Source organism: Rhinichthys klamathensis, unplaced genomic scaffold (genome assembly GCF_029890125.1).
Source record: "Rhinichthys klamathensis goyatoka isolate OS25496 unplaced genomic scaffold, OSU_Roscu_1.1 h1tg000115l_1, whole genome shotgun sequence".
Classification (NCBI taxonomy): domain Eukaryota; kingdom Metazoa; phylum Chordata; class Actinopteri; order Cypriniformes; family Leuciscidae; genus Rhinichthys; species Rhinichthys klamathensis.
The window spans coordinates 463805-535893 of record NW_026606652.1 but is presented as its reverse complement, the minus strand read 5'-3'; the positions used below and the strand labels follow the sequence as shown (position 1 = coordinate 535893).

General features: G+C 41.4%; 2 protein-coding genes across 2 annotated transcripts; both read left to right on the top strand.

Moving 5' to 3' along the window:
* Window positions 1-41251: 41251 nt before the first annotated feature.
* LOC130088217 (uncharacterized) lies at window positions 41252-54601 on the top strand. The gene is made up of 14 exons (XM_056254881.1): window positions 41252-41322; window positions 41522-41596; window positions 41733-41825; window positions 42059-42374; window positions 42715-43000; window positions 43192-43425; window positions 43524-43615; window positions 43736-43840; window positions 44078-44271; window positions 44398-44562; window positions 44700-44944; window positions 48755-48838; window positions 53412-54467; window positions 54576-54601. Exons 2-14 carry the CDS (start codon window positions 41532-41534, stop codon window positions 54599-54601), a joined length of 2961 nt encoding a protein of 986 aa, XP_056110856.1. The 5' UTR covers window positions 41252-41322; window positions 41522-41531.
* Window positions 54602-64863: 10262 nt separating this feature from the next.
* Window positions 64864-67976, top strand: zgc:171579 (uncharacterized protein LOC557116 homolog). The gene is made up of 2 exons (XM_056254892.1): window positions 64864-64938; window positions 66668-67976. The coding sequence occupies exon 2, from the start codon at window positions 66675-66677 to the stop codon at window positions 67686-67688; it is 1014 nt and encodes a 337-aa protein (XP_056110867.1). The 5' UTR covers window positions 64864-64938; window positions 66668-66674; the 3' UTR covers window positions 67689-67976.
* The last annotated feature ends 4113 nt before the right edge of the window (window positions 67977-72089 follow it).

Genomic DNA, 72089 nt, shown 5'->3' with positions numbered 1-72089 from the left:
TGATTTCAGATTAAAAAGCTAAATCAAAATCACTTAATATAACTATCTGCTCCTCAGAAATTGTAATATATGGTAATCATGCTGAAAATTGCTATTCCTTTGAGGAAATTAGTATAATCACAACATTATTCTCATAACAATTATTCCGTGACAATCATATTTTTTGTAATTACATTAACAGCAGTTGCTGCCATGTGACTCAAGAGTGCATGAAAGCAAGATCTGGGATCTAAGACTGTAGAATAGGCCATGGTCCTGAAACAAAGAGATTAATTGCAAAGTGATAACTAATTTGTTGTGAAACCATAAGCTTCCACAGACGTAATTGCTCCTCAATTGCTGCCACGTTCTATAATGCTTAATTTGTGTGCTTGTGCACGCTGTCCAACGGCACACTAATATTAACAGACAGCCATTTCCAAGCCTTGCTAATGCAATAAGGGGCTCATGTAGAATAACACTCTAAGTATAGGGAAGGTAATCAAGGCTGAACAAATTCCTCATTCCCAGCTTTTCACTTAAGGGAAAGACTGGTTAATGCAGGGAGACTTTTTAACGAGGACCTGTCCTTGGCTTTATTAAAAGTCTTATACCCAAGGATGGCTTTTCTCAATTGACAACAGTGCCAGAAAGCTCTCCAACAAAACAAAACCATGTTAGCAAGTTATAGAGCTGTGAAAAATCCCATAACAACCCTCTAAGCTTGCAGCTCAGTAACTATTCCCCTCTGTTATACTTTAGAGCACTGCTGATTTTGTTCAAGAGAATGGGGAATGTTTCATAATGTTTAAGAAGTTTGCGACAGTCCTGCAATGACAATGTTTGATAAGAAAGAAGGCCACCCAGACACCTCGCTGAGCCATTCGTTTTTCCTCTTTATGGGTCATTTCATTTCATTTGGTAATGTTAGGCAGTTTTGATTTGTTTAATGTTCAATGATTAAGTTGTTTTACATTTGCGTAAGCAATCTTCTATTGCTTGTTATTGCTTCTTCTTCACCTGTGTTTTGATCCGGAGATGCTGTGCTAGAAGATGCGTAATAGCGCCCCCTACCACATAACAGTGAAAACATGGATAGCTGGAAAATTCAGTTAGTGGAGGGAAAAGAGTAAAGTAGATTTGAAGTAAATTCCTATGTACACTACCAGTGGATATGCCTTCACAAAAATTCAGATACTGAATTAGTTACAAATCTGTTTTCTTTATAAATCAATATTTTCAAACAATGTAAGCTTTTAAGACAATATGTAAAACTATGTGAAAAAAAAGTATTTAGGCTATTCAATCAAAATAGTAAATACAATTACAAGCTCAGTATACTTAGAATATTTTATTATACTTTTAAGTATATCTCGATCAAAAGATTGATTACAAGTATAGGCCAAATATACTACGATTTTGCTGTCAGTATAAGTCACATATACTTACAGTAAGGTGTAATTTTAAGTATATTTCTGAAAAGGTAGACTGGAAGTAAACGTTCTTATTTTTTGTTTAAATTAAGTATACGAATAGCACACTTGAATACACTTCTTTTTCGTAAGGGACAACAACAACAACAACACTGTCTGTGACACTTTTCATTGTGTGTTTAATCAGCTTGTTCTCGTTTTTCAGACAGACTATCAGTCTGAGCATTAGTGGTTTTAAAAAAAGGCTAATTCAGCGAGGAACAAAACTGTTTACTGTTGTAAAATGTTGATTCATTGCATGCATTGGATGCATGCATTTACTCAACCAATTCGTTAAAAATGTTAATTCATTAAAAACAAAACCAGTGTCTTTTTGATTGAGTCGTTTAATCATTTGCTCAAACAGTTAGCAATCTATGAACAATGTTTTTCAACCGTTGATTCATTCAGAATGGAATGAAGCTTAGAATGACTGATTCATTCAGTAATGCCAGTGAGATGTGATGCTCTGTGATGAATGACAGCTGATTTTTCATTGGCTTTTTTATGGCGTAGAGTATTTTTGGCGACGCAAAAATAGACAAGACCGATAGCTGCAGGCCGGAGTAATGAGGGTGCAGAAAGGTGATATGCTTCAACAGAAAATAACCCCTAACCCTGCTCCACACCCTAATAGGCAGCTTTCACAACCAATTGTAAAGACATTTTGGCACAACCCTATCTTTCATCATGCCCATTACTCTAACCTGCATACTCACACTTTGAAATAGATGGCCATCATTTTATCTAAAATGTACGTTATTTAATATGAACTTGTTTGTTGAACTGTTGTATAAAAGCAATATCACACTTTGCATTCGTGCTGTTGGTACGGGCTAGCTCATATAGCATAAAAAGCCATAAGATACATTTCAGAAAGAACGTCTGTTCAGTTGAAGTTTAATAGCCTTTCTGGCCTATATGAGTATCAGAATGAGCAGAACAAAAGCACTTTAGCTTGTGACATTGTGTGGTTTAATGACCAAAAAAAGCACATGACAAGCTGTGCAGTGCACGGAACGTAGTTGTTAATTTAAGTAGGTAATGCAAAGATATTAAGTGGACAGATTCGGAATATTACATTTGTAATATTTATAGTCTAAAAATCTGAATATTTTCACGGTTAACTTGCCTTCATAAAGTCAGAATACGTGCAGCATTATAATGATGTTATTTCTGAAGGACCTGAAATGAAACAATTTTAGACCACTGGCCATCACAATCTCCAAGTGAAGACACTCAGGTTCAAGTTTAACATTGATGAGTGCAGCGTAGCATAATCTAACTAGGGCAGCCAATGACATTAAATTCTTATTTTGCAGAGAACCTATATTTGAACACAATTGAACAGAGCTCTGGCTGAAGGGGCTATTCAGACTTCAGCAAGAGTGGGTCACAGCAACAATGAGATGTGAACTAATATAAGCTCTCCGAAAAAAAAGATGGATCACCTTCGTGAGAAAATTTTTACAATAATTGGAGGAGATATCTGCTATGTCCCCATTCAAGCAGTGGACAGACTTTGGGTGGCATTTCATTATCCTGACAGGAATTGTCACTAGAACGAATTCATCAGTGGACAAAAAAGCTAGATAAATGGCTCGACGAGAAATAGACAAGCCTATCTCCTGAGCTGATGTGAAAGACTTTTTTATACATGTATCATTATGTTAGAAGAGTGGAAGCGGCATGCTCTATATGAACATCTTTTTCAATTTAGTGTGTTTCAAATATTAATGGCAACATGATTTGACCTATTCGCAAGGCACAGGCCATGCAATGAGAAAGATAGCTCATTTAGTGAGAGGAGACCTCTGGCCCTGCTTCGGCTCCCCATATGGCAGGAGATGAACAATGAATGTGAAAAAAGCCAGCTCATGCATTTTAAATTCCCCCTCATTGCTCTATCTGAGCCATGGAGGAGAGCCCAAATGCCTTTTTCCAAATGGAGATGCATGTTTGCGAAACTATTGACTTGCCTCTTGCAGTGTGGTTATTTATGTCATAATATTTTGAGGCAAATAGAAGGTGACAACTAATCCAGCTAATCTGATTAGGAATGTAGGCCACTTAAGTAATATTATGCATGCAGTTTTCCAGGTAAAATGTTTCAAAATCCTTGAAACAAGATACATTTACTTGAGAAGCAACTCTGCATAAGATATTAGAGGGTTAATTAACCCCTGTTGGTTCTGTTCTGTTTACCCTAAGGGGGGTTATTGCTGCTCTCCCTGCTCTTATCCATGCATGGATGCACAGAGAGTTCTTGCCCAGAACAGAACCATACCGCCAATCCTAACTGTATGCTAATTGTCAATCGTATTTGACGATAGTGGTCCTTACAGAAATTAAGATATTTTAAATCAAATTGAGAGATTTATGTCTCTCCATTGACAGTCAATGCAACTACCACTTTTTCGCTTCAAAAAGTTTATAAAGAGATTGTAAAATTAATCCATATTATCCAAACTTTATCCATATTATCCAAACAGAGAAATTCCCTAAAATATCATTTCCTCTATACAGAGGCAAAACGTCTATTCAGGGCTCAGGATTTTTAATGAACTCAAAAGACAAATTCATCAACTTGAAGTGCATTATAAATGTCATCAAAAACACCCACTGTTTGTCTAAAGCTAACAAAAACTGTGCACATTAACAAACAACTGCACCTCCAGCATGATTACAGACTGTACATCTATATATCCTGACAGGAAATGTGCATTTTTTCTCCAATAGTGCATGCTATTCCATATTATTCCATAAATATAAATAGAAAAGGAGAAACAGCAAAGATGTAACAGACAGCACTTGTTCTTTCAGGTCGACTTCATCTCTCATTGTTTTAGACTGGTTTATTATACTCCTTTTTCAGTTAAGTTTGGAAATTTTTACAATTTCATTACCTTGGCTTTTTCTCTGGCATCCAGGCCATCTGTGGCTGCATATCAAGTCACAAACAGGAGCGAGACAACAAGGGGGCAAAGAAGATTTTCTTGTGTGGAAGAAGTAGGTTGTATTAAACTTGCATAGAAGTGGAGCTGAGCAAAAGTGAAGGACAGTCTTATAAAATATGCAACAGCCAAACATACAAACAAACAAAAATAAGAGACTCGAGGAAAAAAAACCCATCTGGTTGCTACAGTTTGAAACAGCATTCCATCAGTCCCAGTATTATTTGTTATGCTGTTTGCTCTTTGAAGCAAGCAAGAAACCTCAAAAAGGAACAAGTCCCACTAAAAATGATTTTGCGCTCTTTGAAATATTCCGCTGTAATACCATGACGAGGGATACTGTTTAAAATTGGCTAAGATGCTACAATTTTGGGAAATAAAGAAAATAGTCAGGAAACCTAATTAATTTTGGATCGCTTGATCTACTGATCACAGATCCTATTTTATGTTTGACATTTGTGGTGTCTGTTTTGTTATGTTTTTGTTATTTCTAAATGACAAAGATTAGTTTTATGTCTAATAAAACTTTTGCAAGTACGATCCCAGCGGAACATACAAATATACGTTGTCATGTATAGGTATGAAACAGCTTCACAAACAGTTTTCTCAACCACACAGTCTCATTATTTTTTTTCTTACATTTCATTCTTACAATTATTCAAATTACCACAGGACTACTGGGATAAAAGTTTATAATTTACATAAACACCGATGTCTACGATAGCGATCAAAATAGAACAAATCACCTTTTGAAAGTAACTCGACGTTTCAAATATAAGGTGTGTTCGACTTGAAGCTTTGCTGCGCAGACCGATTGGTGTAAGACATCAAAAAGTACAGCGAGCGCGATTTGAAAGCATACGGAGACATCTGCTATAATCGCTCTTGTTTCTTAGGATAGGGCAATATTTGGCCGAGATACAACTATTTGAAAATCTGGAATCTGTGGGTGCAAAAAATCGAAACATTGAGAAAATCGCCTTTAAAGTTGTCCATTTATGTTAGCGATTGTGCCGCATTCACTCACAAAAATAAAATTTGAATTATTTATGGTAGGAAATTTACAAAATATCCCCATGGAACATGATCTTTACTTAATATCCTAATGATTTTTGCCATAAAAGAAAAATCAATATTTTTGACCCATACAATGCTTGTTGGCTATTGCCACAAATATACCCATGCTACTTGTGACTGGTTTTGTGATCCAGGGTCGCAAATGTAGTATGAGTAACAAATAAACATAAAATATCAACTTTGACAAAAGTAGTTTTTGTATAAATATATATTCAAATGCAAAACCTAATACAAGTAAGTAATCATGTCTGAAAACAATATTCCCAGCTACTAGGGAATACATAGCTTATATATATATGGGCTAAACAGTCATCTAGTGATTACACCATGGTATTACAGATGATAAATGGAGCATAATTTAGAGGTTAATATTTTCCAACCATAAAATCCCAATAAAATACAAAATATTAAAGAAACAATATTATTGAGCTAAAATATTTTTTTCTGATTTCCCATGGGCCCCCCTTGACTGGTTCCTTTTCCCATGGCACCCCATTAAACAGTTCCTGAAATTGCCCCTGGTTACACCAGTAGGTGGTGACAATTGACTGTTAAAGGGATAGTTCACTCAAAAATTCTGCCATGTTTTACTCACCCTCAAGTTTTTCCAAACCTGTATGAATCTCTTTATTCTGCTGAACACAAAAGAAGATATTCTGAAGAATGTCGGTAACCAGACAGTTTATGGGCCCCACTGACTTCCATAGTTAACTTCCATAGTATGTAAAATAAATACTGAGTAAATCTGAGAGGGTGAGTAAATCATGACAGAAGTTTCATTTTTGGGGGAACTTAACCCTTTAAGAATTTGCCATTGAATCATTCATTCAAGAGATTCATTAAAAAAACGCTGATTTATATTCAGTAATTCAGTAAATATTCAGTAATTCAGTAAATACTCAGTAAATTACATGTTATTTTGTTTAGTTGTCTATTCCAGACAACCCTGCAAATTGTGATTCTCAATTTATCCAGAATCGAACAGCTCAGATCTATTTAATGTATTTATGAGGAGACGGACTACATTTTCCATAATGCTCTATTCTTATGGAATCAAGGAAATGCTAAAATAGATAAAACATCAGTTTCTCCCTTAATGTGCATCTTTTGCTTTTCATGTTGCATTAATGTTTAAGAAGTAAAAAAGGGTGAGAGCAAAATATAAAACTGTCTAGCAATCGCTTAACGACTACAGCTCCATTGACTCCCTGTGTCAATGCATTGATGAAGTCAACAGTTGGATGTGCCAAAACTTTCTTCAGTTAAACAAAGACAAAACTGAAGTCATTGCGTTTGGAAACAAAGATGAAGTTCTCAAGGTGAACGCATACCTTCACTCTAGGGGTCAAACAACTAAAAATCAAGTCAGGAATCTTGGTGTGTCTCTAGACTCAGACCTTAATTTCAGTAGTCATGTCAAAGCAATAACTAAATCAGCATACTATCATCTGAAAAATATTGCAAGAATTAGATGCTTTGTTTCCAGTCAAGACTTTGAGAAACTTTTGCATGCTTTTACCACCAGCAGGGTGGATTATTGTAATGGACTCCTCACTGGCCTTCCTAAAAAGACCATAAGACAGTTGCAGCTCATACAGAACGCAGAACCAGAAAATATGAACATATCACTCCAGTCCTCAGGTCTTTACACTGGCTCCCAGTTACATTTAGGATTGATTTTAAAGTATTATTACTGGTTTATAAATCACTCAATGGCATAGGACCTCAATATATTACAGATATGCTCACTGATTATAAACCTAACAGATCACTCAGATCATTAGGATCACATCAGCTAGAAATACCAAGGGTTCACTCTAAGCATGGAGAGTCTGCTTTTAGCTATTATGCCAGCCGCAGCTGGAACCAGCTTCCAGAGGAGATCAGATGTGCTCCTACAGTAGTCACATTCAAATCCAGACTCAAAACACATCTGTTTAGCTGTGCATTTACTGAATGAGCACTGAGCCACTGTTCGTCCGACTATACTGTATTTTATTTAATTTTGTATTCTAAACTGTTAATTATTCTTAATTCTTTTGATTATTTAAATTTCTTCTATGCAAAGCACTTTGAATTACCATTACCATCAGTTTGACTTGAAGGCAGCATCTGTAATTTTTACTGAGGGGTTGAGTGTATATTGTTTGGATGTGGCATTGCATAACATGTATATAATTATACATAAGATATAATTAATACTGCACATGTATAATTAAGGGACTGAATTAATTAAGATGGTCATACTGGTCTCTAATTATTGATGTAATTCATCTCTTAAAAAGTCAGGAACATAAAAATACCTCAGGGAATTGAATATATATACACTCACCGGCCACTTTATTAGGTACCCCATGCTAGTAACGGGTTGGACCCCCTTTTGCCTTCAGAACTGCCTCAATTCTTCGTGGCATAGATTCAACAAGGTGCTGGAAGCATTCCTCAGGGAGTTTGGTCCATATTGACATGATGGCATCACACAGTTGCCGCAGATTTGTCGGCTGCACATCCATGATGCGAATCTCCCGTTCCACCACATCCCAAAGATGCTCTATTGGGTTGAGATCTGGTGACTGTGGAGGCCATTTTAGTACAGTGAACTCATTGTCATGTTCAAGAAACCAATTTGAAATGATTAGAGCTTTGTGACATGGTGGAAGTAGCCATCAGAGGATGGGTACATGGTGGCCATAAAGGGATGGACATGGTCAGAAACAATGCTCAGGTAGGCCGTGGCATTTAAACGATGCCCAATTGGCACTAAGGGGCCTAAAGTGTGCCAGGAAAACATCCCCCACACCATTACACCACCACCACCAGCCTGCACAGTGGTAACAAGGCATGATGGTTCCATGTTCTCATTCTGTTTACGCCAAATTCTGACTCTAACATCTGAATGTCTCAACAGAAATCGAGACTCATCAGACCAGGCAACATTTTTCCAGTCTTCAACTGTTCAATTTTGGTGAGCTCTTGCAAATTGTAGCCTCTTTTTCCTATTTGTAGTGGAGATGAGTGGTACCCGGTGGAGTCTTCTGCTGTTGTAGCCCATCCGCCTCAAGGTTGTGCGTGTTGTGGCTTCACAAATGCTTTGCTGCATACCTCGGTTGTAACGAGTGGTTATTTCAGTCACTGTTGCCCTTCTATCAGCTCGAACCAGTCTGGCCATTCTCCTCTGACCTCTGGCATCAACAAGGCATTTCCGCCCACAGAACTGCCGCTCACTGGATGTTTTTTCTTTTTCGGACCATTCTCTGTAAACCCTAGAGATGGTTGTGCGTGAAAATCCCAGTAGATTAGCAGTTTCTGAAATACTCAGACCAGCCCTTCTGGCACCAACAATCATGCCACGTTCAAAGTCACTCAAATCAACTTTCTTCCCCATACTGATGCTCGGTTTGAACTGCAGGAGATTGTCTTGACCATGTCTACATGCCTAAATGCACTGAGTTGCCGCCATGTGATTGGCTGCTTAGAAATTAAGTGTTAACGAGCAGTTGGACAGGTGTACCTAATAAAGTGGCCGGTGAGTGTATATATATATATATATATATATATATATATATATATATATATATATATACACATATAAATGTCCTTTTTGACTCTAAACAATATGGGACACTGTTCTACAAACATTCTTCAAAATGTATTTTATTTTCCCCATGAAAAAGGCATACAGGATATGAATGACATGAGGGTGGGTAAGTAAATAAATGATGACTTAATTTTAATTTTTGGATGAACCTTATGGGTTAAACTGAATGTGATGCCATGCAGCAGTTCGAGATCCACCAACTGTAATTTTACTTCGAAAATTGGCAAAAAGGTCAAAATTCATAATGATGGCGTACCAGGCAGAACAATGATAAAGCTTTAAACTATTCGAGAAGGTCAAAATAATGAAAACTAGACATTCCTATTCAGTCTCAAAGGAATAGTCCACCCATAACTGCAAAATTATGTCATCATTTATTTACCCTCATGTCTTTCAAACCTCCCCCCCCACCCCCATACAATTAAAGTCAATGAGGTCCGATGTTGTCCATGAAAAATATCATATTTTGTGTTTTGCAGAAGAAAGAAAGTCATACAGATTTGGAACGACGTGAGGGTTGAGTGATTCATTTACAGTACATCTGACCCCTTACACCTTTTTTTTCTCTTTCGATCTTGTGAGGACGTTGTATATCCCAACGCTCCTTCCTGCCCCCTTCTCCATGTCTGAGAAGCATTCTCTTTAGATCAATTACCAGCTGGATCTATCTAGGTTGTTTCAGCATCATAGCAAACATGGGATTAATTACTGAGGACACACCAGCACCGCGGTACAAGAGCGCCTCACCAAAAGAGGGCTTCCAACCTCTCTGTGTGGGCCGGAGCTTGTTTGTCAAAAGAGGAAAGCGAAATCCAGCCAAACCCCTTGTGTCATTAATTACACCGTTTCCTTCATCCAGAGCAGCATCTCATGAGTAACGTGCCATACCCCTATTGCTCCCAATTTCGCCCTCTGGTGGGTGTCAAGCTCGTATAACTTTATATACTAGGACAGGCTTACTTTTCAAGCGTCCCACGCAAGTTTTACAACAATTTCCGCACTTCTGCTCACAACAAAGGCGTGTTGTCTTATTCAAGACACAATATTGAGGGTGACTTCCCTTGCATGATTATAGAGTGCACATTACTTGGAGGTTAGGTTTAATTGTTATCCTCGTGGTGCCCGGGGTTGTCTAATTACATGGATTTGTTAGTGGCATTTGCGTGGCCAAAAGGTCATTCGTTTCTCATTTTTCAAAAGTAATTTTCCTTGCAGTTATTCATCAGTATTGTGAGGAGGCCAGCGATTTGCAAATGATGAAGGAGCTCTGGGGAACTAGCGAGGGGTCAAAATCTTCAGGGCTGCCGTCAGCTGCAATTTGTGCATCTGGTGTTAACTGTAATGGTGGAACTTAAATGACCTGTGTCTGAATGTGTTTCAGAGTTATGACATAAGCTCAAATCATTGTTTGTTAAATGTTATTTGCTCTGCTTTTTCACCTGAACACCTTGAATATTCCATTTTCTTCACAACGACATACTTTCTTATCCGAGACCCCGGAGGTATCTCGGATTTTCAGGTAAAGTAATACATTTCTGCTTCCAGCAGGCAGCAGGCTGTTGGGATGTGACCTCACTCGTTCTTGGCACACCTTCATACTGCCTTTATGAAAGTCCTAATCTGGTTGGGCGCCAGCATGCGGTCTCTCTATCTCTCTCTTGTTCTGTTTAAAAGACCGAATTAACATGTGTTTTCACACATTGACAGCAAAGCTTACTTGATAAAAGCATAATCAGTAAACTGTAACTGCATCGTAATGAGTGACATGACAGTGACAAATAACTGGTTGGTTTTTGAGCTAATTCCTGTTGCACCATAAGGAGTTGTTTTGAAAGCATGCACATTAACTGCATGTGCCATTATCAGTTCTCTGTTGTTTCATGTGAGGGTGATGGAAAATACACAACAACAGTCAGATGGTCATTATTTTATGTATATATATTAGGGGTGGCACGGTACATGAAAAAACATCCGAACCGTTCGGTTCGCTTGTCTCGGTTCGGAGCGTGTGTGCGTCTCACGGTTCGACGCATGCGCAATGTAGCCTCGTGCCCGTATGTGACCTCAGACGTGTGTTTCCTTTTCGCGCGAAATAAGACGTGTGACATACCAACGCATTCTCATCCTTTGGCGTCATATAGGTGACGCCATATGACATTTCGTCGAAATCTTACGCACATGGCATCCTTTAGCGTCAATATAACACGCACTGTTATGGGTAGGTTTAGGTCTGGGGTAGGGTACGGTTATGACGCCTTGGGATCTGCGTCTCATATTCACGCTAAACGATGCCATGGGCGTTGGATTTAGACGAGCGTCACCTGTATGACGCCTTGGGTTCTGCGTCTCATATTGATGCTAAAGGATGCCATGTGCGTAAGATTTCAACGAAATGTCCAAAGCGTCACATGTATGACGCCAAAGGATGAGAACGGGCTGGACATACATATTAGGCTTGTTCGACTTCAACCGGTGCTGCACAGAGCGATCGGTGAATGACATCAAAGTACCGCGAGAGTGACGGCTCCATATGCTTTTCAATCACTCTCGCGGTACTTTGATGTCATAAACCGATCACTCTGTGCAGCGCCGGTTCAATTCGAACAACCCAGTAAAAGTGGAGTATGGAGTGCTGCAGGTCACGTCACGCGGAGAAGTGGCAAGTGGGAGAGATAAGGAAGGCTAACCGGAGTTGGAGGATGCGCCAGCGTCTTATAAGTCCGGTGTGTGGGAACATTTTGGATTTCATGTTATGATATTTTAATATATAGCTACAGTGGCACTTTAAGTTTAGATAAGAACTCCAGTCATATGTTTCCAAATACTGCACTTTAATTTCAAGTGAAAAAAATGTATCCTCACTCTCAGGGAATAGAAGCATTGTTGATACTGTTTTTGTGTTGAGGTTGAACTTATGTTTCACTTTATGATTATGGCCTTTGCTATTGCTATAGCCTAATTATAGGCAATTATGTTTAATGTATTTTGACTTATTTAAAAGACAGAGTTTTAAGAGTGTCACGATGTGGGTTTGTGTCTTGTCATGTTCTATGGTTCCCTGTCTTGTCTATTAGTTATCCCAGGTGGTTCTGATTTCCCACGCCCCCTTGTTTGTCCCATGACAAAGACACTGACAGGTTATGATGTTATGGTTTATGTCAAGGTGTCATAACAAAGACATCTTAAACAATGTCATATTTCCATTCAAAATGTCATTATTGAGCGAAAGACACTTAATGACAGTTGTCATAAACATGCATAAACCCTACTTCATATTCATGACATATGTCATGTCATGGTTATGAAGGTGTCATGTCAGTCTTATGTACACCCCTTCAAGTAAAGTGTTACCAATTTTTGTAAGAGCTACACTTAAGTTGGCAGTTTGATAAATGCAAGTTAATTTCAATCTTTGTGTGCTAAAAATGCACATAAGTTCCTGTAGTGATACACATACTTTTTTTGCCAAATAAAATGTCTTCTCTCTTGCGGTATCAAAATCTCACCTAGCTTTCCTCGGAGATGGTCCCAATAATGTGCTTAGAGTCAAGTTAAATTCAGTTTGTGTATGATTGCATGATATACATTTTTTTTTATACTGTATCCTAAATTGTGGATAATTAAGCTATATATCATATGCTGAAGTACATTTCTGGAGTGTTAAAGATTAAAAGAAAAAATAACAACAAGAACCGTACAGAACCGAAAACCATGACCCTAAAACCGTGATACAAACCGAACCGTGGGTTTTGTGAACCGTGCCACCCCTAATATATATATATATATATATATCTCTTTTCACATAATAAAATAATTATTAAAACTCAGATCATTTCATGTCCATATATATATATATATATACACCGGGAGGAGACCCCGGGAAATACCTAGGACACGCTTTAGGGATTATGTCTCCCGGCTAACCTGGGAACGCCTCGGTATTCCCCCGGAAGAGCTGGAGGAAGTGTCTAGGGAGAGGGAAGTATGTGCGTCTCTGCTTAGACTGCTGGCTGCTCCCATGAAACGGCCCCGGATAAGCGGAAGAAGATGGATGGATGGATGAATGGATGTATATGAAATGATCTGAGTTTTAATAATTATTTTATTATGTGAAAAGAAAGACACTGATACAAAACAGTACAAAAAAAAGAACAGTACAGGGGTCTCAAACTTCCTAGCTTGGTAATACCAAACTCTGCTACTTCGCTTTGCTTCGTAGACAGAGTCTAGAATGGCATAATTGAAAAGGGGTGGGGGGGGGGGGGGGGGGGGGTGTGCTTGTCCGAAGTATAAAATCATTGGTTACCCGTAAGCCAATCACATAACGTTTGGTTATGACGTGTGTTATTCGCCGCATCAAACTTCCACTGTAAACACATGTATGATGCGAAAACGAAACCATCGAGCGAAATACCGGAGTGAACATGGCTGACCGAGTTCTCTTACGAGAGTATCTCTCGTACTGCGTAATAGCTTACGCTAGGGGAAAAACTCTTTTCCGCGAGATATTGAAGCCAAAAATGATCCTTAATTTTTTATTAATGTAAAACGCTTTGCAGCAGCAAGCAGACATAGGCGAAACAGCTCGCGCGCCTATTGGTTGCTCTGCAGCAAATGCAGCAGCCTATCGAGAGAGACTCTGCGTGACGTAATGACCAATGGGGGCAATTCGCGCCCATATCGTCACGTCCCGCCAGAAGGGGCGTGGTCTCACCCTATAAATATGCTCGTTAGGCTGATACAAGCTGATTTTTACCTCTTCAGCGAACCACACGCATCGCTGGATCCGGAGTGAGAAGCCGCGCCGTCGAAGCAAGCCTTTCAGCGGGACAAGCTCTGGAGTCGCTGGCCTCGCCGCCTTCAACTGCCGTACCTGCTGCGCTTTCCGGCGTTCTATATCCTTTTTCATACTCTGTGTGTATTTACTCTGTTGAGAGTGTTTGCTCGCTTACTTGACGCGACTCACACTTCTCTCACAAAAAGAGCTGCGTCTTTTTAAAGATGCCTTCCTGTGGCTCGTGCCGCACCCCGCTCAGCGATGGAGACCGGCACGTCATCTGTGTTTCCTGCCTGGGTGAGGATCACGCGGCTCTCGCGCTCGCTGACGGCGGATGCCCTCATTGCGAGCTTTTGCCCATGGTGACTCTGAGGACTCGCCTGGCATCATTCTCCGAGCCTTCACCGCAGCCCGCCGTGGTGCCGCGCCGCAAGAAGCGCCGCGCCCAGCGCGCTCCCGAGCTTTCTCCAGCCCGCCAAAGCTCGCCGGTTCGCCCGCCAGCTTCGCCGGTTTCGCTCGAGTCGCTCACTGACGGACAACGGCCGCCGCCTGCCGCCGCGTCCATCCACGAGTTTGACGAACCCACCGAGGCGTGTTCTCTTCTGGCATCCGATAGTAAGGGTTTTGGGCGAGCTCCGTGGATCTCCCCTCCGCTAGCGTTTCCCGCCAGCGCACTGGTAAGAGAACCGGCATTGAGACTGAGCTGATGCGTCTGCTCTCTCAGGCCGTGGAAAGCATCGGCCTCGATTGGGAGGCGCCCGCGCAGCCGCCGCGCAACAGAATGGACGGACGCTTTCTCGGAAATGACGAGGCTCCGACGAAATCGCGGCCCGCGCCCTTCCTCCCGGAACTTCACGAGGAAGTGACTAAATCGTGGAACGCCCCCTTCTCCGCCAGGCTGCGTACCTCTGCCTCTGCTGCTTTCTCCTCGGTGGATGGCGCGAAGGACAGAGGATACCTTTCTGTTCCTCCTGTGGAACCTGCTGTAGCGTCTCATCTCTGCCCGCCCTCCGCTGGACGTCGAAACTACGATGAAAAACGAAGTGTCTCATCTACTTCGTGCCGAGATAGCGAAACTACTGAGCAAAGGGGCTATAGAACCTTTATCTCAGGCTCAGAGCGAAGGGGGCCTATACAGCAGATATTTTCTGGTACCGAAAAAGGATGGGGGTCTCAGACCCATTTTAGATCTACGACAGCTGAACAGAGTGCTTGTCAAACGCCAGTTCAGAATGCTTACGACCAGGAAAATCCTCGCGCAAGTGCGCCACGGGGACTGGTTTATGTCGATAGATCTGAAAGACGCCTATTTCCAAATACAAATAGCGTCCCATCACAGGCGATTTTTGAGATTCGCCTTCGAGGGCCAGGCATATCAATACACAGTCCTGCCGTTCGGCCTGTCCCTAGCACCTCGTACATTTACGAAGTGCATGGACGCGGCGCTCGCACCCCTGAGACTTCAGGGCATGCGAGTCCTGAACTACTTGGACGATTGGCTGATTCTAGCTCGATCACGATCGGAGCTCATAGAACACAGGGCCGCATTACTCGAGCACCTCGAGGAGCTGGGCCTCACAGTCAATTGGACGAAGAGCTCACTGTCTCCCAGTCAGAAAATTTCCTTTCTGGGAACCGTGTTGGACTCGCTGTCCATGACAGCACGCCTGTCACCAGAGCGCGTGCTAAATATTCAGCGCGGCGTGAAATCCTTCCGCCATGGCACGATAGTTCCGCTCAAAAGGTTTCAGAAAATGCTGGGGCTGATGGCCTCAGCAGCCTCTGTACTCCAGTTGGGCTTGCTCCGCATGCACCCACTGCAGATGTGGCTGAAAGCGCGGGTTCCACCCAGGGCATGGACAGCGGGTCTGTTTCGCCTCAGGGTCGACCTTCAGTGTGTTTCAGCTCTGGAACCTTGGAAAATAACCGACTGGTATCAGTCAGGTGTGAGTCTGGGGACCGCTTCGAGTGTGAAGGTGGTGTCTACGGACGCCTCCACCTCGGGGTGGGGAGCGCTGCTCGAGGGCAGACCGCTAGCTGGCCTGTGGTCAGAACGGGAAAGGCTCCTTCACATAAACTGCTTGGAGATGATAGCAGTCGACAAAGCGCTACGGCGTTTTTGTCCCCAGGTAACAGGCCACCACGTCTTGGTCCGGTCGGACAACATGTCAGTGGTGGCATACATAAATCGCCAGGGCGGCGTCAGGTCACGAAACCTTCACAGGCTGACGGAACGCCTTCTGGTCTGGGCTCAGCACAACCTGCTCTCACTGAGAGCGGCGCACGTGCCTGGTCACCTGAATGTGGGACCAGACAGACTGTCCAGAAACAATGTTCCAGCAGGGGAATGGTCGCTGCACCCGCAGACGGTCCAGCTGCTGTGGAAAACGTTCGGCAGAGCACAGGTGGACCTATTCGCGTCCCACGAAAACGCTCATTGCCCGGAGTTTTTCTCGAAAAGCAAGGACGCGCTGGCTCATGTTTGGCCCCGCTGCCCCCTATATGCTTTTCCTCCTGTCTCGCTCCTGCCTCAGGTGTTGGACCCCATCCACGCTCAAAGTATATGTGGCGGCCATAGCAACGTTTGCAAAACCGGTGTCTGGCCAGTCGCTGGGGAAAAACGACTTAGTCGTGCGTTTCCTTAGGGGAGCTCGGAGGCTGAACCCTCCCAGGCCCCCTTCAGTCCCGACGTGGGACCTTTCCACGGTCCTGGAGGCCATGAAAGGCGCCCCGTTCGAGCCAATCCAGCTGGTGGACATGAAACACCTGTCGTTCAAAACAGTGTTTCTCATGGCTCTCGCTTCAGTGAAGCGCATAGGGGACTTACAGGCGCTTTCAGTAAGCGCGTCGTGTCTGGAGTTTGGGCCTAATGACTCGAAGGTCATTCTCAAACCAAAGCACGGGTATGTCCCGAAATCCCTCAATACACCGTTCAGGGCCCAGGTAATTTCCCTGTCCGCCCTTCCGGTTCTCAGTGAGGAGGAGGATGCGAGTCTCCTTTGCCCCGTCAGGGCATTGAGAGCTTATGTGTCACGCTCGTCTGTTTTCAGACAGACGGAGCAGCTTTTTGTTTTGTTTGGCGGGCGTTCCAAGGGACTCGCCGCCTCAAAACAAAGCCTATCCAGATGGATAGTGGATGCCATTGCGCTCGCTTACTCTGCGAAGGGCCTACAGTGCCCCTTGGGTGTCAGGGCGCACTCCACGAGAGGCGTGGCCTCTTCGTGGGCGTGGTCGAGCGGGGTTTCCCTGCAAGATATCTGTACGGCCGCGGGCTGGGCCTCGCCGTCTACATTTATAAAATACTATAACCTGGAGGTACCCGCCTTACAAGCTAAGCTTTTGGCGGTCTAAAATTCAGTGCTATCTGCCCCGCTGTGCGGCCCAGATGCTGAGTTTACTGCAGCCCCATGAGTGTTGACACACGTATGGCCACCGAGATCAGGCTGAAAGCTTTCACCCTGGCTGCGCGTTTTATTGTCATATAATAGCCCCGCTGGGTGCTTTTTTATAGGGAATGACGCTTCCAGCCTCTCTTCCTCCACTCTATGTGAGTTTATGGTGATTATGCATTACATGAGCCCTGGGCTTCGGCCCCCGGGACTTTGGTGTTGGATCCCTGTACGCACGGCGTGTTGCATTGTGTTCCCCTAGCGTAAGCTATTACGCAGTACGAGAGATACTCTCGTAAGAGAACGTACTCGGTTACTAACGTAACCTCGGTTCTCTCTAGAGAGGGAACGAGTACTGCGTATCTTGCCGTGCTTGGAATACGCTCTGGTTCGCTTCAGTGATAAAAACCAGCTTGTATCAGCCTAACGAGCATATTTATAGGGTGAGACCACGCCCCTTCTGGCGGGACGTGACGATATGGGCGCGAATTGCCCCCATTGGTCATTACGTCACGCAGAGTCTCTCTCGATAGGCTGCTGCATTTGCTGCAGAGCAACCAATAGGCGCGCGAGCTGTTTCGCCTATGTCTGCTTGCTGCTGCAAAGCGTTTTACATTAATAAAAAATTAAGGATAATTTTTGGCTTCAATATCTCGCGGAAAAGAGTTTTTCCCCTAGCGTAAGCTATTACGCAGTACTCGTTCCCTCTCTAGAGAGAACCGAGGTTACGTTAGTAACCGAGTACGTTTTGCTGCCTCCTTAACCTGATCCTCCATGAGTGCAACCAAGGGGGACACAATCACAACTATCGCCTTGCCGGCCTTTGGCCTGCCCAGTTTCTCGCTGACGATCGGTAATAGTTGATAAATTAAACTTTTCCCAAAACCTGTCGGGAGTAGGGCCACAACATCACCACCATTCAAAATGTTTAACAAACACTCTTCTTGTTTGGGCTTCAGTTTGCAAATGCCGGGAATATTCTCCACAACAGAGCGAATTGCATCCCATGTCTCCATATCCGTGGTCGTTTTCGATTTCCCTAACCTAAAATACAATCTTAAACTCGATGCTTAGCGTCTACGTCACGGCTCTCAGCCCGCCCTCTGTTCGTTGATTGGCCGGCTGTTTTCAGGCCGGAGGAAAACTGAGAGACATGTCGATGTCTCAGACTGAGTACAGAAGCGAACTGAAATAGAGCGGAAGTACGAAGTCTGACGCAGTCAGGCTACAAACTTCCACCATATTGGCCAAATTTGGTTAGGATTTTTGTTTTTACTTAGATTGCTTAGATTTACTACAAATCAATTGATAATTTTTGCATTTTAATGCCCTTTTTAATTGTATAGCTTATTTCAAGTTTACAGTTGGGTTGCACAAAATATCGATTATTATCTGCCGAATATTGTTAATTGTGAGTAATTATTTATTGTATTTGTTCTTTTAGATTACTTTTGTTGTCATCAAAAACTCCCTTTATGTTTAAAAACACTAATAGTTTAATAACACTGTAATTCTTTAGCAAATCTCTAATTGAATATTAATTTTCATACTGCATGTATATTATGTTTTGATGCCTAAATTCACATTTCAAGCGCCAATTATTCACAAATGATTGATTATAGTATTTAGTGTATTATTATTATTTTTTTTTAGACAAAATAATTTAGAATTTTAATATTGTCAATTTATTAATTACTGTCCTTAACGTGAACATAATAATGAACAATTATTTGAATAATTTTATATAATTTAATATATTTTAATATTTATATAATAGAATAGAATTTAATATAACATTTTGAAATCATCCCTCCCAATGCCTCTCTTAGAGCTCCACTATTTAGTGCACTCAATATGTATTACCCATAATACTGTAAAATATAAATATGTTCATATCTGTAAACTTATCCTAACTCTGTTTTTATACTTCTTCATGTTTTGATTCTGTAATTTTTTTTATTATGTGTCTATGTCTATGTGTTTATATGTGTGCAGGGGAAGCTTCATTTACCAAGAAAAAAATCTGATTCTTATTCTGATTTAGTTGAGTTTGAGACTGCTGGTTGACAGGGGCACTTTAGTGTAGTGTTCATAGCAGAAAAATATTTGAATGCAGAATGACATGACTGTCCAATCAGAAAGAGTAAATATATGCAGTACATAATTCATTCCAGAGTTGATATATGTACAGAAAAGAGGTGTTGGAAGGAGCTAACCATGGCATTACTGGCATACTGGTTGTGCCAATGTTCTATTTGAAGATGGAGGTGACGGAGGTGTCTTATAAGAAATTGAACACACAATGGCCAATTTGGGAAATTATTGCAACAGCTGCTGCTGGGTGGGGGGAAAATGAGGAGAAATATGAGGGAATCTTCCTCAGCCAGAATCGTAAATATCTTCTTCATTAGTATGCATCTCTATGCCCTACCAGTGGCAGCAATTTGTGTTTCCAGTCAAAACACCTTGGGAAAAAAATATGAAGGTATTGGTTGTTGATTGGCTGCTGTGGGGTCCGTGTAGAATTGTGCATGAAGACCTCATAAAGCCTCCATACCATGAAACATCAGCTGTTCTTCTGCATATTACCAACATACTGAAGATAAACACTACCACAAATGAGATATGACAAAACATGTCAGAAAGTGTTACCAAAAAGGTCATGCCATTAAGAGTTTATGGAGATAAAACTGATAGTTTGCATTTTTGGCCTTTGCATGACCTTTTAGTGACAGTATATGTGTTTAGAGTCAAAGTGTCTCATTATCTCTGTTCTCCATGGGATTCTGTTAATTAAATTTGGCAGAGAATAGGTACCATACTCGCCACCAAATAATACAGCATTACAAAAATAAAATATTTTTTAAAATAATAGAATAATAGTAAAGTGTGAATGGCAGGCAGGCGCATCTTGGACCTTTAAATGTAAAATCATATTCAACAACAGGAAGTACTCAGTAATTGTGCTGCTGTAAGCCAAGCTATCAACACACAATGATTTAATTTATGCAAAATTGTTTGGCACAACATACTGCATTTTTTTCTTAATTAGCATTTTTGTCTTTTTTTTCAGTATTTAAGTCTTCTAAACAAGATTCATTGAGATGCAAATTTACTTGAGAAGCAAAAAACAGATAGGCTATTAAGAGTTGTTTTCACAAATTAAGTTTATTTTTCTTACCCAATATTTCTTAAACAATGAAGAAAGGGGTATTGAAATAAGATTCAAGATCTTACACAATTTAAATTTTTAATTACATTTATTTAATTAAAGGTACAATATGTAAGATATTTGTAATAAAATATTCAAAAACCACTTTCACAGTGTGATATATTTCATGCAGTTGTGTACTTACATTATCCCAAAAGTTTCCAAGGATTTGTAAATTCCAGTTTTAACCCCCTGGGGTCGGCTATCGCTCCGGCGCGATTGTCTCGCTTTTTTTCTTATCAGTGCAAAAGAGACTCAAAATACTCGGTTGATTTTAATCTTACATATAAGTGTGATACATCATTAGATCCTGTTAAGTTTCTTTTTTTTTTGTGGATACTCACAATAAAAACAAAGTGTTGTGCTTTTCACCAAATAAAGATAAACAAACATGATGCGAGTTCTGCGTTCTCTCTGTCAGTGAAGTCCATTCTGAAACGCGTCCTAAGATTAACTGTAACTCCGCGATTACTTGTCACACAGGCACGAGAGATTTTTCTTTATGAAGCTTGAATTCTCTTTTTTTTTAAATGAAGTAATTTCTATAAAAAATAGTGCTGGGCAAGTTAATGCGTTATTATCGCGTTAATGCATTTATTAATTAATGCCGAATTTTTTTTTTATCGCGCGTTAACGCAGTTTTTTTTATTATTATTATTTTGAAAGTCCGTTGCTCACTGGCTCTGAATACACATAGGCCTACAGTCAAACCATGGATCACAGGAGGGGTGGGATGTTGGACAGCCAGCAAATAACCCACCCAAACCAGCAGTGGAGAGGCTTTGGCAGGTTCTCTCAGGTGAACAGAAAGGGAGACAGCGCTCCGCGAGTGAATGACAGGCGCTCTATGGATAGTAACCATGGCAACGGCTTCTGTGCGCTACGCAGCTGTAGCCTTTTTAACTTAAATTAAAATTAAACATAACTTTACCTGATAGGCCTGCGTGTAGTTTAGCGGGGATGCTCTGCAATGTGAATTCCCTTCTGTTGATGTCCTGATAACTATTTAGATTCTGGAAACTCACAAACAGCGAGCCGAGGATCAGTCTCTCTTCCAATGATTTGTGCTGCGCGTCGTGTACAAAAAGTTAGACAATTCAACTTCGGGAACGCGCGGGCGCGTGCGTGAGGCGAGCATGACTCACAGGAACGCACCCGCTTGTCGCTGCACCTGTGCTCGACCACTTCACCTCACTCTAGGCTGATTTATACTTCTGCGTCGGACCTACGCCGGAGCCTCTACGCTATAGACTACGCGTTGGTTTTCATTTATATATCTGCGTCGTTGTCCGCGTTGACGCGCAATTACACATGCAGAGGGAGAGTATGAAACCCGGGGAGCGGTTCTAGCAATCACAGCGCTTGCGGTACGCGTAGAATTGGCGTTACATTTTTGGAGAGATGCACGTCAGGGTACGCGCGCTACACAGCTAACGCCGGTTTCACACTGCACGCGTTTGCAGAGCGTAAAGCCTTGTTTATACTCGACGCGTCCGCAAGAGCGCGAGTCTCCGCTGACTGCGCGCGCACCTCTCCAAACGGACGAGGCGTTTATACTTGACGCGCTCGCCGTTGTGCTATTCTGTGAAACGACAGGGGGCGACTCGGAGTAATTCTCTTCTAAACCACCAGGAATCAGCAGTGAAGAAGTAGTTTGCCGTTTATTAGTAGTTTATTAATTGCTGATTCATATAAAAATAGTATTAAATGCAGTAGGTTTATTGTACTTTCACTGCATGTAAACTAAACAACTGAAGCCTTATTGAAGAGTGTTTAAACCTTAATTTCATCAGCAGGGCTTACTTCTGCTATTGTAGGCTTATTTTCTAAATGTAAGCAGTTACTTTAGACAAGTGCAAACTGGGTGCTTAATGCAAATGTGTTCCTATTCACAAAATGAAAGGCTTTTATGGTCGCCCATCAATGCAAATGTCTCTGTATATAGAAGGACCATAAACATGCTGATACAGACGTACCAGTTCGGCCAGATTCGGCTCGAAGTCGTTCATCTTCGGATGCGGCGCCGCGCGCGATGTTACAAAAAGTGCCGTGCACACCGCCAGGCGAAATGGGGTCTTGCGCACCCAACGCGCACGACCGCCCACACCGCAATGACGTCATTTTTGCCGCGCGCACCTTCGCGCTCTTGCGGACGCGTCGAGTATAAACAAGGCTTAAGCAGCGCAGGAGCAGTGCGTAGGGTGAGCGGAAGCAGGACACGCGCGTTTTGCTTTCATACTGGCAGCGTTTGACGCGCGCGGCGTGTTTACAGACAAAGTACTCTACAATGGGTAAGTTGGCATTGCTTTATTTCGTTTTCAAATACATTTAAGAGAAAAGACTTGTCAAGAAGCTTATTTCATTAATTAATAGGCTATATTATATAACTTTTGGTTCATCTTTGTTTTTGTTGACTTTGTTTTCTTTTTAAATTGATGAAGGTCATTTGATTGACTGTTTAAAACATAATAGATAACATCAATGCGCTTTTGGGTCAAACTGCTGTGTATTTTGGCCATGATAAATGCATTGTCACTTTAATTCAGCGTAAGCCGCGCGGCAAAAATAGACAGGACGCCGAAACGATCGCGACACTGCTGCTCCTGCTCTGCTCCTGCTACGCGCTGCCGCGCCGCCTCTGCGTGCGGTGTGAATGCTCTAATCTGTTAACATGGGCGCCGAAAAAAAATACGCGCTGCTTACGCTCTGCTAACGCGTGCAGTGTGAAACCGGCGTAACCCCTCATTTACACTGCATACGTGTGCGGCGCATTACGGCTGCGACACGGTTTTATTCCGTCCTTCACACAGTGCCAACTCACACCAGGAGCATTTCAGAAGCGAAGCGACTGGATGCGCGAGACCACGTGATTTGCCTGTCCGGCGTGGTTTTTCTTGATTTTTGTGTGTCTACCTACAGTCTATGGATTTTACCAAGGATATATTGGTGTGCAATACAATTGGGATTCTGCACAGGGTGTTTATTATGAAATTGACAGTGTTTTTTTACTTTTATTTTGTATTTACGGTGCGGCTTGGACGCGGCGTCCGTCAAAAATAGACTAGGCGCCTATATTTAGCGAAGCGGCACGGAGAGCCGCTTCTGGGAAGCTTCTGAAACGCGCCGCTTCGCGGCCGGTGTAAACACACGCATTGACTAGAATGGCCGCGATCAGCCCGGTAGCCGTGTCGCAGCCGTAACGCGCCGCAGACGTGTGCAGTGTAAATGAGGGGTTAGGCGTGAGTTCGACGCAGAAGTATAAATTGGGCTTTACCTCTGTTTAATGTAATCTTACGTGGGAAACCATGGCATGCCATGATCAAACCTAAGCTGCTATCAGAGAAGTAACGTTGGTCGACTTATATCTGTAGTAGTGATCATGACCCTTTGACTACATAGACTGTTTCTGCTGCTCCCTGATACAAGATACCTGTTCAGAAAAGAAAAAAAAACAAGAAAACTGGACTCGTTTTAACAAGCTAGATAAAAGGTAATGCAGTGGCAAATAGCTTTGTTTACATATTTGATTTGATTACGTTAATGTTTAAGTTGAGATTTAAAATATTTTTATAAGAAATATTTTATTGATACTGTGTAAAGGGAATACTGCTGATATAAAAGCACCTTATTTGTTTAAAGTTTTTGCAAACCACATGTTATTGCACTTTTGTAGCAGTACATTTAAATCAAAAGTGCGCAATACACTACTTTAGAATTCATTATTCAATTTTGCGTGTAACAATGCGATTAATCGCGATTAATCGCAAGAAAATCATGCGATTAATTGCGATTAAATTTTTTTATCGTTGCCCAGCACTAATAAAAAACAAATATTCTCAGTTTATGCAATCTGTATGAAAAGAGAGTGCTGTCAGTATTTTTTTCCCCAGCTCATTACATTACGCGTTAATCTGACACGCCCACGGAGGACGCGCGCTATTCAAACGCAAATGTCGAGGCAAGCCATGACAATGCCCACATCAGCCGTTCCACCGGCGGTAAAATGTGTGGTGTATTTTCTGCCTTTTACCGCTAAGAGGCGCTACAATCATAGACTCTGAAAAGTGTTCGTTTATTCCGGTTTATTCTCTCTAATGCGTAATCTGCTACCGCACCGCGGCTGATTCAGAGCGATTGAAAGCTGGTAGCAGATGAATTCAACAAGTGAAACGTAGTTAAAATAATTCATAATCACAATACTGAAATTAGGCTACTGAAATGTAATTGAATAAATAATGAAAACATTTCAACATAAAACATTGCAATAAAAACATTTAGGCTACATCAATGAGGCTTTACAACTTTAACAGCGTAGCCTACAGACGGTATAGCTCAGTGATCAACGCAACAACACGAGCTTCGAGTAGCTTCAATCGAGCCGAGATCGAATCTCAATGTAGCATACATGTTGTTAACCGATGTTGTCCTACAGCGTTTATATTTTACCACCTTGATGCTTAAATAAGTAACTGTTTATAACTGTTTACTTATTTAAAGTCAAGAGTTTTGTTTAATTATCATTACAACATACATTTGCTACATTCCTGTTGAACCCCAGCCGCTGCACAAACGACAAAAACTGATGATGGAAGATTGTCAGCCGATTGCATCAGAAAATGAAAATGAAGAAGCTCGTCTTTAGTCTGTTAAATTATTGTGTAATGTAAAAGAACACTAAAATGACTTAAGTTTGAAACCAAGTTCGAACATTTCAAGGTTTAAATAAAGTGTCGGGACAGTTTTTTTACATTTAAAACAGGGTTGCATCGGGTTTAGAGTTTATTTCTTTTGCGATGCAAAATAAGAAACACTAGGCTAATCTTATTCTTGCGACATTTTAAATTTGTATTGCCAAAGAAATTACAGCTAAATTAAACAATTAAAACAGTACAAAACGAAAATTGTCCAAAGAAACATAATTAAATTAAAAACATGCGTTTCTCTTTGCCTCTCTCGCGCTGGATCTCTTTTTAACAAGTTTATTTAGTCTCCCTCGCTGCGCGCGCGGTCTCTCTCGAAATTAAACATTTCAGGGTAACAACACATCATACAGCTGATAATACTGTATATGTCGCTGCGTGTCAGCCATACAAATCACGAAAAAATTATTTAGCCTTTAATTGTTGCTTCAAAGACACAGCATGCCTTGTTGAATTCACCTTACAATAACTTCAATTGCAATTTTGTGTGAAAAAAACTTTAAATAGGCTACAATAAATAAACTACAATATTTATAATTTAATAAGATATGGGGCCTACATTTAGACACAGATTTATCCTTACAATAATTTTGCCTGCTCATCAGGCTGGCTATCCGACACTCTCCATATGAAAGAGGAACATTAACACCTTTGTCCAGCAACTGTCCCTCCAACCCCCCACAGGCTATCGGAGTCTGAGGCTGACTTAACACAAAGAGAAGTCGCAATTCACACTTAAATCGCTATTCTAGACAGTGTTGATAATGAAGGAATTAAATGATTTAAGTTACATGTAGCCTAGTGATATTTCTGTCATAAAAGTTTATTACTAAATATTTCATTATTTCAATAATTGATGAAATAAAACTGGTTTGGGCCAGCTTTTTCCAAGCAAAACTAAATATAATCTGAAAAAACGCATGTTAATTTGTTGTCATGAACAAAATGTTCAACTCAATATTAAAGTCTACAGGGATCTTTGGATCCTTACAACCAGGCATGCAATTTGTGAATTAAGTTTTTATTTTTTGTATTATTCAAATAAATATCGAAACACGGTGCTTCGTGGTAATGCTGCTAAATTAAATAACATTTATAGAATAATTATGAACTTAAATGAAACAATATCGCAACATTTCGACAAATACATTATTTGATCTGTTTTTACATTTTAATTCAGGGCGATTTAGCCTACATTTAATTAGAGCGAGATTTTCTCTCGTACCTCTCGTTTTCATATGGATTAGCCTACATAATCAGATAACATTTATTAGCCTAAATATTTAGACATTTAAAGGCTTTAGACATAGCCGATTTCTTATCGTGACTGAGCTGAAGTGGCTTTCGGTTCATTTTTGTGACGCGCAGTTCCCGGAGACAGAGACGACAGGTATACTGTTTTTGTCGTTAGCCTAATATGAATACAAGTTTACAGTTTTGAACGATGTAAGCTACTCTACTCTTATCTGTATGACCAAAAAATTACGGAGTCGCCTATTAAGTTATTTTAGCTGTAATAATGAGAAAAATAAATTAATCTAAATGAACGCGCCGCCGTGTTTGTCGAACACTAACTCACCATGCCAGAATAAAACCCGACTTTAGAAAAATGCATAGGGCCACTCGGCGTGGTGTGCCAAAACACTTAATTATAAACTTCAATATTTCATTCAAAATAATCTCAACACGCTTTGTGAAATTTTGAAAAGCCGTGCATGCATTAGGGCCACTGGAACTAATGAACAACTGAAACGCTGGTTTTGATTTTATTGTTTGTCGTTTAAACGTGCCTGTTGCATATCTCTATTTTATATATTTGATATTGGTGAAGTAGCCTATAGCATTGATTAACTGTGGAGGGAGGGGTGTGGGGATTAAAATAATTCAGCAGAAGCAGGGATGTTTAGACGAGAAGGAAATCCCAGTCCCCCCTGGCAAATCACACTTTACTTAAAACGATGTTTTTAAAAACTCTAGGTTGTAGGAAACAGACCTCTCTGCCATGCGCGCGCACGGTTTGGAGCACAATATCTGTCTCGCATGCACGCTCGCTCTAGATAGATTACGGGATATTTTAACTAATTTGCGGTATAACTAGTCGATCACGAGTGGCTCAACAGGTAGATCAAGAGGTAGATCTATAGATAAACTCAACAGGTAGATCTATAGATAAACTATATCTTTTAGGAATTTGACCGACCGGGTTGACACTTCAGCGTGAGAAAACGGGGGTGTGGCGTGAGAGCGTGAGATTTGGGTCAATTGCGTGAGTCTCACGCTCAATGCGTGAGAGTTGGCAGCCCTGAAAAAAAATATATATAGTATATATATATATATATATAGGCTATATATAATTTATTTTTTACAGAACTGCTTTTGAAATTACGATTGGTAGCCTATTATTATACAGATGCAAAGTCGTTCTGTTGGATACTATTTTGTTCCTTAGTGTAAAATGGAAATGCATGATAATTGTATTTTATAAATATAAGCAAAAAAACTGTATGGTGTAACAGAGTTTTAGAGCTAGACAAATCTAAATAAATATAAAACTTACAACAGACCATGTTTGTGCGGGATTTGAACCCGTGTTATCTTGATGATGAACCGTAAGTTCTACCGCTCGGCTATGAATTTTCTCACTGAAAAACACCCAAACGTCTGTTTCTGACATGAGCGAGAAAACGTTTTGTCTTTAGCCTGTGAGTGTAGGCCTATACTTTAGCCTTTTACAGTTTTAAAAGATTATATCTTATCTGTATGACCAACAATTACGGAGTAGGCTATAAAAGTTTGTTGTAGGCTTATTTGGAAATTACCATAACTTGTAGTATTTCATCCTTAGGCTACAGACATTAGCCCCACTTACGTTTTGCTAAATGTCCCTTTGCGCCACCTGGCGGTCATTTCGCGAACGACTTTGAAATGCGACTGGTTTATTTTTACCGCGGTGGATGGCTAAAAATGGTATGTGGATGGCTAAAAGGTGTGACTAAAAATGTGCTTTTGGCTTTCATTTATATTTTGATTGTTTGTATATATATATACACTCACAGGCCACTTTATTAGGTACCCCATGCTAGTAACGGGTTGGACCCCCTTTTGCCTTCAGAACTGCCTCAATTCTTCGTGGCATAGATTCAACAAGGTGCTGGAAGCATTCCTCAGGGAGTTTGGTCCATATTGACATGATGGCATCACACAGTTGCCGCAGATTTGTCGGCTGCACATCCATGATGCGAATCTCCCGTTCCACCACATCCCAAAGATGCTCTATTGGGTTGAGATCTGGTGACTGTGGAGGCCATTTTAGTACAGTGAACTCATTGTAATGTTCAAGAAACCAATTTGAAATGATTAGAGCTTTGTGACATGGTGGAAGTAGCCATCAGAGGATGGGTACATGGTGGCCATAAAGGGATGGACATGGTCAGAAACAATGCTCAGGTAGGCCGTGGCATTTAAACGATGCCCAATTGGCACTAAGGGGCCTAAAGTGTGCCAGGAAAACATCCCCCACACCATTACACCACCACCACCAGCCTGCACAGTGGTAACAAGGCATGATGGTTCCATGTTCTCATTCTGTTTACGCCAAATTCTGACTCTAACATCTGAATGTCTCAACAGAAATCGAGACTCATCAGACCAGGCAACATTTTTCCAGTCTTCAACTGTTCAATTTTGGTGAGCTCTTGCAAATTGTAGCCTCTTTTTCCTATTTGTAGTGGAGATGAGTGGTACCCGGTGGAGTCTTCTGGTGTTGTAGCCCATCCACCTCAAGGTTGTGCGTGTTGTGGCTTCACAAATGCTTTGCTGCATACCTCGGTTGTAACGAGTGGTTATTTCAGTCACTGTTGCCCTTCTATCAGCTCGAACCAGTCTGGCCATTCTCCTCTGACCTCTGGCATCAACAAGGCATTTCCGCCCACAGAACTGCCGCTCACTGGATGTTTTTTCTTTTTCGGACCATTCTCTGTAAACCCTAGAGATGGTTGTGCGTGAAAATCCCAGTAGATTAGCAGTTTCTGAAATACTCAGACCAGCCCTTCTGGCACCAACAATCATGCCACGTTCAAAGTCACTCAAATCAACTTTCTTCCCCATACTGATGCTTGGTTTGAACTGCAGGAGATTGTCTTGACCATGTCTACATGCCTAAATGCACTGAGTTGTCGCCATGTGATTGGCTGCTTAGAAATTAAGTGTTAACGAGCAGTTGGACAGGTGTACCTAATAAAGTGGCCGGTGAGTGTATATATATATATATATATATACACTACCGTTCAAAAGTTTGGGGTCGGTACGATTTTAAATACTTTTAAAAGAACTCTCTTCTGCTAACCATGGCTGCGCTTATTTGATTAAAAATACAACAAAAATCAATTATAGTATTAAATATTATTCCAGTGTAAATCAGCTTTTTCTGTGTGAATATATATAGTAAAGTGTAATTTATTCCTGTGATCAAAGCTGAATTTTCAGCATCACCAGTGTCAGTGTCTTCAGTGTCAAATGATCCTTCACAAATCAGTATAATATGAGGATTTGATGCTCAAGAAACATTTATTATTATTATCAATGTTGAAACAGTTGTTGGTCTGTCAGTTGTACAGTTTTTTTTTTTTTTTTTTTTTTTTAGGATTCTTTGATGAATAGGAAGTTCAAAAGACTTTTGTAACATTATAAATGTCTTTACTGTCACTTTCGATCAAATTAATTATTCCTTGATAAATAAAAGTATTGATTTCTTTCCTCCAAAAAATAAAAATAAAATTCTCACTGACCCCAAACTTTTGAACGGTAGTGTATATATGTGTGTGTGTGTGTGTGTGTGTATAAATATTTATTTATTTATATATATATTGTCCTTGCATTCTTTCTTGTGTGACACCCCTGAATGAAAGGCTCATTAGTATGCAGTCTGCTCAGGTGAGAACTGCCTAATTATTCATGAGGGGGTTGGGCCGTTCCGCCCATCCGCATATTGCCTTTGCAAACAAAAAAATGTTTTTCACAATTTAAAACAATCTATTGTTTTATGTGAATGATTAGGCAGAATGATTTTCAGATCAATTTGAAGCAAAAACTCTAGGCGACAACATCCACTAGTCAAAAGTCTTGTGGACAGATATTTAGTATGTTATTTGTGGCCTTATATTAGAAACTTTATTTTTTAGTTTTTTCAATAACCACGCATAAACAATATTCTCTCAAAAATACAAACATGTACATACATGTTGCTCACATATTATGGTAGCCCTGTGTGTGCTATATAGAGTGTACTTTCACCTGTGCCATTAATATGAAGAAATATAGAAATGTCAGAGCATGCCAAAACATCTCAAGGACCCCGAAAACACCTCAGACCCCAGAGGGTTAAATAATGTCTCGTCCCTTGTCATTGTCGCCTATCAATGACGTAATATCCGCGCTATCCTCGGTTTCTGCTTGTAGAAACCAAATATATATATATATATATTAGGGCTGTCAGTTAAACGCGTTATTAACGGCGTTAACGCAAACCCATTTTAACGGCGTTAATTTTTTTATCGCGCGATTAACGGTCTTTTTGGCCTAGCAAACTTTGTCGTTTTTTTCACATGCTTTTGCAACAGGACGCGGCAGCTATGAAACCCATTCATTTCAATGGCTTGCGCCACGCGATGACGTTTTGAAAGCGCAAGCGGATCTAGCTAGACCGGAAACAAAACAACAGGCACGCCGCACACACTCGTTTGGGTCTGCGAGCCGGCCAAATAGTTGGTTAACGTTACGTTTTGAGTGGATGACGAGCGCGAGACGCCGAAATGGATGCCAATAAGATTCTGAATGGAAAGTTTACTTTTAAAAAGTTGCCAAATGGTTCCATTGACGAGACCAAAGTGATCTGTGTGTTTTGTCGTTGTGAACCGAGCTATCGTCATCGCAGCACGTCCAGTCTGAAATACCACTTGATGATGGCCAAGCACACACACACACACACAGCTGATGCGAATTCTCCGCCCCCTCGTCAATATCAGGACCTCGTCAGTATTTCTTTCAGCCTTTTATTGATGGACAGTGTTACATTGTGTGAGAAATTATTTGCTCCAAGTGAGAATGTTAGTGTGAAATTGAACACAGTATATGCCAATGTTGTTTTCAATAAAAAACATTTGCACAAAGCAAGCCGATCCACTTTTCCATGTTGATAAGAGCATTAAAATGAGAAAAAAGAATGGGACAAAAAGAAATCAAGAGACATTTAGAATAGATAAAAATGTGCGATTAATTGCGATTAATCGCGAGTTAACTATGACATTAATGCGATTAATCGCGATTAAATATTTTAATCGTTTGACAGCACTAATATATATATACACTCACCGGCCACTTTATTAGGTACACCTGTCCAACTGCTCGTTAACACTTAATTTCTAAGCAGCCAATCACATGGCGGCAACTCAGTGCATTTAGGCATGTAGACATGGTCAAGACAATCTCCTGCAGTTCAAACCGAGCATCAGTATGGGGAAGAAAGTTGATTTGAGTGACTTTGAACGTGGCATGATTGTTGGTGCCAGAAGGGGTGGTCTGAGTATTTCAGAAACTGCTAATCTACTGGGATTTTCACGCACAACCATCTCTAGGGTTTACAGAGAATGGTCCGAAAAAGAAAAAAACATCCAGTGAGCGGCAGTTCTGTGGGCGGAAATGCCTTGTTGATGCCAGAGGTCAGAGGAGAATGGCCAGACTGGTTCGAGCTGATAGAAGGGCAACAGTGACTGAAATAACCACTCGTTACAACCGAGGTATGCAGCAAAGCATTTGTGAAGCCACAACACGCACAACCTTGAGGCGGATGGGCTACAACACCAGAAGACTCCACCGGGTACCACTCATCTCCACTACAAATAGGAAAAAGAGGCTACAATTTGCAAGAGCTCACCAAAATTGAACAGTTGAAGACTGGAAAAATGTTGCCTGGTCTGATGAGTCTCGATTTCTGTTGAGACATTCAGATGTTAGAGTCAGAATTTGGCGTAAACAGAATGAGAACATGGAACCATCATGCCTTGTTACCACTGTGCAGGCTGGTGGTGGTGGTGTAATGGTGTGGGGGATGTTTTCCTGGCACACTTTAGGCCCCTTAGTGCCAATTGGGCATAGTTTAAATGCCACGGCCTACCTGAGCATTGTTTCTGACCATGTCCATCCCTCTATGGCCACCATGTACCCATCCTCTGATGGCTACTTCCACCATGTCACAAAGCTCTAATCATTTCAAATTGGTTTCTTGAACATGACAATGAGTTCACTGTACTAAAATGGCCTCCACAGTCACCAGATCTCAACCCAAAAGAGCATCTTTGGGATGTGGTGGAACGGGAGATTCGCATCATGGATGTGCAGCCGACAAATCTGCGGCAACTGTGTGATGCCATCATGTCAATATGGACCAAACTCCCTGAGGAATGCTTCCAGCACCTTGTTGAATCTATGCCACGAAGAATTGAGGCAGTTCTGAAGGCAAAAGGGGGTCCAACCCGTTACTAGCATGGGGTACCTAATAAAGTGGCCGGTGAGTGTACACATAGATTCCTCATTAGCGGCCGTTTCAATGGGTTGCTATACGTAAGCCGCTAGTGAGGATCTATGTATATCTATGATACAGTATCTCGCACGCCGCTTGTTGTGTCGTTCAGTCATCATGGATAACGATAAATTATTCCATCGTTCCACTCTTCTTCATAGCGTCATCAAGCTTCGCCTTTGTTGTTGTTTTGAAAATGCGACCTCTGGCAGTGAAAAAAATACATATTGTAGCTTTAAAGGTATGTAAGTTTTGCCGCTATAGAGGTCGCTTATTCAAAAAACAATAACAAAGGCGTAGCTTGATGACCCGTGAATGAACGTGGAATCATGGGAGAGGTCGTCTTCACCCCCACAGTCGATGGAAAGCAATCCGACATGGACTCAGGCAGAAGTCATGTTCATGGGTGAGCTAATGTTGGCTTATTAAAATTTTATTAACGTTACTGTAGTATGAAGCAGGGCAGGGCCGAGAGCCTGGAACATTTTACGTTGCTGATTTTATTATGCTTCAATGTCGCAGTCATTATTATTAATTATTACTGTGTGTTCGCTCGGTGGCTGGTATGAGATTGCACACTGCGGTAAGCTAGATCGATATAAGAATATAAAAAATAATCAAAACTGGAAGACTTGTGTTGCTAAATGGCATGCAATTAATTTTAAAACATTGTATGGTGGAGAACCACCGCAAATAAATAAATAAATACATTTATTATTTATTATATTATATTTATATAATTTATTTAGCTTACTGGTATCAAAAATAAATAACATAACAGATAAATGATTGCAGTGCAGGACTTTTTGGTATGTTACAAGTGTTTATTTAGTTTTTACAATCTGCATTAATGTATAAATAATTTAAATATTTAGATTATGCTACAAAATTTAAATTGGCCAGTTAACCTGACAAATGTGGCCAAGAGTTGCGTGATTTATTTTTGAGTGTGAATTGTGTTAAGAGGATGATGCAGCTCATTTGGTCTGTACATGTTTGTTAGTTTTTGCCTCATTAAGCTTCATGTGCAAACTCCATATTTCCAATAATCAATATTAGAGAGGATCACTGAGCACTCAACATCATTTCTGTAACATCACAATCTATATAAATATCACACAGCTTTTTAGTCCTTTTGAAAATCTGTCATTTTTATTATTATTATTATTATTACGTTAATATGTTATAACATTATTGTATTACATATATTTTATTACATTATCATGTTGTTCCATGTTATTCATTTTTTCATAGTGCACAATTAATAATGTTCCATACAACGGATAGAATGTCCATGTCTCCAAAGCTTCAAAAAGGTTAGAGTCCAGTTTGTCAAAGCTACTGTATGTATTCAGAAGACTTGGAATATAACACGTAAGTTCTCTTACGAGAGGTTCTCTCGTATTGCGTAAGCTAGCTTACGCTGCGGGAAAGATTCATCTTTGCTGAGATATTGAAGCCAAAAAATTATTTCATAATTTTGTATCCATACACAACGCAGTTCCTCTGCGGCAGACCTAGAGCGGGCTAGCTAGCAGCTCATTGGTTCGCTCAGAGAGAACTGCTTAAGCCTATGGGAGAGCGGGGCTGAACCCGCTTCCAATGAGAGGCGCCCGCGCGCTCATTGCGTCATGACCCGCCAGAATGGGCGTGGCCATGGTGTATATAAGGAGCTCTCCCAGGCTTATATGTTGATTCATTTCATCTTCAGCAAGCTGCACGCTTCTGCTGTTCCTGAAAAAAGCCATCGCCGTCGAAGAAGGCATCCTCTAGCGAGCTCAAGGACCCTGAAGAAGCCGGCCGTCTTCGCCACCTTCAGCCGCCCTGCAAGCTAGGCCATCCGACGATTGTATCCTTTTCTCTATATCTAAAAGAGCCGAGCGTCTTTTTAAAGATGTCTCGTTTTTCCTGCGGCTCTTGCCGCGCTCGTCTCGAGGACGGAGACCGCCATGTCATCTGCGCTCTCTGCTTGGGACTCGAGCATGCAGAACTCGCCCTCGCTGATGGAGGATGCGACTTCTGTGAAAGCCTGCCGTTATCGTCCCTGCGGGCACGACTTCTGGCAGTGAAAACCGCTCCCGCGCCGCCTATTCTCTCGCCGCGTAAAAAGAAACGCCGCTCTCAAAGGCCGCCGGAGCCCCCAGCGGAAACATGCGGGCCGCCGCCGCCGCCTCCCGCTTCCCGCTCTCCCTCCCCGCCCCTGCCGGACATTCAGTTGCCGCCGAGTGGCCGCTCTGTTGTTTCCGATGACGCCGCGGAGGAGAAGGACTCCTGTTCACTGCTCGCTTCTGACAGTGAAGACTGGTCATCTCTCGGATCCGCGAGAGAGTCGACGGGGACCCGCGCCGGGATAGAAGAGGAGCTGATGCGCCTCCTCTCACAGGCCGTCGAACGCCTCGGTCTCGAGTGGTCTCCTCCACCCGAGCAGGCCCCGAACCGAATGGACGGTAGCTTTTTTCATCGGCGCTCGACCCCCGCGTGCACCCGGGCCGCTCCATTCCTGCCTGAACTTCACGCAGAGCTGACAAAATCCTGGAATGCACCGCTCTCGGCTAGAAATCGCTCCGATATATCCGCCTCGCTGCGCTCGGTGGACGGAGCCGCCGAGAAAGGCTATGCAGCCATGCCGCCCGTCGAGGACTTGGTCGCCACGCACCTCTGCCCGCCCTCCGCTAGATGGCGTTCTTCACCCACGCTTCCTTCGAAAGCTTGCAGAGCGACCTCGAGCTTTCATGCTCGCGCTTACGCCGCCGCCGGTCAGGCCGCCGCTGCGCTTCACTCTATGTCTGTCCTCCAAGTGTTACAGAGCGATATTCTCCGTGAATGGGCCGAAGGCGGTAGAAAACCCCCCCCCGCCGTCACGGATTTGAGAAGTGCTACGGATCTCGCCCTTCGCGCCACTAAAGCCGCCGCACAAGCTCTGGGGAAATGCATGGCCAGCCTTTGTGTTGCTGAGAGACACTTATGGCTCACGCTCGCCGACATGGGAGATTCTGAGCGCGCCGCGTTTCTCAACGCGCCCCTCTCCCCGACGGGCCTGTTTGGATCTGCCGTCACGGGAATCGTCGATCGCTTTTCTGAAGTACAGAAAGCTACTCAGGCGATGAACTTGTTTCTACCCCGCCGCGCTAGCTCTTCAGCGGGCCGCTCTCACGAGCCCTCCGCCAGAGCCCCATCACAGCGCCCCCCTCCGCAGACTCAAACAGCTCAGCGCAGTCAGAGCGGCCGCCCTCGCCCTCGCTCTCGCTCTGACAGCCGCCGCAGACCGCCGCCCCCCCGTGGCCCGCGACCTAAGATCACGCTGAAGCCTGATCATCAGAAGTCTGCCTAACAATGTCAAGAAAACGACGGTGCTCTCCCGCTGCGGCCGGACCGCCGTCAAAGCTTCGCCCTCTGCCAGTCCCCGTTATTTCGCCGACTGCTGTAGTGTTGACCGCCACAAACAAGCCGGTGTCCCAGCCCGCTTGCGAGCGACAAAAAGCCGTTTTTACGGCTACCCAGAGAAATCTCAAAAAGAGAAATTTTGCCAGTTGTGTAGAAAATGTGCCCACAATCATGTGTTCACCCATACACACAAGCATAACATATCCCGTGTCTCTATCAGAGCCCCATCACATGAAACGGGCACAGCCCGCTCTAATATCAGAGAACATAAACACGCCCACGAGCTCGTGCACGTGTCCCCTCTCTGCTCGCTCTGTGTCACGGCCCATAGACTCCTCTCTGAGTGCAAATCCCGTTGCCACACACATTCAAAGCGCGCCCACACACTGTGTCCAGCCCGCTATGTGCAGCAATCAGGGCAATACAGCCATTCGGCCACTAGCCGCATGCTCCAAAGCGTGGGAAGCCATTCCAGGCATTTCCCCGTGGGTGTTAAGCATTATAAAGAACGGCTACCTGCTACAGTTTCGCCGCCGCCCGCCTCGTGCGCGCGCGCAGCTCGAATCTTCTGTCAGCCCGCTGGCCGCCGGCACGCTCCGCTCAGAAATTGCGACGCTGTTGCAAAAGGGCGCGATAGAGAGAGTCCCGCCATCTATGACCGAGTCGGGGTTTTACGGCCGTTATTTTCTGGTTCCCAAGAAAGACGGCGGCCTCAGACCGATCTTAGATCTCAGGTCTTTGAACAAAGCGCTCATGAAGAGACCGTTCAAGATGCTCACTACCAGGAAACTCCTCGCGCAGGTGCGCCAGGGGGACTGGTTCATATCTCTAGACCTGAAAGACGCCTATTTTCAGATCCAGATAAATCCCCGTCACAGGCCATTCTTACGTTTCGCCTTCGAGGGTCTTGTTTATCAATACGCCGTTCTCCCGTTCGGCTTATCTCTGGCGCCCCGTACATTCACGAAGTGCATGGATACGGCGCTCGCCCCCCTGCGAAGCCAGGGGCTGCGCATTCTGAATTATCTGGACGACTGGCTGATTTTGGCCCAATCACAGACGGAGCTTCTGTCGCACCGCGCAGTTCTCCTCGACCATTTGGAAACGCTGGGCCTCTCTGTCAACTGGACAAAGAGCTCCCTTCATCCCAGTCAATCGATTTCCTTCCTAGGAATAGATTTGGACTCGGTCACGATGACGGCTCGCCTGTCTACACAGCGCGCGCGCAGTGTTCAGCGTCTAGCCGCCTCGTTCCAGATGGGCACCCGCAGGCCTCTGAAAACTTTTCAGAGGATGCTGGGTTACATGGCCTCAGCCTCCGCTGTACTTCAGTTGGGCCTTCTGCACATGCGCCCGCTTCAGTTCTGGTTGAACAGCCGTGTACCCCACCGCGCGTGGAACACGGGCCGCCAGCTGATCAGGGTTACGCAAACGTGTCTCACGGCGCTGCAGCCATGGACAGTAGCAGAATGGTTTCGTCTAGGCGTCACGATGGGGACCTTTTCCTGCCGAAAAGTCATCTCGACAGATGCATCCAACACGGGTTGGGGTGCAGTCTGCGAGGGCTCACCGGCCTTCGGCCACTGGTCGATTCAGGAAAGCCCATTACACATAAACTGTCTGGAAATGCTGGCGGTCGAGAACGCGCTCTCGCACTTTCTCCCGCGCTTCCAGGGACACCACGTCCTGATCCGTTCGGACAATATGGCCGTGGTCTCCTATCTCAACCGTCAGGGCGGTGTCAGATCCAGAAATCTCTGTCTACTGACGCACCGCATTCTAGTTTGGTCTCAGAGCAGCCTGCTCTCGCTCAGAGCGACGCACGTGCCGGGCCATCTGAACGACGGTCCAGACATACTGTCCAGGAACCTCATCTCCACAGGAGAATGGTCCCTGAACTCACAGACGGTCCAGTTACTGTGGCGACTATTCGGCAGAGCAGAAGTAGACCTCTTCGCGTCAGAAGAGAACGCTCACTGCCCAATATATTTCTCGAAGAGCGAGGACGCGCTAGCCCAGGAATGGCCTCGCCGCCCGCTCTATGCATTCCCTCCGATCGCTCTGTTACCACAGGTAATTCAGAGGATCAGGGACACACGCCACTCGGTGCTCCTCATAGCCCCGCGTTGGGAGAGTCAGAATTGGGTTCCGGAGCTCACGCAGCTGTCACAGACAGCCCCGTGGCCCATCCCAGTCAGAGCAGATCTCCTCTCTCAAGCTCGCGGCACGATCTGGCACCCCCATCCACAGCGCTGGGCGCTACATGCATGGGTGATCAACGACTATTCGTTGATTTGCCAGAGGGAGTAAGAAACACTATCATACAGGCTAGAGCACCTTCCACGAGAAGGCTCTATGCGTCTAAATGGTCTGTGTTCTCAAAATGGTGCACCGACAAACAGCTGGACCCACGGTCGTGCGAGGTGCCGTCTTTGCTTGTTTTCCTTCAAGAGATGCTGGACAAGGGCAGGTCCCCCTCCACTCTCAAGGTTTATGTGGCAGCCGTCGCGGCGTTCGCGGAACCCCGACGCGCTCAGTCATTGGGCAAAGACGAGTTAGTCATCCGCTTCCTCAGGGGAGCTAAGAGGATGAACCCTCCGCGGCCCCCGTCGGTTCCGGTTTGGGATCTTTCTATAGTCCTTGAAGCTATGAAAGCACCCCCGTTCGAACCGCTCGAGTCTGTGGATCTGAAATACCTCTCGCTCAAAACCGTTTTCCTGACGGCTCTGTCCTCAGTTAAACGCGTTGGGGATCTTCACGCGCTCTCATCCAGCGCCGCGTGTCTTGAGTTTGGACCGAATGATTCGATTGTCATTCTCAAACCTAGGCATGGCTATGTCCCGAAGGCGATTGGTACCCCGTTCAGGGCTCAGATTATCTCCCTATCGGCTCTGCCTTCATCCGATAGTGAGCGCGATGCCAATCTCCTTTGTCCGGTGCGGGCTCTGAGATTGTACACTACGCGCGCTGCCGCGTTCAGACGCGCTGAGCAGCTTTTCGTGTCGTTTGGGGGGCGCACCAAGGGTCTGGCCGCCTCAAAACAGACACTGTCTAGATGGATAGTGGACGCTATCGCCTCTGCTTACGCATCTAAATGCCTGCCCTGCCCTCTGGGCATCAGGGCGCACTCCACTAGAGGCATGGCCTCATCGTGGGCATGGTCCTGGGGAATTTCCGTTCATGACATTTGTGTGGCCGCGGGATGGGCCTCCCCGTCCACTTTTGTCAGGTTTTATAACTTGGAAGTTCCCGCCTTGCAGGCAAAATTACTAGCTGTCTGACGAACAGCTCTCTAAGAAGCTGCATTTCTGGAGGTCCCTCACAACCGGTTCGCCCCTTGTGCTCTCCTGTAATGCTTATACACTTCATGTGCCCGCTCTGCTGGCCCCATACATGCTTATGTGTACACTTCATGAGCCCGCTCTGCGGCCTCTTTGTACATTCACTCCACGTTAAAAAATTCCCCCGGTATATCCCTGGGTTTTTTTCATGAGTGGATTCGTAGCGCGCACGGCGTTGGCCAGGTGTTCCCGCAGCGTAAGCTAGCTTACGCAATACGAGAGAACCTCTCGTAAGAGAACGAATCGGTTACCTAACGTAACCTCGGTTCTCTCTAGAAGAGGGAACGAGTATTGCGTTCCCGGCCGTGCTTGCGCTACTAGCGTTTCGCTTCACGCTGAAATAAATCAACATATAAGCCTGGGAGAGCTCCTTATATACACCATGGCCACGCCCATTCTGGCGGGTCATGACGCAATGAGCGCGCGGGCGCCTCTCATTGGAAGCGGGTTCAGCCCCGCTCTCCCATAGGCTTAAGCAGTTCTCTCTGAGCGAACCAATGAGCTGCTAGCTAGCCCGCTCTAGGTCTGCCGCAGAGGAACTGCGTTGTGTATGGATACAAAATTATGAAATAATTTTTTGGCTTCAATATCTCAGCAAAGATGAATCTTTCCCGCAGCGTAAGCTAGCTTACGCAATACTCGTTCCCTCTTCTAGAGAGAACCGAGGTTACGTTAGGTAACCGATTCGTTTCTAATGATAAAATCATCCGCTAAATTGAATGGAGGGAACTGAGACATTATGTCGAAGACTGACAAATGGAGTCCTTATGGAAAGAGCCACAGCCACTGAACTGTGTTACGAGTGTGGAGACGCAGATGCTGGAAAGCTGTGTGTGCCCTTTTGGCAACTGCTCCTGTTAAAGGTGCAATACCTAAGATTTTTGCATTAAAATATCCCAAAATCACAAGGCCAGTGTTATATATTTAGTTAAGGTGATAACTTACAATATTCCAAATGTTTTAAACAATGTCTAAATCGCGAGAAAATTGAGATTTTAACCAAGGAAACGGGGCGTGTGAGCAGGGGTGAGCTGGGAGTCGCCAGTCAATCGCGTCATATCCGCGTTACCCTCGGTTTCCAATCGTACTGCGTGGAGTCCTGGACAAATGCGGAAGTTGTAGTTGTGCGTTAGCGTCTATCAAGCAACAAACGTCAGCTTGTTTCGCGCATTTGTTATAGAATGGAACACAATTATTCTTTAGCGATTGCAGCTGGTTCTGTCAACAAGTGTCATAAACGCAAACGTCAACGAACGGGTCAACCAAATGACCCAAGAAGAATTTGGGACAAGAAGAGGAATAAAACCAGGATCAACATCGGTGTGGCATTTCCTAAATGGAGAGAACTTCGTGAAAAACTCGAACTAGAAAGAGACGCCGATCTTGCATGTGTTTTAATTGACAGGTGAGTAACACCGTGTTCTGTATTCAATTTTCATGTCAGTAAAGGATTCAAAACAATTAGTATTATTGTTAGAATGTCTTGTTGTCTACTGTTGGCTGTAATTTTGTCAAACTGTAGCTGTGGTTAAATACTTTCACGACATGAAAAGATGTGTCAAATGTACATTAAATTTATTTTTTTATTTTTATAAAGTTACCAAAAAGGAGGACCAGCCACGTCAACTCCTTGCAAGAGACCTGGAATGCCTCTTCAAACCCTCTCCACCATAGCTTCGTCCAGTGACTCACCATCAGATAGGTAGGCTTTGGCAAATTTGTTTTATCTAATTCATCATAGTTTATTAATAGAATTACATTGAATAAATTGATTAAATATGCTTTACAGAGACCAGGGTTTTCTGGAGCCTGGAGTTGAACGCCTTTCTTTGGCAGGAAGCGATGAACAGCTATTACATGAAAGGTGACTTTTACATGTGTTACTAATAGTAACTTACTATACCAAGATATTTTGAAAAAAATTATTTTATCATATAGTTGGGCTCCACAAGCCACAAATTGCAGTTTGACACAACCAATAAAGTGTTATGCATATCGCCATTTCAAAGCAATATATATATATATATATATATATATATTTTTTTTTTTTGGGTGTGGTGCAGTTTTTCAAAGATGAGCTTCCATGATGAGTCCACCATTACTGTGAGCGAAGATGCCAATGATCTTCATAACACAGTGTAAGTGTTGACATGCATTGTTACAAAATGCAGTTTGCTCTTTACACATGTTTGTGTAATTCTCTGTATATTGTATTTAGTTATTGTTTTTAGTATTACTTCAACCAGTACTAAACTGATATTATGTATTTTGCAGAATTGAATTTGAACACCAAGATGATACATCCTGGGAAATAGACAGTGAGGAAAGCAATTCTGATGAGGACTATGTTCCCTCTATCTGTCTTAGGTTTGTCTGCAAGAAGCATGTTTTTTGCTGTAAAAATATATAAAACAAAATAATATCAGTTGATGGACCTACTAAAACTGTTAAATTATCAAGGGTTATGGCATCCAGGCCACCTCAAGGACATTAAACGTTGTTTTTCTTTTTGTTAACAAAAAGAAAGTATAGAAAAGATAATATTTTTTTTGCACATGTTATTAATACAATGTTGTAAATATTTATATATATATTTACAGAACGGGTGAAGGAACTAATGAGTTCAGAAAAATCAAGGAGCTTAAAGTGATTGATCTCGAAGAGACCGTTCATCTTACACAAGAAGATGAAGGGATAACCCTACATGAAGATCATGTCCTTAAATCTAATGCTAGCAACAAAGTCATGTGTGAGGAAGACATAATTGGAAAACGGGCATCTATTGTGTATGAAGCACAGTTGAAAGAGTTGGTCAAGCTTCTACAGCTACCAGAGGTTAATTGTAAAGCCTGCCAGGCTTCACCACCTTTTGAACTCCACCTGACTTCAAGGGGAACAGCAAGTATCATCCAATGGGTAATAAAAACATAATTAACAGTTTTTCGGTATATTTAATAGTTGCATGTCACGCAAAACATGTTGTTGTCGTTATAAATAAGATGTATATCATAATCTCAAAATCTCTATTTAGCTTAGTGAACCTACACACACAAGTGTAATATTTTGAATTGGCAGGTGTTCAAGATATATTTTCAATGTTGTAATATTATATTATGTATAACTGAATACACAGTTTCCAATTCCAAAGAAGACTTTAAAAGTATGTTTTAATTGTAATCCATATACATTTTATTCAATACAAGATAAGTCGCTGTTTATATGCATTGCAATCTCTCTTGTGTATTTTATCTTATAGATATGTTCAAATGGCCACAACGTAAGGACTTGGAATTCACAGCCCATATTCAAATTTGGAATGCAGGCAGGGGACTTCATGATGGCCACCAACGTTCTGCTGTCGGGAAATAACTACTACAAAGTGGCACACCTGTTTAATTACATGAACATGGGCTTTGTAGGAAAGAACACTTTTTTAAAAATCCAGGATACTTACTGCTTAGGAGCAATAAAGGACATGTGGGAGGACAACAGATGTGCTGCAATTCAACGTATGAAGAGTAAGGATGGTGTAGTTGTATTAGGTAAGTACTATGCAATACTTACATGTCAATCTAAGTGCTGAAAGGTGTTATGCATAACATTTTTTTTTATATATTATTAAATTTCTATAATTTGTTGACCTCTTGTGTATTTCACAAGTTACGTTACAATTTTAATGTGTTTTTAAGGAATATAAAAAAAAAATCGTATTGACTTTTTCTGCACTACACAGCTGATGGACGAATGGACAGCCCCGGATACTGTGCCCAGTATTGCTCGTACACAGCAATGGAGAATGATTCTAAGGAAATCATCTCAGTGGTCACTATCGATAAAAGGCAGACCAATCGTAATTCTGTAATAATGGAGAAAGAGGCTTTTGTAACCACAATGGACAAGCTTCTTAGTGAAGTGCGGATCTCAGAAATATGTACAGATGCACACACACAAATCGCATCTATTATGAGTAAGTTGGGAGTACTTGCCATGTTATATAAAAGGAAGTTATATAATTGTTTTTCAAAAAAGATGTAATAAAAATGTTTTTTTGTTTTTCATTACAAGATCCAATAACTGGGCGATATAAGGACACTGGAGTTCTGCACTCATGGGACATATGGCATGGAGCAAAGAATCTAGCCAAGATGATTACTGCAGTATGTTTATATCTTTTTTATTTTGTATAAAATACTTTAACCTATATATTTTGCAGACTTGTTATAATAATGTTTATATTACAAAATGTATTCAACCACATCTGTAATATGCATACTTAGGAGGCACAGCAATCTGGACAAAGGATCCTGCTGCACTGGGTCAAGGACATTGTAAATCACTTCTGGTTCTGTTGTAAAAAGGCAGACACGGTACAGCAGTTCATTGTAAGTAATATATCTCCCAGTAGTCATCTCTACATGTGATTAAATACGACGACATTTCCATGTAGCAAACTTGCATGCAAACAAGTACAATGCTTCTATGTGCAGTGAGATTCTGTTTTAGGATAAGATTATATTTGTGTACAGCATTCTCGTTATAAAACACATTACAGTACCGACAATATCTAGCCTTTACTTGTACTTTGAGTGTATGGTCTGATTAAAAGATTTGTATTTTAGAAACTATGGAGCAGTGTGCTTCACCACGTTACAAATGAGCACGAATGGTACCTTGGTCACTGCCTGCACGGTAGCCTGCCTGAAATCCAAGACAAGCAATGGCTGGAGAGTGGTTCCAAAGCTCACAAGGCACTGGAAGCAATAGTTCTAAAAAAGAGGTGGCTCACAAATGTCCACCGATATCTAACTTTCAGGTAACTTATGAAAACACCTTCATGTCTGTTTCAAAATGGAATTAATCACCACCAGTAGTCATCACTATATGATCAATGTTTTGAATACTACTCAAAATTTGAACATATGATAATTTGTTTCTCCAGATCAACTTGTGAGCTGGAATCATTCCACAACCACTTGTTGATGTACGTCAGCAAGCGGTTCAGCTTCTCACCACTGGTCTACGAGGCAAGAACTCTACTTGCAGCCCTTGATTATAACCACCATAAGGATCGTCCACCAATGCTCAACAAAAATGGCCAAAAGATGTAAGATTTAAACATTTTATTTTCCATCTCTCAGAACTTTCAGTGGAACTTGATATATCATCCTTCCAATGTGTCTTATTACCCATATATTTCTTGGTGTTTTATTTTTTCTAAAACAAAATTATTTTTCATTACAGCTTTCGCAAACAGTTCCAGAAGAAAACTGGTAGATGGACTGTATATGCTTTGAAGGTGCCAAAAGACTACAGTTACATTCCTGATTTGCAAGCGGAAATTGTGCGCACAAGACTACAGGCTGATGTGGGTATGCCAAGGCGTAGGGTTCTGAGGCCTGAGGACCCCAGGAGACTAGGCCTCCTTCCAAGTGTCCCACCTCCATCGGTTGACAGCATTCTGGAGGCACATGTCAGTAGAGGCATAGGTATGTACAGGAAAACATCTTATATAAGACACATGTCCTTGGAAATTTAATGCAAATCTCTATATATATTTAAAATATAACTAAGTTATTTATCCTAATTTAGAACAGTGTGTATGATAACTCTCTTATTTATTTACTAGTGATATTGATCTGTACAACGTTATGCTTCATTTATATATTGCTCTTATTAATCGGATTTCACTTCTTTGTTTTTGTTTTTTTTTTTAATAAAAGGAGCAAGCTCTACTCTACCAGGGTCAAGAGACGAGCACTGAGCTAAAACTTCAGAAATCTGAACAAACCCATGTTCAGAAGTTTACCTTCAAATGAGGTTGCCAAACTGTTTTTGTAGTTACATTTTAACCTGAAACTTGATGCATATACCTAAAAAAGTTTGTAACTATGACACCTTAGAGAAGTTATCAAACATGTAAATAAATTGTAAATCATTTCACACTTTTTGATTTATTTTATTTTGTTAAAAATAAATCTTACAAAAATACAAAAACAGTCTTTTTATTTACATTAGCACTCTATAAACCGGTTCTTATGAAGAAGGCAGCATATAATAACATATACTTTATATTTGTTATGCAAACATTTTAAACTGCAGAGTGGCAAAACAATTTTTTACCAAACAGGTAAGACAACATAAAAGTAGAAATTATAATGTAACATTGAATAAATAATTTTAAATAACAACTATAAAGAATAAACAATTCCTTATAAACAAAAATAAAAGTTTATAGGAGACCTTGACTAAGCAGCATGCTTCTACAACACAGCAGCGATGAATCCAGTGTACTGCGCATTTGGGTCAGGGAATTTCTCACGTACTCTGCGCACACAGCAGCTAGGGATGACAACGCGGTTTCCCGCACCAAGTGAACCACATTGCCACAATACACAATTTCTGTAAGCAGCATAGCGGTATTCCCGGTTATCATCCCCAGGTTCCTGTGTGTCATGAATGGCATAAATGTCGTTTCTTAAACGACGTGACAAGCGCAATACCTGCTCATCCAATATGTATAACGACATATGGGGCAAAATGCTTACACATGTGCCCTCTGTCATGCCACAACATTTCTTTTCAATATCAGACGGCATTTCAATGCATCTTGTACAAGAACACCATCGAGGTACATCCTGTAATTGTTGTTCCTCTTGATGATCAGCTGGTTGGAGGGCATCAAAGATGAGGCCTGGTTCTCTATTCATGACTCTAAGCAGGAGACCTTGAGCTTCAGCCAAGTTCATATTTCCTATAAGATTCTGAAATTACACATTACAAAAGTTAATGCCAAACGTTGAAACTATTTTGGAGATTTGAACTGTGTCCATACTCACTTGTGTCATCAACATCCTGTCCTCTTGCAGCCTAGACACCCTCAATCTGTCCTCTTCACACAGTCCAGATGATGCAGTGTTTCCTCTCCCTCTTGCTGCCTGTCTTCCCCCTGTAGACCTACGTCTACTTGCTGCTCTTCCTCTTGTTACACTGCTGAGTTCAACAGCTCCAGTTTTTTCTTCTACTCTGTAAGCTCTTCCCATCCCTTTTGCTCTTCCCATCCCCTTTGCTCTTCCCATCCCTTTTCTTTTTCCTCTGTCCACACCTTTTGTTCTTCCATGTGATGCTTCATGGCAGCTGCTCTGGGGAGGACTCCAGGTCTCATCAGTATTTGACATGGATACTTCCAATGAGGATCTATCTGTGTCTTCCTGCAACATAAATACAAAAATATAAATAATTATACAAACAGATATGACATGACAGCTATCAATACATATGCATAAAAAAACTTTAAAATGTATCTAATGTTTTAACTTTTAGATGGTTATGTGGAATGCATAATCCAAAATCACATAGAAGTTGTAATTCCTCATGCTTAATTTTATATATTACAAATGTAGCATTTGGTAATAGTGTATGTAAGGAAAGTATTATTGCGTTAGGTTTATGTTTAGTTTATTAACATTGTTTATCACGTCTGGTGTTTATGGCCATGTAAATAAATATACGATGTTCTACATAAAGATTAATCAGTCCTTTGGCAAATGATGTATGTTCTAATGTACGTTAAAATGCGCAGCGTTATCACAATTCAACAAATATAGCCTACAGTAACATCTGTGATAACTAATTTACTATTAAACCTTACTTTTCTTGCGGTTATTTCAGTTTAATGAAAAACAAGCATGTCATTAAACGCAACATTTATAGAAATCGAACTTTACCTCATCCATGAAAATAAATTTTCGATTCCCGTCTGACTGATTTATCCACGGTGGAGTTGAAAACAACAGTTCCCATCAATCCGCGCTCCTTCACGTCGTCATCAAGCAAAGCCGTTGTTGTTGTTTTGAATGTAGCTCCCTCTAGCGGCATAAAATCTTAGGTATTGTACCTTTAAGTCGTAATATACTCAGCGCACCACGTAAGCCCAAATGATAGTCCTCCATGCCAATGGGATGGAAGGTTACATGGCGTACCATGGAGAAGGTCGTAGCTGCTGTTCTTAATATTTTAGTTCATGAGAAGAGTGCTTCGGCTCTCTTCCTATTTTTCCTTACAGCCATGACTAGTTGTTAACACTGAGGAAGTGAACCTAGTCCAGGTGGAGAGGGACACTACGGTGGCTACATCCTACCCATGGGGAGGAAATTGTTGAAATACACATATGGACTGGCCATAGGGGCAGTGCTACATATGGAAGATCTCTGCGGTAGGTCCTGGCTAGACAGGGATGGAACTACTACAGATGCTAAGACAGGGCAGAACAGAATCTGCCCAGGGAAAGACACAGGTTTACCAAACCTAAGGGAAATTGTACTGTGGAAGAATACACATATGGGATTACCAAGGGGGTATCATATGGGGAATCAAGCCCAGTACAAGGGCTGACCAACCAGACATGCATCTCAAGTACTGGGCCTGGCTTTGGACGCCTCAGAAATTTTAGAAGCAGTCAGACTGCTGAAGTATGCTCAGAGGAAACTCAATCCAGGGTTTGCCAATTAGGGAACTCACCTGCAGAGCAAGGAAGCCACAGAGCCACCCTTCTTACACATTAACTGTTTGTACCCAACACACGGGAAGAAACCGGCTCCACCCGGAGACTGTAGAATCTCGCAAAGGTATAAAGTGTCGCCCAGCCCGCAGCTCTGCAGATGTCTGCCAAAAAGGTGCTGTGTGCCAACGCCCAGGAGGAGGTAACACTCTGAGGGGACAACGGCACACCTTGGGATTGGAATGACAATGCGATGGCATCCACCATCCAGTAGCCCAACCTCAGTTTGGAGACAGCCTTTTCCTTCTGCTGATCTCCAATGCAGACAGAGAGCTGCTCAGAGCTTCTGAAACTCTGCGTGCTGTCCATGTAAATATGCAGGGCGTGAATGGGACACAGCGACACAAGGGCTGGGTCTGCCTTCTCTGGGGGCAGTGCTTGCAAGTACACCACCTGCTCCCGAAAGGGAATCTTGGGAAAGGTGGAATCTTTGGGCACGTATACCGGACAGTGGTCTCAAAATCAGGGCCTGCACAGTGACTTTTGTCAGCCGGAGGGCGAGGTCAGCCGCCATGCGCAGTTCCTGCATTCCTGCTGGGGACCAGGCAATCATGGCGTCAACTCTGAATCTGACTCGCTAGGTTCCCCGTGAGAAGGGCCCGGCCCAGCTCAACAGCACACGACACGCTAGAGGAGTGGGATGTCCGTTGGGACCTGCCCTGCGGAAACGCTCCCACTGGAATCCTCAGGTCTCTCAGAGTGTTAATCATTTTTGTGACTCTGCTTTGTGTAACATCAGAGGGGACTCTAGCCTTCAAAAGGAAGGAGAGTCGCGACCACAGACAGCACGAACACCGTCTCAGCATGCTCTCGGCTCAGGCATGTGAGACAGAAATTGTGTCCGTCAGATGAAAACAGTAGAAACGACCGCATCCAGAAACACAAGGACGGAAAGTCATCTTTAAAAAGACGCTTGCCGTCCGTTTTGGGGAACTGCTCTTTTAAACTGAAGCTCCAGGGGGGAATCACTGCACTTATCTGAGCACTGTGTTCACTGGCAAAATACCGCTTAGATCTTCCAGTCAAGAGAGATCCTTTCTGAAACTCTTTTAAGCTCTTTTAGGAGGTGATTGCTGTATGAAACCACTCAGCTCTGAAGCAAAAAAACTGAATGAGTGGATGAATGCTGCCTCAGTTCTCACCATCTCCGGAAAGCAAAGCCAATGTTGATTCTCGCTATATTACAAGCTCTGTCACATTCTTTTTTTTTTTTTTTTGCCAGCAGACTCTCCTCTGTTCGGCATTTTTTTAAACGGGTGATTCCACGGAGATTTGATATTTAGTATGCTCCATATATTTAGTCAACCCTTCTCTCTCAACTAATCTTTACCACTCCCACACCATTCACGTATCAAAGTAGCCGGAGCAACTTTCCTCTATTTATGTATATAATGAGACACGCACAGGCGAGTGATGTATACGCGATTTCCTGTGAAAACCATCCCAACAGGTCTAAAATATAAACACTTACAATAGGCTTACCATAGTGAATAAGGGTAAGTCAAAAACATGTTTTGGAAGAAGGATTGATGATGTATTAACTCATTTAAATAAAATAAACCTTCAATGGAAATGTTCATACTTATTATTATTATTATTTTACATGTTTAGGATCCTGGCCACTACACTCTGAAGAATGGCGTATTCACAGTGATGCCATAGAAGAACAATTTTGGGTCCTTAGTGTGAAGAGCATTTTAAAAAATCTGAAGACACTTTTATCACTATAAATAACCTTTTGTCAAATGGGAAGATTCCATGGATATTAAAGATTCTTCACCAAACCATTGATGCCAATAAATAGCTTTTATTTTTAAGAGTGTATGGTAAAGATCTGCATAAATATTTTTCAAATTCCTCCTTTTGTGTTCACTGGAAAACAACAGCAGACAGAATTGGAAGGACATGAGGATAAGCAAATAACATTTCTTCACAAATCTTCACGTTTGTGTGAAATATCCATTCAACAGCATAAATATTGTAATGTTGCACTATATATTTTTTCTATTTCAGTACACCTTAATCAGAGCTGGAGAGACGAAACAGTGGCTTTGAGGCTGTGAATGCCACTGCTCTGGCCTGCTTTGATAGTAACTCACTAACCAGTGAGAAGAAACATGGCAGAGTCTCCAAAGCACCAAGAGGGAAAAAAGAGCCCCTGACCTCCGCCACCCCTCCATACACATTGTCACATTTTGATTAATCGCCGCTTGCCATCATTTATAGATGAGTCGGTTTACATTAAGATTCAAGTTCCCCCCGGTGCGCAGAGGGTCTCACCTTGGTTCAGGTAGCTGGCTGCGCAGCGGCCTGGGGGAAAGGCTTTCGGCCAGCTGGAGGAAATCTACTGTCCTAGATCCTGGGATAGTGCCACCACACCTGCTGCGATTCACCTCCTGTCCTTGGGTTTGTGAACCCACAGGCCATATCAACTTTAGCCACAATAATAAAAAAAAATGGTAATGTACTGTAATTCATGGTAAATTGTTCAGTGTTTTATGATGAGCATCACCAAATGTAAAAGTTCACAGTTCACTAACAGTGCATAATTCACAAAGGCGCAGCAGACCCTCGCAAAGGTCTTATGAGTTAATTATAGTCTGTGCGGCAAATGGATGATGAGTTACCACAGCTTACAACATATTCCGTGGATGTTGCTGGCTGCTTAACTGTTTTTTGGAGTCACAATGGCTGTCACAATTTTTTGACAGAAAATGAACCATTTTGATAAATGAGGAGTCAATTAAATGTAATTAGTTATAATTAGACAATGCTCACAATTATGTTGCATGCAATTTTCCAGTAATGGACGACTAGGCCAGTTTGTAAAAAAAAAAAAGAAAACCTTTTTGCTCAAGAAGTTTTCCCCTTTAATTATTGGCATTCCAAGTGCAACTTTCAGCACTGCTCAGAAAAAAAACCAGCTCTGCTGTTTGTAGTGATACACTCAAGCTGGATTGATCTTACTTCAATGTTTCACTCCATGTGGCAAAGCCTCCAATAATGATTACACTTTGATTTGATGTCCAGATAAAATTAGCTGAGGGCTGCACTGCAGAACATCTGTTTTGACAACGCCTCTTGTCAATAAGATATGCGAGAAAAAGAATAAAGGTTGGAAATCATAAAATAAGAATAAAGATTTTCTCTATTGATGACTCAAAAACAGTTTGTCAAAGGTGTTGACCACGCCAAAGGCCTGCACATGAAAAGATTTGCGACATGTTTACTATGTAATCAGTTACAGAATCTGTTCTCTTCTTGAATGTAAATTAGAACCAGTGTTTGCAGTACAAACCTTGAACATAATAGAACATTAATATACAAGTGTGGTGTGGAAACTAAAAAGAAAAGAAAACTTAAATGAAATAAAAAAACAAATAAAAAAATGTCTAAACCAAAAGGTGGTCTATAGCATCTGGAGAAAGCTATCTGTTAGCATTTCCATTTATCTTAATTGCTCATATGACTGAAATGGCAACGTAGCTAACTAGGAAAAATACATGTGAAAAAGAAAGGACACCCTATTGAATTATATGGTTTTACGTATCAGGACATAAAAAAAAAACATGTGGTCCTGGGCAGGTCTTAAAATTAGGTAATTCCACCTCAGATGAACAAAAACACTTGACATATTACACTGTGTCATTATTTATTTAGCAAAAACTAGGCCAAAATAGAGAAGCCATGGGTGACAAACTTAGTATCCTTACTGCTTCCATTAAGAGGGTAAGTAGCAGTCATGCCCTGTTAAACAAATGCCTTTGATTAATTAATCATCAACAAGCGTGACCAGAAGTTTTGGCAGTTTGCTGGTCTGGAGCATTCAGGTGTGTGTTAACAATGCCAGGGAGAAAAGATATCAGCAATGATCTTAGAGAAGCAATTGTTGCTGCCATTAATCTAGGAAGGGTTATACGGCCATTTCCAAACAATTTGAAGTCCATCATTCTACAGTGAGGAAGATTATTCACAAGTGGAAAACATTCAAGGCAGTTGCCAATCTTCCCAGGAGTGGATGTCCCAGCAAATTCACCCCAAGGTCAGACCGTGCAATGCTCAGAGAAACTGAAAAAAAAAAAAAAAAAAAAAACAAGAGCTACATCTCAGACTTTGCAGGCCTCAGTTAACATGTTAAATGTTAAAGTTCTTGACAGTACAATTAGAAAAAGACGGGACGAGTATGGCATGTTTGGAAGGGTTGCCAGGAGAAAGCTTCTTCTCTCTAGAAAAAGAACATGGCAGCACGGCTTAGGTTTTCAAAGTTGCATATGAACAAACCACACAACTTCTGGAACAATGTCCTTTGGACAGATGAGACCAAAGTGGAGATGTTTGGCCATAATGCACAGCGCCACATTTGGCAAAAACCAAACACAGCATATTAGCACAAACACCTCAACTGTCTGGCACGGTGGTGTAGGGGTGATGATTTGGGCTTGTTTTGCAGCCACAGGACCTGGGCACCTTGCAGTCTTTGAGTCGACCATGAACTCCTCTGCATACCAAAGTATTCTAGATTCAAATGTGAGGCCATTTGTCCGACAGATAAAGCTGAAATTGGGTCATGCAACAGGACAATGATCTCAAGAACACCAGCAAATCTACAGCAGAATGGCTGAAAACGAAAAGAATCAAGGTGTTGCACTGACCCAATCAAAGTACAGGCCTCAACCCGACTGAAATGTTGCGGCGGGATCTTCAGAGAGCTGTGCATAAACAGATGCCCACAAACCTCAATGAACTGAAGCAACGTTGTAAAGAAGAGCGGGCCAAAATTCCTCCAGAACGATGTGAAAGAGTGAAATAAGTTATTGCTGCTAAAAGTGTCTCAACAAGCAGTGTACTTAGTTTGTCACACATAGCTTCTCCATTTTGGTGTTTAAATAAATAATGACACCGTGTTATATGTGTCATGTGTTTGTTTTCATTTTTCACATGTGTTCCTCAGTCTTGTTTCCCGCCACCAATCTGTAACCATGGACACTGATCACCTTCCTCACAGCTGCCTGTCATTTGTGTTAATCATCATTGTGTATTTAAGTTCCTGCCAGTCTTCAGTTCAGTGTTCGGTATTGTTTGTGTTTGACACGCTGTTACACCCGTTTGCCTGTCTTGAGAATTAAACTCGCTTTGGATTTATTCCTTCTTCTGTCCTTCCTGAACCACCCCGTGACAGAATACCGAACCCCAAAAATGGATAATTTGGACTTTATCCTGCTCGCAGAGAAGAGCCAGAACTTTTTGACTTTCACAAGAGACTTTTGTGTTCTTGCAGTCACCAGCCCCCTCGACGACGAAACCCTGAAAAATCTGTTCTGGATCGGGGCCAACTTCCATCAGCGCATCGATCTCCCAGACGATCTCTCCGGAGAACTCGTGCGTGCCCCCCGCAGACGGAGAGCTACCACCCGCCGCGACGCACCAGCCAGAGCCCGAGATTAAGAGGACAGAGCTGACCCTCGCCCCGGAGGAGGAGCTCCAACAGGAGTCTGACCAGGGGTGTGAGCCCACGACATCTGAGGACGAGGGCACGCAATCCACGGATTATGAGGACTGGCTGAAGGACTCTTCTGAGGAGACACCGGTTCCCACCCTATCCCACCCGTCATCTGCACCATCATCCTCAGACCCTTCCAGTGACTGTGTCTACCCTGTCGTCAACCTGTCAGATTCCACTGCTCCACTACACTCAGCCAGTTCTCCAGCCCCGACGCTGCTAGATGTTCGCTGCCCTACATCGTCTCTGGGGAGGCCCCCTGACTTTGAGATGCAGGTCAGCCCACCATCCGCAGCACCCAGGCATGAGGATCTCGTGGCTCCGCCTCCAGCCTCAGTCCTCTGCACTCCTTCTCGGCCTGTCGACCTGCCGGCTCTGTCTTGGCTCCTCCCACCTACGCCTCCACCAGAGACCCTCGAACCATCGGCTGCAGCGGGTTCCCTCGTCCTGCCGGCTCGCCCTTGGTCAGTCGTCACTCTGCCTTCGCCACGGACTTACGGTCCGTCCGCTACGCTCCGTCCCTCCACCCCTTCTGCTACAGCGGGCTCCTCCTTCCCCTCGGCGTCACCTCTGTCCTCCGTCACTCCACCTCCGCCTCTGCTCTCGGGTACTCTGGCTCCACCTCCTGTACTCGTCGCCGCGATGTCGCCTGGGTCTCCAAGACCAGCGTCATCGTTGGAGTCCACCGGCTCTCCGGCTGCGCCGATGGATCCTGCCACCATGTCTCCGTCGGTCATCCCCCAGCTACCATCAGCCTCTTCTCCACCTGGTCTCTTCCATCCGTCTACTCTGCCGTGGGCTGTCGGTACTGGACGGCTCTGGGTCTGCGCCACCAGGCCATCTACATCTGTGCCGTCAGGGAATCGTCGTCGGCACCTCACCATCCTGCCTCTCTTCTGCACTTCGTCTTCGTCTCGTCCACCACCTGAACCTCCTCCGATTCCCCCCCTCCGTCATTTCGTTACGGCGCCAGGACGCGCCTTGCCGGAGGGGGGCGTTGTCACCATTAGGCTTCTTTTTGACTTTCAGTTTGTTTTCATTTTTCACATGTGTTCCTCAGTCTTGTTTCCCGCCACCAATCTGTAACCATGGACACTGATCACCTTCCTCACAGCTGCCTGTCATTTGTGTTAATCATCATTGTGTATTTAAGTTCCTGCCAGTCTTCAGTTCAGTGTTCGGTATTGTTTGTGTTTGACACGCTGTTACACCCGTTTGCCTGTCTTGAGAATTAAACTCGCTTTGGATTTATTCCTTCTTCTGTCCTTCCTGAACCACCCCGTGACAGTGTTGTTGTTCAGCTGATGTATTTACCTAATTTTAAGACCTGCTAATGACCAGATGATTTTTTATTATATCCTGATACGCAAAACCATAAAATTAAAACGGTGTACTGTCTTTTTTCACATATACAGTCACCTTGCAATCATATATAGATGATATACAGTACATATTAAGATTAATCATAATATGCAGCGGAGGCAAGATGGCGCCGTTGTGTTTGGCAAGCCGTCTGTCGCTCTTCCTATTGTGGATTATTTTTAGTATTTTCTGCGTCTCTGAGATCAAAACGTGGCCTACAACCTTTACGTATGATCGGCAAATGCTGCTAGATATGAAAATTGCAGTCATCGATATTGACAAGGATTTATGGAGCGGTCCTCACCCGTTTTCCTCGTCGTTCTGGATGAATATTCCGGAGCACCTGTGTCGGCACACCTCTACTTTTCTTTGCAAAAAACGCCGTAAAAGACGCGGCAAACGAGGAGGTGCTGCTATCAGACTTAAAGGGTTAGTTCACCCAAAAATTGTGTCAATGACTCACCCTCATGTCGTTCCAAGCCCGTAAGACCTCCGTTCATCTTCGGAACACAGTTTAAGATATTTTAGATTTAGTCCGAGAGCTTTCTGTCCCTCCATTGAAAATGTATGTACGGTATACTGTCCTTGTCCAGAAAGGAAATAAAGACATCATCAAAGTAGTCCATGTGACATCAGTGGGTTAGTTAGAATGTTTTGAAGCATCGAAAATACATTTTGGTCCCAAAATAACAAAAACTACGACTTTATTCAGCATTGTATTCTCTTCTGGTTCTGTTGTCAATCCGCGTTCACGAGTCCGCAGTGACACTGCTGACGTAAGACGCTGCTGACGTGTTATCTGCTGTGTCCGTGTATTCGGGTTCAAATAAATATGGCTGGGCAAAAAAATGCAAGTCTTCCTCTGTGTCGAAATCCTTAGACATGTTTGCAAAGATTGTTTTGTTTACAGCGTGCGTCTCCCTCAGACTGTAAACGAGACAAGTGGAGACAAAGAGACAATGGGTTTTCTGATCACAAATCTGTGACTTTTACAACTGGCCTATCTCGTCGATCAAATGCGAAATCTGCTCAGGCACGTTGGATTCTTTATTTCTCATCCACAGCCAGCGAGGACTTTTGCACTGCCTATAATGCAGCTAATGAACTACTAGCTTCGAAATGGATCTCTGAAAGCCCGGACGCTGACGCATATTTAAGTTTTTTTTAGTAATACCTGCTTGGACATTGTTAATAACATTGCTCCTTTAAAACTTAAACGCTCTATCAAAAAATCCTCACCTTGGTTCAACGACTCTATCCGCTCCGCTCACTTCGACGAAATTGTAGACGAGTAGAACGCAAATGGCTCAAAGACCGACTGCAGGTGTCGTTTGATATTTTAAGAGAATCTCTACATGGTTTCCAGAAAGCTGTGAAGTCTGCCAAATCAAAGTATCTTGCAGAAATTGTCTCCAAAAATCACCATAGACCAAGAGTTTTATTTTCCACTATCGACTCTGTTTTAAACCCTGTGGCTGATGCTTTCCCTGATGTGTCTGATTTTTTATGTGAAAACTTTTCATCTTTTTTTGTCACAAAGACAATAAGGTTAAGACCACAAACAACGCCAGGTTCTCTTGTTCTCCCTGAAGTGCCTAGGTGCTCACCTACCTGGAGCATGTTCGATCCAATTTCTCTAGTTACTTGCAGAGATATTGTTGAACATCTAAAACCTACCTCTTGTCCAAATGATATTATTCCGTCACACTTTTTAAAGCAAATTATTGATATCATAGGGCCTGATTTTTTATTTTTTGAAAAAAATCTAATCTTGATACATCAGTTTTAAGTAATTTCAGACCAATTTCTAATCTTCCATTTATTTTGAAAATCTTAGAAAAGGTTGTTCTCAATCAACTACATTCCTTTCTGAGTACAAATTCATTATAAGATACTTTCCAGTCAGGATTTAGAAAACTACACAGCACCGAATCCGCTTTACTGAAAGTCACTAATGACATTATGCTGGCTACAGGTAATTAGATAATTAGATAATTGTTGCCCTGGTTCTTTTAGATCTCAGCTCTGCTTTTGATATGGTTGACCATTCAATTATTATCTCTCGACTGAAGAATTTAGGCATTCACGGCACCGTTTTAAATTGGTTTCAATCTTTTTTAACTAATAGAATATTCTCTGTGTGCATTGGAAATTGCACTTCCTCAGCAGCACATCTTTCCTGTGGGGTACCACAGGGATCTATTCTAGCTCCGATATTATTCTCTTTATATCTGTTACCATTGGGTTCTATCTTTTCTAAACACGGAGTATCATTTCATTTATACGCCGATGATACCCAATTGTATTTTCCATTTAAACAGAATAATTCAAGCTCTTTAGGAGTCCTGCTTGCATGTTTCCAGGATGTGAAGCTATGGCTGGCACAAAATTCTTTAGCACTAAATGAGAACAAAACTGAAGTAATATTCTTTGGACCAAGTGATCGTCATGACTCCGGTACTCTAGATCTTGATGAGTTAAATCCTCATGTTACTTCATCTGCAAAAAATCTAGGTTTCCTGTTTGACAACAAATTAATTCCATCGTTAAATCCTGCTTTTTTCATTTAAGGCGTCTTGCAAAAGTCAAATCTTTTCTCTCTCCGAAGAATTTTGAAATAGTCATTCATGCGTTTATCACTTCACGACTTGATTATTGTAATTCACTTTATCTTGGAGCTCAGCTAACCAATTATCCATCGGCCGCCTTCAACTAGTACAAAATGCTGCTGCCAGACTGTTAACTGGTAGTCGAAAGTTTGATCACATTACTCCGATTTTAACTTCTCTAAATTGGATACCAGTCAAACAGAGAATTGAGTTTAAAATTTGAGTCTTTGTTTTTAAATCATTACACGGCCTAGCACCTGGGTACTTATCTGACTTAATACACTACCACAATCCACCCAGGTCACTTAGGTCTAGTAACCTTGCTCTCTGTGCGTAGATCGAGACTGAAACATCGAGGTGACCGAGCTTTTGAAGTAGCAGGCCCCAAATTATGGAATAGTCTACTACTATCAATCAGAACAGTTTCGTCATTTGCTACTTTCAAATTAAAGCTTAAAAAACACTTTCTAAACGTAGATCCTTAATGCACTTTATTAACCTTCAATTGTATTATATTTAATGTATTATTTATTCCATTGCTTGTAATTGTATCGATTAATTTTATTGTATTATCCTTTTACTGATTAATCTGTCCTGTTCAGCACTTTGGTCAACCATGAGTTGTTTTAAATGTGCTCTACAAATAAATAATGAATGAATGAATGAAAATTAAATTATTTCATCAGTGATTTTAAAGACTTCGTTAGGATTTTTTATTATTATTTGTTTTGTGGGAGGCAGTTGTCACAAGGGCTGTATTTCAGCAATTACGAAAGTTTGGGTCAAATTTTCACAAAAACTTTTTTCTCTATAATAATTTTTGTGAATTCTGTCCTCTAGTCGCTTGTATGAATATATGAATCATTGCATTAAATAAAATGTCAAACCAAGTGGCATCTACAAACAAATTATTATTATAGAAAAGGTTTTGTTAAGAGAAAGTAATGAGATAATTAACCACTTTAAAAGTGTTTTCTTTCTCATTTGCTTGGAATTACCATGCTCTGAATAGAATCTTTGATAAAAAGAAAAAAAAAACGCACGACCGCTTACTTAAATCTAACTGTAGGCAGTAAAATAAAGCACATGGTTGCCAAGACAATAGTCTCCAGTGTTCAGTTACATTTGTGTATTCTATTTTCAGTACAAAACGAGCAAATCTCTTTGTAGAGGACATGTAAGAATTTCAGGATTGTTTTTCTCTGCATCACAGGGTATTCTGTCCTAGCACAGTGCTTTCTTTCATACTCATTATATTAGATTATGGTCTATCATTTTGGAAAGTACAATCAATTCAGTCTGATCAGCTGTAGTTCTATCTTCCAGTTGGTATTCACATGGATAATGAAAAAGGTTCTGCTGCTGTCATTTGTCAGTCTGTCAGTATAAACCCACGGCCTATAACTCATTCAAATGGGTCAAGGTTTCTCCTGTGAGTGTACATGTTTAATGTGTGGAGCTATACACTTCTACATAGTAGACAGCATCTTTTCTTTTTATACAGATGGAAGGACTATTTCTACCTAAAGGTCGACAATGCTGCTGTAGACACAGCAGACAAATGAGTCACATGGGTTAATCCTACAATACAGTGCACATATTTTAAAATGTTTTTGCTGCTTTTGTCTGAGTAATGACATAATTATCCAAGGAGTGACATAATTAGGGCTCTAAAACAGGAACAAATTCTGATACAATTACAGAATTCAGTATGATAATTTCAAAATTTCAGAGTTATGTCTAACTCTAGTTCTCTGTTTTCATATATAGGTCCAATCCTGTAAGCATCCTGGTAAGTTGATTTTCTAGACAGTGTGTAAACAAATCAAGTCATCAAATTTAAATGTCTGAGCTTGACCAGAGCGCATTTCTGAAAGTATTGTATATCCTTTTATACAAACATTGCTTGAAATTACAACACATGCACATTATACATATTATTTTTAAGTTACAAAGTTCAAAAGGTACTGAATAGGAAGTTTTGAGTAACACTTTACAGTAAGGTTTAATTTGTTAACAGAACAATACCTCTACAGCATTTATTAATCTTGTTATTTTCAATATTTACTAATACAGTTTTTAAAACCAAAATGTGTTGACATTAGTTAATGCACTATAGCTGTGAACTAACATGAACACATAGTGAACAATTGAATTTTTATTAACATTACTAAGGATTAATACATTCTGTAAAAATACATGGTTAGTTTGTAATGCATTAACTAATGTCAACAAATACGACTTTTTTAAAGTTTTACCACATTTTGTCCATACCTGCTTCATTTTTTCTCTTTCTTTCTATCTTTTGCAACAGAATATTGCAGATGACTATATATTACTATCTGATGATACCATGAAAAATGTCATAAAGCAGAAGTTCTGATGGTTTGGAATTTCTCTATTTAATCTATTCCCCAAACTAAGACAGTTTGGCTAACAACAACATAATATTTTTAGAAAGTGAAACATCATTTCTACATCAGTTAGAAGAAAAAGTAGGTTCCTTTTTTTCACGCTATACTCTTTGTGAAGTAATCAAAATTTCCTTCCCTGAATTCAATGTTACGATTTTTTATGCTGTGGTTTAAAGTGTAATATTACTTGCAAGTTGCCATTTAATTTTGGATCCTCATGGAAACAAAGCAAACACAGAACTCTGAGTTCCTTAAAAATATTTGGTGAAGTTGTAAATATCAAATATGTAGTCTTCCACGACCCATTAATGCATGCCGAAGGTTTTGTAAATATTCATAAGGACATTTACAAAGAAAATGAGGTTTGAGAGTAATTCCAGTAAGATAAATGAGTCTGAACAGACAGATATAAAGAGTCAATGAAAAAAAAAAGCCATAACAACTTTCCCCTCTCCTTAGAATATAGCATTTGTATTGTACTGATATATAAATTAAAGGGATAGTTGACCTCAAAATAAAAATTCTGTCATTATTTGCCCAATTTGATGTAGTTTCCAAACCCTTTTCCTTCTGTAAAACGCAGAATGAGGTCAATCAAATGAAGGTGTATAGGGACCAGGGACAACCATGAAACATCTCTTTTTGTTTTCCATGCAAGGAAAGTCATTTTTCTTAAGTAATGTAAGAATACAATGACGATGCAGGTTGACGTTAAAGCTTAAAAGTTCTAGTTTTTAGATTGTTGTATATCGATGACTCTATTATGAAGATTGAATACTGAACATGCGGTAATGTCAATGAAATGTTCAATGATTCAATACATTTCCATGTTCAGTCTAGGCTTTTAAAGTAAAATTATCTTACCACCCCCACTTTGAACAAAACAGAAACCAAATAAAATGGGTCACCACCATAAGTCCCAGCAAAGCATACCTATGAAATCACTATGTCAAAGTCACCGTGAACAAGCCTTTCTTCTGCCAGCCTTTTCATTTATGTCTTGCAAGCGGCCTTGTAACAAATGTGGAGGCAGAATTCTCTGCAAGTGCATTTTGTCATGCTGTTTTCTTTAGGCCAAATACTATTGGTTCACAGAGTGCTCATGCATCAACTACAATTTCACCCCTTATGTATTGCATGCAAGCAACCCCTGCAGATGGGACCTCCGGAGGTAGAGCGCTTACAGTTTGGTCATGAATCACCAGGGCCATTGTGTCTCAGATCACCTGCAATGGGTTTATTTAACAGGTCTGGCCACAGATGAATGTTAAACTTCTTCAAAATTTCTTTAATCCATGTAAATTCAATTATTCAGCCTACAAAGACACACCGATGACCTTTTCACTTCAACAGCAGAAAGCAGTCACCGTATTGATTTGTTAATTAAAGAGACAATTCAGTTATCTGTGTACTAAATCATCGATGTATGTTAATAGCATGAGTGCATCTGTTGGGCTGAGAAAAGAAAGATCCACCATATTATAATATTGCATTATCTCTAGACATCAATGGCTTTTTATAAAGTCTCTGAATGCTCTGTTATTGATTGAGCGAGGGACACAATTGTGACAGAAGGATGCTGTGCACTGTGCTTGTTTGTTCCTCGCAGGGAACATTGAAGATTGCTTTGCTATTTTGCTCAAACTGCATTTGGCCAGTCCTGACACTTAAACCAAGCTGTGTACATCGGCAAAGCTGCGCCTTGACATATTGTAAGTCTTTTCACTGTAGAAATCAATAGTTTTATTGAAAGTTCACTCCTCTTAGGCTTATTTTTTGTTGCCCATTGATCTGCAGGTGAATGAACTCATAACAAACAGCTAAATGCTTTTAGGTCTCACATTGGCTGTGCCAGTTCTAGTCTCAGCCTCAGACGTCACGCCCACGGAACGTTGGCTAAACGTCTGATGCATATGGTACACTTAACTGGAAACACTTCAGGAATGTCGAAGTCGTCATCTGATTGGTTGAATTTGATCGGATTTCCGGGGGGTGCGAGTGTCGCGTTTATTTTCGGTCGCCAGGAAACAAAGCGCAGACGTGTGATTGCGGAAGAAAAACTGTTGTGTTTACATGAGTGACAATGAGCATTTATCAAGATCAGCTAAACGTAGGATTCTCAAAAGTATGCGAGGTTCACGGCATAGACTCTTGAAGTTTTCTTCTCCTTCTTTGATTTTCTATGCTGACTGACTTGTTGCACGCTGGTCTGTTGTTGTGGGGACATTTCCACGCCCAGAAACGTGACGCTGAACGAAACGAACTGTAATTGGTTGTTTTACATGTCGGACAAACGGCCTTATGGGCGGGCCTTGGCCAAAGAAAGCTGCTATGAATTCCAGACCTTCAGCTGTCAGTCTGAAGGTCTGGCTACGCGAGACTATGCCAGTTCTGACAATTATACACTTGTGTGCCGTCATGTTGGCAAAATTGCTTGGAAGTCTGTGGTGAGCAAATTACATACTTCTACATTTACTTTACATTTATGCATTTGACAGACACTTTTATCTGATGTGATAGGTGTAGCAGGGATTGCACAGGTATAGTGTTATTTAAAAAAAAATATGTTCAATGCAGTAATTTGAACACATTGCTTTGGAACAATATTTACTGTGCATAAGCACTTTACATATACATTTGAATTGACCAAAATTTTTTCTCTTCGGGTTTATACATCAAACATTAAAGGTAGGGTAGGCAATTTCGGAAAGGCTAGCTATAGCAAGCTAGCTTTGAACGCAGAAAGGAATATGCAGCAGTCGTGTGGTACAAGTAAGAACTCTGCAAGTTGTTTACATTCATTATTATTGTAATATACGCTTTGAGACATGAGGCAATTTAACGCCATCTCTAATGACACTCTGCTGTGCGGGTTCATGTCGTTTGGAGGAGGCATGTAGCAATAAATCAAGGTCGACACAACAGCCTATTAAACGTCTACAAACACTCAAGTCTCAGTAAAGCTCAAGTGCTCAATAAGTGGATGAGGAAACCAATATCTTTCAAAAAGATCTCTTCAATATATTGGATAAATTTAATAATGTTTAGCAAAATTAAATATTCATAACCTACTCACACTGTATGTGCTGGTTTCAGCCTCAGGATACTTTCCATAAGATCATCTCTCAATGCAAATCAATACAGCTATTAACTGAAATAAAACCATGCCAATCTCTAGGTATGGTGAAGGGTATGTGATGATGTGGGGCTATTTTAATTCCAAAGACCAAGGGAACTTTATCAGGATGCACAGTATCCTGGATCCATGAAATAACTGGCCTTTAAAAATAAAAATCTGCCTGCCTCTAATTTAACATAGGGGTGTCCTGACTTATGTCCCCTGTATTTTAAGGAAGACCATTTATTTTTTTACGATACATTATTCATTCACAAAGAAAATCAGTGTCTCTAAAGGTTGGAGTTTTCCTCATTTTTTTAAATTAAGGCATAAAGATCAATTTCCAAAAGATGATTTTTTATTCCTCTTTTTAGTCAACTTTAGCATGGGTGTGTTCACTTATGCTATGCACTGTGTGTGTGTATATATATATATATAGAGAGAGAGCACCTATTATTGATTGCTATCAGGATGTGAAGAGAGTTTCAACCAGGCCAATTAAAAAAGTGTTAATTAATAATATTGCCTATCTTCAATCCTGGGCAGAAAAAAAAGTCAACTTAATACAATGTAATAAATTGTGAATAATTTTAATAGTTGGCATTTGGTGCAAAACCATTTTAAAAGAGAACCTCAGTTAGAAAACCTCTGTTATAGTGCATTTATACATTTTAAATCTGTTAGTATGTTTTCTTTTGAGATTGAACCCATGACATGGTTTACCAGGTGATGTCCCTCCTTTCAAAGGACCTGGGGACTTTCTTCTAAGACCTTCACAAGAAATCACCGTATGAAATGTACAACTGTACAATAACTGTACAATGCATTCATCCTCTCTGAAGGATGAGGCAAACATCTGCTTCAACTCTTGAGGCTGCTGGAGGAGCTCCCTCAGGCTGGACTCGCCAACAACCTGAAGAAATGCCACTTCAGACTGCTTGAAAAGTGTTACCTAGAGTTCTAGATCACCCGGGGACTGATACAACCTTCAAAAGCAGATACTGTAGAAGCTGTGCAGTTTTATAGTTCCTGGCCTGTGAGTATGAAATATGTATGCAGTCACCCTTAAAATGTTTTTTTTTTTAAATTCCAACCAGTTCTTACATGCTCCAAGCTTTAATCTACCCTTCATTTTCCAGGTTCATGCCAAGCTGCATTCTATGAAGAGGCAATTCAATGTCTGACACCAGCATTGTACGTGTCTTTGACATCACTTTAACCAGTTCTTTGACACATGAACAGGCAGTCTTCTTCCCCACGTGTAACACGTCTTTGAATTCATCTTGCAGCTTTTCAAATGCAGTGCACACTAATAATTATTGTCATGTTTAGATCTTGTTAGTGCTTCGAAATGTCACTACCTTTATGGGGATTTGATGGATGAATTAAAAAAATTAATATTTTAAATCCAGTTCTGGCATTAAAAGTTGCTCAGTTGCCAGCTTTATTTTACATAGAACAGGTCTAAAATGGTAATACATTTAAGTGTGGCTGACAGAGCATTTCTATAATGCCACCGGCATTTTTTTTTTTTTTTTTTACAAACCGAAATTACTGAGTGCATTTGTATTTTTTGGAAAGTTTTTTAATTAAAATTAAGGTAAGTTAAGTTAAATATTTATGTATGCATGTATGTTTGTATGTTTCACATGGATGTATGGCTCAAATGTGTTTTTTTGTGTAGTTGGTCAAATGTCGGTAAAGCCTCTGCAATAAGTAACATCACATCCTCCTGACACATTTCCTCATGTATTCGTGAGTCGAGGTTAGTCACGTGCTAATGTGCATCTGTGGCTGAGCTCATTCACACTGAATGAGTGTGAAGTCCTCATTTTTTATTTTCCTGTGGCAAATGCGGTGAATTGGGTTGTCTTGTCTCTGAAGTCAGCAGCAGTTAAGTTTTCTATCGGAACCTTTAGGGTGAGTCATTTTATTTATTTATTCATATTTATTCTTTGGATTTAAGATATCAGTCTTATGAGAATTTACAATAGCAAATTCACTAAACAGTTTTGCCAGTTGTGTAAATACTTTTATTTTCCCCAGAAACCACCCACAATGCAGTTTAACCAGTGACTAAATGTGCTGAAATAGTGCTGTACCACATTAAATTAAATTATGTTTTATTAACAAAGTTCGGGAGGAGCACGTTCAGTTAATTAACACGAGTGGAGTGCACCCAGCAATCAATGATAAGAGGTATATCAGCCCGTTCTCATCCTTTGGCGTCATACATGTGACGCTTTGTACATTTCGTCGAAATCTTACGTACATGGCATCCTTTAGCATCAATATGAGACGCAGAACCCAAGGCCTCATACAGGTGACGCTCGTCCAAATCCGACGCACATGGCATCGTTTAGCGTCAATATGAGATGCAGATCCCAAGGCGTCATAACCGTAACCCTACCCCAGACCTAAACCTACCCATAACAGTGCGTGTTATATTGACGCTAAAGGATGCCATGTGCGTAAGATTTCGACGAAATGTCATATGGCGTCACCTATATGACGCCAAAGGATGAGAATGTGTTGGGTATATATAGATTCAGCAATCTCACCTCACTCCATTGAAAGTTTAGCAGCATCCCTCCTCCGCCCCTTCTCCACACTTCTAGTCCTAAACACTTACATAGGGGGGAGTACTCTGGGTTCGGGCCAAACTCCGAGCTCGGAGCCCTCTCCCCGGACAGCACGCCAAATACGCATTACACCTTATCCACTCTAATTGTATGTAAGTGTGAACTTGTGAAATCACTTATAAATCTTTCTTTTGATAAAACCTGCCTTCTTTCTATAGAATTTATGCTCTTTATATGGATAGAGCGATGCTATATAGTTCCAGTCCAGTTCCTCTACGTTGAAAATGGCACTTGCTATGCCAAAGGGGTTCGATTGAAGTAAACAAGTGCTTCTCTAAAAATTTATAGATTGGATGAATTGGTAGTCACTTTAGATAAAAGCAACTGTTAAGTGCATAAATGTAAGTTGTGTCATGCAAATTGCATTCAAATTCATTGAGTATGTTGGCATATTTGTGCCATTACCTGATTTACCAGCCCGTTCTCATTCCAAGGCGTCATACATGTGACGCTTTTGACATTTCGTCGAAATCTTACGCACATGGCATCCTTTAGCGTCAATATGAGACACAGAACCCAAGGCGTCATACAGGTGACGCTTTAGACATTTCGTCTAAATCCGACGCACATGGCATCGTTTAGCGTCAATATGAGATGCAGATCCCAAGGCGTCATAACCGTAACCCTACCCCAGACCTAAACCTACCCATAACAGTGCGTGTTATATTGACGCTAAAGGATGCCATGTGCGTAAGATTTCGACGAAACGTCATATGGCGTCACCTATATGACGCCAATGGATGAGAATGTGTTGGATTTACTGTATATAATTCCTCATGTGAAGTGGGAACTAAAACTCTGCAATTCATTCTTAGTGAATTCCCCCTACAGGAGTTTGAAATACTTGTTCTGTAAATGTTTATTCCCCATGCATAATGCTGCATAAATTAATTTATACTACAGATGAAACTGTTACATAAATGCTTGTCAGTAGCAAAACAAACTTTTATTTGTTTTGTGAATATGCTTCAAAACCATGTAAATAACAGAATACCACTCCGTTATAGCCAAAAGATGGAGAACCACTTCGATGTAAGTGCCCTCACCAACCTGAGCGTCCTATCAGCTGTGGGAAATGCTTGCAGAATCGACTTCAGTCAAGACGGCATCTTCCTTCCCATCCTGTATGGAATCTTCTTCATCATTGGCACCCCTTTGAACCTGTTGGCGCTTTTTGGGCTCTACAAACTAATCCAATCAGAGAACGTTCTACCCGTGTACGTCATCAACCTGCTGATCGCAGATCTAATTCAACTCCTGATTTTGCCTTTATGGATAGACTATTATGCCAACGGACACTATTGGCGCTTCGGAACCCGGAGTTGTCAGTTTACGGGTCTGATTTTTTACATTAGCATTTACGCGGGCATCTTCTTCATGTGTATCATCGCTCTAGAGCGTCATCTGGCCATCGCTAGACCTCTCAGCTTTAAGCATCTGCGTAACTTGAGGTTTGCCCCCTGGATAGCACTCGCCATTTGGATACTAATTGCGGTGCCACCTACCATCGCTTTTGACAAGCTCTTTCCCAAGCAGGAAAATTACACTCTTTGTATCGAGAAGTATCCCTCAGAGGGTAGTTTCATCACCTACAGGCTGATTACTCTGCTTGTGTCCTTCATCATACCCCTGAGCTTCATTGTTGGTCTCCACAGAGAGACCGTCCGCTCACTGATGGCAATCAACACGCTTTTATCCGAGGATAAGAGGAGTATCAGGGGTCTGCTCACCCTTCTAGTGGCTGTATTTGTCACGGTGCTGGGGCCCTATCATTTCATCGGCTGTGTGAAGTACGTTGGACTGCTGATACACAGCAATGCGTGCGTTTGGGAGAAGGCTGTGTTTGTGCCCTATCAGTTAACACGAGGCTTTCTGAGCCTTAACAGCTTGCTGGATCCTGTGTTTTACATCTTTCTCCGCAGAGACTTCCGTGACACCGCTGGGAACTACTTGCCCTGCCTGAGGAGATCGAGGACCAAATCGTGTCGGACAGAGAAACCAACATGCTCCAGTCAAGACTGTGATTAAATATTTACCCCTGGTTATATACAGTATTTGAAATACAATTTGGACAAATAACTATGAAACTATGCCAAACTCATGAGGCCATATAATAGGATCTATGGTGGAGCCATCATTTAACTCTTTTCCCACCAGCGTTTAAAAGAAAAAAAAGTTGCCAGTCACCGCCAGCATTTTTTTATCATTTTCACAAACATTTATTGGCCCCTAGAATATTTTGTTGTATGAATATCGGAACATGCAATGTATCGAAAGAAAGAACAGACCTTCAGCTTAAAAAAAAAACAAAAAAAAACGTTTTATTCTAAAGCTTAATGCATTCTTTTTTTATCCACACTTGAATGTGGGTAAGTTTCATTAAAAAAAGCAACATTTTAAGCAAAAAAAAAAAAAGCTAAGAAAATCGAGAAAAACTTTTTTTTTTTAATCAAAGGCTACATCCAGATCGGATTCAGAACTATGATCAACACATAGATGGAGTAGATCGGGTCCATCAACTCCTCCAAAGCTTCACAGTCCTATACCTCTTCCTGGGTCGACATTTTATTCAGTAACATTAGGCAGTTTTGATTTATAGGCTGTTAAATGTTGATGATCGCGTTATTTTACAATGCATTTGCTCACATATGCTATCACTTGTTTCTTCGTTGCCTGTGTTTTGATCAGGAGATTCAGGACACTTTCAGAAGGTGTGTCATAGCGCCCCTTGCCGTATAACAGTGAAAACACGGAAAGTCGGAAATTGCTGTCAATGGCTACCCTGAAAATCCAGAATTTGCTCAGCGAGTCACTCTGGCATTGAGTAATGATGCTCATTAACTATGCCCTTGTAGCCGAGCTGCACCAATCACATCGGTGTATCTGATATAGGCGGGCCAGAGGCGAGCTAAACAGATGACGACAGCGCTGTGACGTCGAAGTCAATAGTAAACATTGCAAGATGGCTATGGATGAACACCAGTTGTTTGAAATGGCTTTGGCCGCTACAATGAACGAGTTAGACTTGGCTTTTTATCTAAAAGAGGAACAGAAGACGGCGCTCGAATCGTTCCTTTGCAAAAAGGACGTTTTTGCTGTTTTGCCGACCGGATACGGCAAGAGTCTAATATACCAGTTAGCTCCTCTGGTAGCTAAGCGTATGGGGCGTATTGTTGTGATTGGTCGTAGTGTTATCCAATTGCGTGCAGTGAGATTTTCAAATGCATGCTTGGTGCCGCCCCTTGAGTTGGCCGATTTTCATTACTCAAAGCCAGACCCTTAATCTTTCGGATTTGGGTCTGGATTTCCAGGCTAGTCAATGGCAGGAAAAGAGTTAAAATAGACTTTTGACCATACTGTTTACACTGACACAAAAAATCTTTTTTTTTTTTACTCACAACTGACACAGATCAGAATTTGTTGCACATGTGTAAACACAAAAATCCGCACGAGATCCGTTTTTTTCCCCGCATCCGTTCTGAGCCACTTCCAAATATGGTTTTAACATCCATTTCCACTTTGGAATCCCAAGCCACCTCAAGGCGAGGTGGAAACGTTTGCCCACAAAGGTTGTTTTGTAATGGCGTATTAAGAAGCAGACATGCCTATATCAGCTCGCACTAAAACTCACAGCTTTTCTTTATTTTATTTTTTTACTTAGGTGTATATTTTATAGTTAAGATTAAAAAATATTTGGGAGCATAGAAACTAGTTTTAAATCTTTGCCCTGTGAATTCTTTTAAATAAAACTGTTTCTACTGAAAGCTATAGGCCTCTCTGCAATGAGGTGATGACTTCACTGTTTTTGTAAATAAACTAACAAGCTTCACAATAACATACAGACGGATGCAGGTAATTCACACTCACAATCTCTCTTTTATCTCTCTTTTCACAATCTCAGTTATTTACAGACATTTAAAACCTGAGGGTCAACCATGTTGCACAGTAAAGTGATCACCAACAGAATTATTTTGGGCGGGGATTAATGTAAACACAGATATTGAATAGCAGTCGAGTCTGAAGTAAATGTAAACAGGTGGGACAAAAGACCGGATCTGTGCAATATAATATACAGTAGTCAATTTTTTTGCTAATTAGCATAGCCCCATTAGACCCTGCCGGATGGTGTATTTCTGCTATGTATGTGTGTCATCACTGTCTTAATGATATTATTTTATTTTAGTTTATTTGTCTGTCGATCATTTCCATGTCTGTACTGTTGGAACTGAATTAATGGTTCTATTCATTATGGTCTCAGCAATATACACTGGCTAATTTGTGTGGTTAATCATTTTGTATAGTGAAAAATATATATTTTAAGCGAACAAGTTTCCCCCAGCAGCTAAATGAGTCTTCTTTCCTGTTTATATTTTTTCTGTCAAAACAAAGATTTTTTTTATTTTAATTTTATTTTAATAACCACCCAACTGGCACAATAATGTTGGCAAGCAACTTACACAAAGATTATTATTTAATTTTATTGCTGAAGAGTTGGGACTGTGTCTAGTGGTGCCATCCGGCCAGTTAGCACTTTCATGACATCATTTTCTTTTGATTTAAATCCTTTCTCAAAGTAAAATAATAATAGCATCATTGTGACTCATGTTCACAGGAAGCTGAGGTTTGACCAGAGAAATAAGTTCCCACGTGATTTCATGATCTGTATCCGAAAGCTATTCCTATGTGAAATGGCAACAAGTCACTTTCCAGCAATGTCTTTTTGGGAAAAATCAAGTTGGCAGAATTTAGATCTCCAAGTGCAGTATGTCTCACTGTGAGATTTTTGTGCCAGAATTAATTATTCCACCAACTGCCATCAACTGCAAAAGCAAGGCAGAGACGTGGCTTGCCAAGGGTCGCAGCTTGCTTTGAGACCATTAGAGAAGAAAATATCTTCTTTTCTTTTAGTGCAATGAACCTGAGGATAAAGCCCACTATGAAGAATTGTTTTTGGCTGCAGATTCCCACAAATGCAATAACTCTAGAGGAAGGCACTGACCACACTTTATATTATTTGTGATATTGTTTTGTGTCTTTACTGTGTCTGAGTTGCAACGTATGTCTGTTTTATATTGTATATTCTGTGTAATATTTCCTATGTTTGCACTGAGGTTTTAGCAGCAAACACAATTGGTATAGTGGATTTTTATTTAATTTTTTTTATTTTGCATTACCTGTATGTGATATATTTACTGTGGATGCTTCCAGAGATAATATTTTTGCACTTCCAACAAGAACCACACATAGCTTTAAAGAAATATTATGACCATCTGGTTCATTTCATCTTTATTCCTGCCATGAAAGCTTTTATCCAAGTTCCTCAGCAATACAGGAACTTTTGAGACATTCTGTGTTATATCATTGGTTGATTCCCTCGCAGTCTCCTCAAAAATCTGAAAATCTTTGAAAAGGCATTGCATTTCAAAGCCACAATATATGTTCACGCCAGCCGTGTTGTTAATGTGCTGCTTCTTTGACTATATCTTCAAAAGTTGTCAAAGTTTTCCTTCTATTGAAATCTGTATTTGATCATATTTTATGGAAGAGTGTAGGCAGACCAACTGTAACATATGACTACCCACATGCTATTCTCTCTGGAAAAGGACCAAAAAATATGTAGCAGTATTACACAGATCAAATCTTATAGCTTTCTTTGTGCTTTATATGATCAGAGAATTAAAAGAATACATTGAATAAATGCCTTAATGTATTATTTGAACTGTTTCAAAATCATGAGACGTCAGAGTTTTGCTATAAACTTTCTGACTCTTTATAGTTCTGTACTTCACTGTAGTACGCTGTAGAAGAAATAAATTGCATATTGCAAAGAAAAAATCTTCCTGTTTATAGTTAATTATATTAATCAAAAATATTTCCTTGTGTTTATTGATTAATGTTTTTTTTATCTATATTATCTATAACATATCTACTGTATATCTTAGTTAACCTTTGTTCTGAAGACATGATAAAAAAATGTTTCCAATAACTGCTGAAACAAGCTGATATCTCACTTCAGCTGTTATTTGCATGAGTTGACGTGGTTTCTTTGAATCGAAGTACCAAATGTTCACAACTTGTCTAGTGATTATGATATCACTTGTTTGTTCTTTTGCTGGGAAGGTGTCAAAACCACCACAGCTATCTTATTTTGCAGCTGTTGTTCCAAGAAGTCACATTGACCATATTTACACCCAGTAGGACCTTGCCGTTGCTTAACTGATCATGACAGGGGTATAAGAACTGTGAAAAGTTTCCTGCATTTAGACTCTTTCTGACTCAAAACAATTATAATTCCACTTTATTTACAAAATATATAGGACCAAAGCACTATACACTATAGGAACAAAATTGTTTTATCTATCTATCTATCTATCTATCTATCTATCTATCTATCTATCTATCTATCTATCTATCTATCTATCTATCTAT

What these genes read in the sequence shown, in the direction of transcription:
- LOC130088217 (XM_056254881.1), top strand. Translation starts at nt 41,532, where the DNA reads ATGAGCTTCCATGATGAGTCCACCATTACTGTGAGCGAAGATGCCAAT. An exon ending in GTTCCCTCTATCTGTCTTAG is followed by an intron (nt 41,826 to 42,058) that starts GTTTGTCTGCAA and finishes ATATATTTACAG; the next exon opens with AACGGGTGAAGGAACTAATG. An exon ending in CACCGATATCTAACTTTCAG is followed by an intron (nt 44,272 to 44,397) that starts GTAACTTATGAA and finishes TTGTTTCTCCAG; the next exon opens with ATCAACTTGTGAGCTGGAAT.
- zgc:171579 (XM_056254892.1), top strand. Translation starts at nt 66,675, where the DNA reads ATGGAGAACCACTTCGATGTAAGTGCCCTCACCAACCTGAGCGTCCTA.